Consider the following 72,089-nt stretch of genomic DNA (forward strand, 5'->3'; position numbering starts at 1 on the left):
GACACTCTATGGAGTGAAATGATACAGAAAACGAGGAAGGACTGGAGGCGCCATACTGATACAAATGCAAAGGGGCTTCCTAGTGTTAGGAAGTAGAGACTCACAAAGATGAGAATGTAGAACAGCAAATTTCAGGCCCATCCATCCATCCACACAACCATTCATAAATCCGTTCATGGATTCATCCTCTCTGTCTGTCTGTCTGTCTGTCTGTCTGTCTATCTATCTATCTATCACAGGGTTGTGATGTTCTGGACAGACCCTCCAGCTGACTGCTGCTACTGATAGGATGTCTGACGCTGGATATATTTCCTATCCTGAGAGAGGACAACAGTAACAAATAGTTACACAATTAAATAATTAAAACTCACTCCAGTACTGTTGCTGGGTAGATTTCAATATAAATAAGTCTCCTTGACAATGTTAAGTGTTTGAAGTTGGCTTTCAGCCAAGCAGTCAGTAGTGAGGAAACAAATATTTGATTCACTGCACAGAACCCCCAGATGCTTCCTGTAAATGACATTGGGTGTTCGAGCCTCCCTGATGGCAGTCGGCTGGGCTGCTGCCAAATACTGTGTGGGGCAGATTGGCGTGAATATGAATTGTGAAACAAGATGGGATTTAACTATTTGAACATTAAATTATTCAGCAGCACACTTACAAGAAAGAAGCATTTTACATGGCATAACATCTAAAAAATGATTTTCGGTAAATTCCACGCTCACGATATTATAAAATATGATCAGAAAAAAGTAAATGAATCCATATGCTAATAATTAAAAAAAATTCCAGTAAAGATAATTCTGGTTAATTCAGTCGGTTTATTCAGCACTGCACGAAGTGCTGGAGAGAGATGTTAATGGCTCCACACCTACAGTGTAATGAGATCAGTGGGAATCGCAAAGTAAATAAAATAACAGGTGGAATTGCTTCGAATCCTTGAATATTCTCACAGTTGTGAGCCTGATTGAAACTCAGGGCTCCCCTGTTACTGTTACAATATTACAACAATGTGCTATATCAATATTAATTAATTAAATATGATCTGTTTACTCACAATTCTGCTGTAATTATTTTATATTTATGTTTATTTCAATAATTAATTCGTTCAGTGATAGATGGGTTCGCTGGATTCTGTATTGAGATTTTTTGCAATGTTAAGTTTGATTCTGCTGAAATTAAGCTGCTTCTCCACAAAACGTTCTGTTGCGGGATTGAACCCCTCAGTGATGTGATTTGCTGTTTATCTGCTGAGGAGAGTGTGTGCCTGGGTTATTTTGAATAACTAAAGTTTGTGAAATTGTTTGGAGTTTCTGCAATGTTTAATCTCGGTGACATGGACCTGCTGCAGGTTTTCTGATCTGTTTAAAACTGTTTGAAAGATGATTGTCGGCAGACTAGTTGATTTTAGAAATCAAAAATCATTTTAAAATAATTTAATGCATCTTTCTATTTCAGTGAGAATTCCAGATTCAACTATTAATCTATAGTTTACGGTGCTCACATTTAATAGTTGAAATGTTACTGTAATTACGAATGATATAATTAACAATTTTCACACTGAAGGAGTGTTAAATTAATATAACTCAAACGACTATAATGCGGTAATATTGCCCAATATCACTCAATATGCTGTAGTAATAATATTAATGTATTAAATATTATTCGGCTTCCAAAATTCTGCTCTAAACTGGTCACAATTAACGTAAGCGGAAAATGTTAGAGGCGGGAGACAATTTCTGATGAGGTCTGAAATTATTTCAATAACAGCAGACTGATTTCCACCTCAGTGTTCACTTTAATGAGGGTTTGAAATTAATTGTTATCTCCCTGTTTCACACAGATAAATGACAGACTGTATTTAGTTATTCATTAAATGCGAGTTGTAAATAGCAGGTCATAAATGTAATAAATCTGCTGGGTTATTAAATTCTTACTGTGCAGCGCAAACCATGTAATTCCTTCAATATTATTTGTTGTTTGATAGCGAGACAATTATCACTAAATTAATCTTAAACAGTTTGTAAGATCATAGGCTGAGAAGTCTCTGGCAGTCAAAGAATTGTTCACATAATTCCATTTAAAATCAAGGAAGGTGTAGGCTGCGTAAGGCCGGAGATACACAATGACATTCAAGCAGATTAATTTAATTACAAAAGAATAATATTAGTTTTGAATTTAACAACACCATCCTGTCTCCTGTAGCTGTGCTGTATACGGGTTAGAATCATAGAATTACATCTGAGAGTTATGTTTAATTCTCATTAATGTTAAATTGATCAACAAAACCTCGCCTCCATTTGCTCATTAAATTTCAGTGTCGCAGATGGTCTGAATGTTTTATTCTCCGTCAGATTTACATTGATCATTCTGGAACTGATTTTCAATAAATAGCAGAATATATTTAATAATTAATTTACGGGCATTGTGTGAATTACGGGAGTAAAATATAAAAAGGTTGTCCGCGTTATTAAACAACGGAGGCTATGTTACGGACTGCAAACTGGCCGGTTGTCTTTTAATTCATGAAAATAGTTTTTTATAGTTTAGATGTAGGACAATGTTTAAACTCGAGAGCCCTGCTTTAGTAAACACACGGTGTTACATTCCATCGGTAGTTAGTGAGATGTGACCACGGCCAGACTTTGAACTATTTAAAATAGTCCACTCCTGAATCCATCATGTGAAATCCACTCGAGAAAAGATAGAGTTTGTTTTCAGAATCATGCAAAGTTTACAAGTGTGTAGATAGAGAGCGGGAATGTATTAGAAGTTCGTAACCATTTTAAATTATTCAAATGTGATTTGAATTAAGTAAAAATGATATATTAGTCTGAATGTCTTTATCTATTAATATGATTCTTAATATTTTAAAATTCATAAATGCCATGTTAATTTAATTGAAGCCCTAATAGTTCACAGGTTACCAGGCAGAAACAGGATTAAAATTAATTTGACCTAATTTTATAATAATCCGTATAACATCAGCTAACTTCAACATTAACTTAGAGTTTAATATCAGTGCGAATTTATTAAACATAAATGACCTCCCACAATTGCGTTGTATACTGGACATGATTACAGTTACTGCAAAATCTCAAGGAGTGGAGAGAATTGTTAATTGTGTCTAAAATTAATTTTGGAACAATACCTGTCTTACTCAGCTGTGCTCAGCTCGAGAAGGTGTCGCCGCAGATTTTAATGAATCTTCGTGTTTTGCCTCAATGATTTTCCAGGTTATATTTAATAACGAAATTACATTAGCCCAGTGGGTAATCGGTCTTCAATGTAAATGTCTCCTGGTTTGTTAAATTCTTACTTTGGCACGGTGTCCCTGTTATATGCAGCAAATTACCCTGGAATGTGAATTATTTCAGTAAACTGGTTTTCAGGGAAAGTAAATCTTACTCGGTTTGTAAGATTGTAAACAGAGAGGGAGAATGGTTGGAAGTCGACGAGAGGTTTTCAAGTTAATATCAGTTTAATTTCAAAAAACGTGCAGACTTGAGGTGATAGTTTGAACAGATCTATCTGTTGTGAGCACGTTTGTTGCACCGTTTGTGTATGTTCTGTATCTGTGCGCCTGCTCACTGTGTGAGAATCAGGAGTCGTGCTGATTGGTTGTAAACCTGCTGGGTTGTTCTCCTGTGTTTCATGGAGTGCAATTCGACTCATTTATTTCAGAAACTTGTATCTGTGACAAATGCGATAGTTTGACGTTACTTTTGAGGAGGCGTTTCAGGAATGGACTCAGTAACCCAGTTTGTGACATTCAGAAGGAGCATTTCAGAAACACTTCTGGCAGTCTGTAGAAGGAGCTTTAGTCAGTTTCTAACACGTGCCGTACCTTCCCTGGAAGTGTTTGATGGGACAGTGTAGAGGAAGCTTTACTCTGTATCTAACCCGTGCTGTACCTGCCCTGGGAGTGTTTTAGGGGCAGTGCAGAGGGAGCTTTACTCTGTATCTAACCCGTGCTGTACCTGCCCTGGTAGTGTTTTAGGGGGTAGTGGGCAGGGAGAATTTACACTCTATTTAAACAGTGCAGTACTTTAGTGGGAACGTTTGCCAGTGCCGTGTAGATTCGTCTTTGCTCGCAATCAATCCCTTGCTATACCTGACCTTACAGCATGGCAGGGCAGTGCAGAGGGAGCTTTACTCTATATTATCTGTACTGTAACAGACCTGTGAGTGCTTTGTCCTGTGTTGTTCAAGGTTTCTTAATCTGCATCCAACTAATAAGGTGTGAGTTCTCAAGCCGGATATATAAAAAATAAAACTTTCCATTGCTCCGATGAAACAACCACACTTCATTGATTTTAACTGTATTACAAAAAACACTGCCCAATTTTTAATGCATTGAAACATTTTAAACATTTTGAGTATCAGATAATGATTGAATGAGATTGGCCTGATCCTGAGCTCACTTTCAGAACAAACAGTTTCAGGAAGTGGCGGTAATGCTCCAGAAAGCAGCGCCTCTTTTGATCTGATGGGAGGCTGGAAGATATTTTGACAATTTAAATGGAGAATGTCAAGAGAGCCGCTCCAAGTAACCATCATGTGAACCTTATATTTGAAAACATTATTTCGTTCAATTGTTTTTAAAAAGGTAACAGACAGGGACAAACTCGGGTGAGGTGCAGCTATTGGACTGGGTCACAGCGCAAGGCTCACAGTCACTGAGCCGCACCTCTGTGAAACATTTAAAGAGAAGCAGTCAGCCTGCGATGGGTCGTCACTCACAATAAGCTTTAAGACTCTGTGACGCTATCCGATTGAATCATTTGTGTCAAATTCCTCAGTTCCTTTATTTGAAATATCCTCTTGCATTGTAACCCACTATAAAATAGATCTGATAGAGGTGTTCAACATTATGAAGCGTTTCCTTCCATTAAATCAGGAAGAACTGATTCCGCTGAGCCGTGTAGAATCACAGAATCTCAGTGCATTGAAAGGGCCATTCGGCCCGTCTTGCCTGTGCTGGCTCTGAAAGAGCTGGAAAATCACGTCCCAGCTTTTTCCTCGTAACCCTCCACCGTGTCCTCTTCAACTACATGTCCAGCTGCCTTGTGCATTCCAGAACTTAACAGCCCTCCGTTTGAAAAACAATTATCCTCATTTCCCCTCTCGTTCTTTTGGCAATTATTTTAAATCTGTGACCTTTGGTTACCGACATACTCGCCACATGCTCTGACAAAACCTCTCACAATTTTGAACATCTCTATTAGGTCTCCCCTTAACTTTCTCTGTTCTCAGGAACAATCCTAGGTTTTCCAATCTGTCCGCATAACGGAAGACTCGCATCCCTGATCTCATCCTGGTCAACCTCCTCTGTACCCTCTTCAAGGCCTTGTCATTTTCCCTAAATTGTGGTGGTCAGAATTGTTTACACTACTCCATCTGATGCCTAACCAGTGATTTGTAAAGTTTTACCATGATTTCCTTGTTTTTTGTATTCAAAGCCCCCTTTACAATGGCAAGTATCCCAACACACTTCCGTAACCGCCTGATCATCTTGCCCTTCCACCTTCAAAGATTTGTGACTATGCACCCCAAGTTCCCTCTGCTCTTGCACCACCCTCTCGATTATACTGTCTCTCCCTGTTATTCCTCCAAAAGTGAATCACTTAACACTTATCTGCATTAAATTGCATCAGCCACATGTCTGCCCATTTCACCAGTCTGTCTATGTTCTCCTGAAGTTCGCTGCTATCCTCCTTACGAGTTATCACGTTGCCAAGTTTTGCATCATCTGCGAATTGGAAACTATACTCCCTATACACAGGTCCAGGTAATTTATATGTAAAAAAGGAAAAGCAATTGTTCTAATACCGACCCAAGGACAGCACACTGTATACTTTTCTCCAGGCAGAAAAACATCCGTTCCCTGCCTCCTCTCCCTCAGCCAGTTAGATATCCTAGTTACCTCCATCCCTTTAATCCCATGTGCTTCTATATTCCGAATAAGTCTTTTATGAGATACTTTATCAAATGCCATTTGAAAGTCTCTATGTACAACGTCTATTGCAGCACCATCATCAACCCTCTCTGTTATCGCAGGTGTTTGAGTTATCCGCACAAACCAGAAGCCAGAGTTTCCCAAATCAGCAGTCAGCACATTACTTACATTTGTCCTTCCTTGCATAGAACCCGCTGATAACCAATCGATTTATAATGTTTAAGGATTGCCAATATTAGATATTTAGTGAAGAAACCTGTCCCGATGTTTAGATTATGTTCGGTACAAACAGCAACAAGAAGTGACTGTAACGACCCAGAAAGCAGCGCCTGTTCTCACTGGTGGGAGGTTGGAAAGTAATTTGGAAAATGAAATGGAGCATTTAAAGAGCATCGTTCCATATAACCGGCTTTGGGAAGTGTATTTAATTCAGATTATTTAATTGAGTGAGTGGGAGGTGGAAAGTCAGGAGACGTCAATTCAGTAGAATGGGATAGAGCACAAGTCACACTGCATCGCTCTTCCTCCAATTCTGAGAAGGAAAGAGAGAGACTCGAATCAATCCCGATTCATCCAAAGCTTGAATCTCAGAAACCAGGCTGTGCAAAAGCTCCCTATTCAAATCTGTGTGCTGAATTATTCCGTTCACATTTTCAAGGAGGCTTCACCCATTTATTGTAAACGTCCTTTATTGTCATGGGAACAAGGAAAATTTAGATGAGGTCTGATAAAGGGTTTTGGAATTATGAAAGGTTTTATGAAGGGATTTGGGAAACATATTTCCCCGGATCGGTGAGTTGGTGAGTAAATTGCACTGATTGAAAATCAGCATCAACAGAATGAAGGGAGATGGTATTATTCTACTTATCTACACAGGGGGCAGTTGGACAGGGGATGCCCTATCAGAAAGAGGGCTGCATGCAGACTCCATAATAGCTCGATAAAATTGAACATTTGAGAGGAAGATTGGGAATTGGAAGGTGCACGGGATTGGTGGAGAGATCTTTCAGAGGCGTGATGGGCCGAATGGCCTCCTTCTGTGGTGTAAAGTTGTATTATTTTATAATTCTGGGTCATGCTCTATAAACATGCGGGGATTTGTTTTAAAGATAATACAACTAGTAGATCTAGCTGTAGGGGTTGTGTGATTAGGAGAACTAACCCCATCGCTATTCAAACAAGTGAATCCTCTGAAAAGAACAACTTGCATTTATATAGCGCCTTTAATGTAGTAAAACGTCCCAAGACGATTCACAGGAGCGTCAGCAGATACAATCTGACACCGAGCCACATAAGGAGATATCAGGTTTATTCTTCAGTTTGGCGGGCAGTTACTCTGACTGTTGACCAAAAGCTTGGTCAAAGAGATAGGTTTTAAGGCAGCATCTTACAATGGAGAGATGACAACAATTTGATATCACGGAGTAGTCTGATTCTGTGCTGATAATAAGAGGCTGACAGCAAAAGGATGTAGGGAGGAGCTCAGTGGACAGAATGTGAAAGAATCTAATGTGAAAGTGTTTGGGGAATGAGGGGTGTGTTCCATAACAGGGGATCAAGAGCTGGAAGAAGTCCCGATACAATATTCCGGCATTCACTCTGTATAAAGGGGCCTCATGGACTGAATGCCCTTTCAGACTCCTGATTTTTCTTATGTACAAGACTGGAGTTACATGAAGTTTCACGTCGGGTCTCACAACTCACAGAAACTCAAATACTGATCGAGGTTTTGATTCGCAAATGGTGGAATTCATTCATCCTGTAGTCAGATTTCCAGTTATCTGGTTATGTTATAAGCACGGATTACAGAGTCTAACTTGTTCAATGGGCCATTCTTTCCCAGCGACACAGTCTCCTCCCACCCTCTACGCCCTGCTCTCCTCCTGTGAACAACCCAACACCGGCGGCCCCGTCACGTATGGTTGTTTGGCGATGGACGACTTCCCGGAAATCACCAGCCTTTCCTGGAGCAAAGATAAAGAGCCGATCACCACTGGATTGAAGACCTACCCGTCAGTGTTCAACAAGAAGGGAACCTACACCCTGAGCAGCCAGTTAACCATCACCGAGTCAGAGGTGGGGAGCAGCACAATCTACTGCCAGGTTCGACAATGTGGATCGGACTGGAGCGTCAAAATGCCAGGTTAGTGTTGTGGGATACAGGGGGAAACTGTGAACAGCAGAGAAGTTATGTTCAACTTCTATACAACCTTTGGTTAGACCAGACTTAGAGTACTGAGTACAGGTCTGGTCTCCATATCACACTTAGTGTACTGAGTACAGGTCTGGTCTCCATATCACACTTAGAGTACTGAGTACAGGTCTGGTCTCCATATCACACTTAGAATGCTGAGTACAGGTCTGGTCTCCATATCACACCTAGTGTGCTGTGTACAGGTCTGATCTCCATATCACACTTGGAGTACTGTGTACAGGTCTGGTCTCCACATCACACTGAGAGTACTGTGTACAGGTCTGGTCTCCATATCACACTTAGTGTACTGTGTACAGGTCTGGTCTCCATAATCACACTTAGTGTACTGTGTACTGTTCTGGTTTCCATGTTACAAGAATGATACAGAGGCACTGCAGAAGTGCAAATAAAGATTTACAAGGACGATACCAGAACTGAAAAATTGTAACTGTCAAGAATGATTGACCGGGCTTGGGATCTTTTCTCAAGGGGTGACCGAATAGAGGTCTTTAGATTTATGAAAAGGTTTGAAAGGTTAGATGTAGAGAAAGTATTTCTGCTCGAGGAGGAGCCCGATACTAGGGGCCATAAGTATAAGATAATCACTAATAAATCCAATAGGGAATTCAGGAGAAGCTTCTTTACCCAGAGAGTGGGAAGAATGTGGCACTCGCTACCACATGGAATAGTTGAGGCGAATAGCAGAGATGCGTTTCAGGGGAATCTAGATAAGTACAGGAGGGAGAAAGAAATGGAAGGTTATGTTGATGGGGAGATGAAGTAGGGAGAGAGGAGGCTCATGTGGAGCGTAAACACCGACCTGTTGGGCCGAGTGGCCTGTTTCTGTGTTGTAGATTCTATGTAAAAAACCGCTTTACAGTTCTTAATTGTCTGGATTGTAACAAATAATCCCAATAAAATGTATATTCTTGCAGATCGTGTGGTACATCATCCAACTGTGATCCTCACCCTGAGTTCCAGTGAAGAAATCATCATCAGCAGGTCTGCAACCGCCGTGTGTTCAATCATCAATTTCCGTCCAAAGTCAGTGACCGTGAGTTGGCTGAAGAATGGACAACCCATGGATTCGGGCTTCGTCACCTCTCCCGTCTTTGACGTGAACGGGAACTTCTCGGCGAGAGTCGGCTGACATTCCCCGCCGGGGAGTGGTTCGCAGGCTCGGTCTATACCTGCCGGGTCTCTCATCAAGGTGTCACCCAAAGCCGAAACATCTCCAGATCTCAGGGTAAGAAACATAACCTCGTGAAGTCCCAAATCATTCTGAGTGCTGATCTCAGTCAGGACTTTTAATGGAATTAGTAAAAATCACAGAACTATTTCTAATTTCCAATCACACAGTTTGTGTTTCCTTCCGATGTCAGTGCTGCCTCAGGGTTCCTCACGGTACAGGATTCCAACACTTCGACAAAGGTTTCCCTCAGCTGTGATGTCAGACAGAGTGAGGAGTCCTTAGTCTCATGTTTACCCCGAGAATGCTCTGTTTCTAAATTACAATCATGCTGTTTGTGTTTTCTTCCAATTTAAAATAGAAGAAAGAAATGCCTTTACATAGCGCCTTTCCCGAAGCGCTTTCCCGCCAAGGAAGTACTTCCTGAAATGTGGTCACTGTTGTAATGTAGAAATCGCGGTGGCCAATTTGCAGACAGTAAGGTCCCACAAACAGCAACGTGACAATGATCAGATAATCTTATTATTTGGTGATATTTGTTGAGGGATAAATATTGGCCAGGACACCTGGGAGAACGCCCCCGCTCTTCCTCGACATAGCGCCATGGGATCGTTTCCGTCCCACTGAGAGAGCAGGCGTGGCCTCGGTTTAACGTCTCCTTCGAAAGACGGCACCTCCGACAGTGCAGCGCTCCCTCAGTACTGCAGTGGGAGTGTCAGCTCACATTTTGTGTTTAAGTATCTGGAGTGAGACTTGAACCCACGATCTTCTGAATCAGGATTCCTCACGGTTCAGAATTCCATAACCTCGCCAAAGAAGGTTTCCCTCTGCTCTGATGTCAGAGAGTACATGATGTGTCCTCGGTCTCAGGTTTATCCTGATTGGCTGATCATGTTCGGAGCGGCAGTAGGTGTCTGGAACCCTTTACTGGTAACTGTCCAGGGACCTACTGCTGGAAAGGACATCTACCCTATTTAGAGAACTGCGTCCAATTCTGGGCACCAAATATCAGGATGGATATATTGGCTTTAGAGGGGATGCAACGCAAATTCATCTGAATCATACCGGGGCTGAAATGGTCAAATTATGAGGCGAGTTTGCACAGAATAGGCTTGTATTCCTTTGAGTACAGAAGATTAGGAGGTGATCTAGTTGAGGTGTTTAAGTTGATAAATGGAATTGATAGGGGAGATAGCGAGAAACTATTTCCTCTGGTGGGGGAGCCCAGAACAAGGGGCATAACCTTAAAATTAGAACTCAGCCGTTCAGGTGTGATGTCAGGAAGCACTTCTTCACACAAAGGACAGTGGAAATCTGGGACTCTCACCCCCCAAATGCTGTTGAGGCTGGGGGTCAATTGAATATTTCAAAACTGAGATTGACAGATGTTTGTTAGGCAACAGTATCAAGTGCTACAGAAACAAGGCGGGTAGATGGTGTTGAGGTGAAGATCAGCCATGATCGCAGTGAATGGCGGAACAGGCAGGATGGGCTGAATGGCCTACTCCTGTTCCTATGTTGCTATTACTGCCCTGCGGTCATATTTCCTTCTGACTCTCTCACCAGGCATGCGGCCCAGAAATTAGGCTCGGGGGCTTGCCGCGCGTGCAAGCCCCCGATGAGCACTTACCCGGCGCGCCTGCCGTTCGGCTCCCGGGAGGCTTGCAATTCCTGTTTTCAGTTGATTACTCCCGGGCAGCGTCTGACGTCACGCCGCCCAGGAGTGCAGCCAGCGCGAAGCCTCGAGCGCGGAGTCTAAGTTAGACACGCCCCTTGAGGTCTCCTTAACATAGGCCACGCCCCCAACTTTTAACACAAGCTGCAAAGCAATTCTACATGCAGAGCAGCATTTTAAAGAAATGTTTTGTATTTTTATTAATCTTTAGGTAACCTTTATAAAGTTTTAAATACTTTTAAATTATTTTGAAGAATGTAAAGTAGTTTTAAACAGAATTAAAGCGTAGTTATTTTGATGAGCCGGCTGGGATCACGTGGGCACTGGGCAACCAATGGGAGGTTGCAATAGTTCATTCATGAGTTTGATCGTAAGAACTGTCAAACTCATGAAAACTCAGGGCGCCCAAAACAGCACTTAAACTACAAATAAAAGTTAAAAAAAAATCCCACTAAATAAATGAACTATGAATAACTGTAAAAAAAAACTATTTTAAACAATTAATCAAATTTTAAAAAAATAATTTATTTTAACAAATAGGGCCTAAAAATACACTTACCTTACTGTAAATTCTTTAAAAATAATAAACCTGTGGAAAAACATTTCTAAATTGTATTAATTAGACCACTTACCTGTAAAACTAAGTACTTACGTCTGGTATTTTCAAGCGTAAAAACCGGAGGCCTTTACTCACGGGCAACTCTTTACAAAAAAAGGAAATTCAGCACGCATGCGCTGCCTGATACGTCGCACGCGTTCCGCCTCTTAACCCCTTGGTTCAGAGGAGAGGAAATGCCGGTTTTCAGCGCATGCGCTGTGCATGGTGAAAACCGGCACTTCCATCGGGCCCACGCGTGAGTACACCGTCCGTACTCACGCGTTGGGACCGGAATTACTGGCCTAATGACAGAAATGAACAAATTACTTCACATCCGCATTACAACATATTCTCCACCACAACTCTATTCTCCCGACCTTTCATTTCTCCTTTGAAGGGGCTGCAACTGGTTACTGCACATTTTCATCACCCCAGAAATCGCAACAAGACACCAGAAAGTTAACTTTGTTTCCTGTTGCATCTATAATCCTGGGTTTCATTTGACACTCGCTTTGAACCAGTGTACTTTTCGTACAGAGTTCCTGACCCTGGGGGCGGAGCCATTATAATGAGCGGGAATGCTTTCGGGCACAAGGATCTACAGACGGGCGTAAAGGAGCAAAGGATTTCAGGAAGAGCGCTTCAGTGAGTAACACAATTACGCCCGAATTCATTCACTTTTTACGCCGGGTATTTGCTTCACAGCCCATTCCAGGTGGCTCTGGGAGCAAATACACAGGAAATGTTAAAGAGTCTCCCCGAATCGCTGTCCTTCCAATAACGATGTTGTTTAAGCAACAGCGAGAGGTTGATATCTCAAAGGTGATTTATTCTCCCTGAGAGAGTGAAGACTGAATACTGGTGTCCTGATTCTGAAGATGAAGCTCTGCTTGACTTTCATTTCTGTTCACAGATGAGATCCAATGCAACGATCCAGAAATCAGTCTTCCCCAACCGTCACTGGAACAGGTCTTACTGGAGGCGACGGTTCGGGACCCGAGAAAAGGAGACTTTGAAATCAGAGATTGCCGTCCAACCTGGAGAGGGACCCAACAGCGTGATCAGCAACTTAAACATCTCGACACAAGACTGGCTGAGAGGGGATGAGTTCACCTGCGTGGTGAGCCATCAGGATATGCCGACTCCTATAAGAGATTCCATCCACAAGGAAAAAGGTGAGCGGTGGGATTGTAGCAATAAGTGAGACTCTGTGACTATTTCCGGTGATGGTGCACGGGCCAGTTCGTTCTATTCTGCGTTTTAATGGAGTGCTCTGATAATTCAATGGGGAATTCCACTGACTAAACCCTCTGGGACCAGAGATGATGCATTTAAAGGGAAGCCTGATAAGTACATGAGGGAAAAAGGAATAGAAGGGTATATTATTAGGGTTAGATGAAGCATGGTGGGAGGAGGCACGTGTGGAGCATAAACAGCGGCATTGACCATAAACCTAACTGGAGCATCCACATAACTACTGTGGTAACAAGAGCAGGTCAGAGGCTGGGCATTCTGCGGCGAGTGTCTTACCTCCTGACTCCCCAAAGCGTTTCCACCATCTGCAAGGCACAAGTAAGGAGTGTGATGGAATACTCTCCACTTGCATGGATGAGTGCAGCTCCAACATCACTCAAGAAGCTCGACACCATCCAAGACAATGCAGCCCGCTCGATTGGCAACCCATCCACCACATTAAACATTCACCCCCTCCAGCACCGGCGTACCGTGGCTGCAGTGTGCACCATGTACAAGATGCATTGCAGCAACTCGCCAAGGCTCCTTTGGCAGCACCTCCCAAACATGCGACCTCTACCACCTGGAGGGACGAGGGCAGCAGGCACATGGGAACACCACCACCTCCAAGTTCCTCTCCAAGTCACACACCATCCTGACATGAAATTATATTACCGATCCTTCATCGTTGCTCGGTCAATCCTGGAACTTCCTCCCAAACAGCTCTGCGGCAGTACCTTAACCATACGCAGCGGTTTAAGGCGGCGGCTCACCACCACCTTCTCACGGGCAATTAGGGATGCCCACATCCCATGAACGAATAAAAAAATACGGATGACAGACAGGTAGACGGACGGACGGACGGACAGGACGTACTGATAACACGTTTTTATTTCTTTACGATATTATTTTTCTTTTCCTCGGTTTATACACAGGGAGATAAAGAGAAAGGAAGAGAAAACAACAGAGTAATGACAAGACATTAATATATAAACAGGTGGATATAGAGATACAGAAAGACAGAGAGACATACAGTCTGATAAAAAAATTGCGCAGGCAGAGGCATCAATGAGTGGAAGACAGTTGTGTAAATAGTGGAATGGACAGACAGACACAGATGTATAAATGAATAAACCAGCCAAATAACAACGTTGGAATGGCCCAAATAACGCAAACCCCAAACTCCATAATGGCCGCAGTCTCCCCACACTGGGAGCCCGCACTTCACCCGGTGCCTCCTCTCAGTGGCAGCTTTCGGGCTGAAGGGGAGAATTGGAAATGTTTCTGTCAGCACACGGAGTCCCCGTCATTTCCTGAGTCAAACCAAGCGCCTGGTTTCAATGAGCTGCCGGTGATCATTGAGGCTGTCTGTGTTTATCATCACTGCCTGCGGCCCCGGCACACAGGCTCCGGGACATCTGATCATCCGATCCCGGGAATGGGGGCAGATTCTGCCGGGCTTTTACCGGCCTCACCCACAATGTCCTGGAAAGAAATAAACCCATCGATTGAAGGTTATTCTTCAAAAGGATTCCCAATTTAGCCGTGTTTTGAAACCGCTGCTCACGGTTAATGAGGAATCGATTTCAGGGTGTTCTTGCTGATAAAAACAGAATCCATTTTATAGACATGGAAATCTTACAGGATATTGTTGCAATGTCACTACCTCAGAGTAATCCATTAACGTCAGGTTACTCTCGAACTATTTTGCCTCTGTCTATCACTGTGTTTATCTGTCTGCGTGTCTGTGTGTTTATGTGTCAGTGTGTCTATGGGTGTGTTTATCTGTCTGCGTGTCTGTGTGTTTATGTGTGTGTGTGTGTATGACTGTGTCTATCTGTCTGTGTGTCTATGACTGTGTCTATCTGTCTGTGTGTCTATGTGTGTGTTTATGTGTCTGTGTGTCTATTACTGTGTTTATCTGTCTGTGTGTGTTTATGTGTCTGTGTATCTGTGTGTGCGTTTATCTCTCTGGGTGTCTATGTGTGTGCTTATCTCTCTATGTGTCTTTGTGTGTGTTTATCTGCCTGTGTGTCTATGTGTGTGCTTGTCTGTCTGTGTATCTGTGTGTGCGTTTATCTCTCTGGGTGTCTATGTGTGTGTTTACTGGCCTGTGTGTCTTTGTGTGTGTTTATCTGTCTGTGTGTCTATATGTGTGTTTATCTGTCTGTGTGTCTGTGTGTGTGTTTATGTGTCTGTGTGTCTATGTGTGTGTTTATCTGTCTCTGTGTCTATGTGTGTGTTTATCTGTCTATGTGTCTGTGCGTGTGTTTGTCTGTCTGTGTGTCTGTGCGTGTGTTTAATTGTGTGTCTATGTGTGTTTTTATCGGTCTGTGTGGCTGTGTGCGAGTTTTTCTGTCAATGTGTCTCTCTGTGTGTTTATCTGTCTGTGTGTCTATGCGTGTGTTTATCTGTCTGTGTGTCTGTGTGCGTTTTTATCCGTCTGTGTGTCATTGTGTGTGTTTATCTGTCTGTGTGTCTATTTGTGTGTTTATCTCTCTGTGTGTCTATGTGTGTGTGCTTCTGTCTGTGTGTCTATGTGTGTGTTTATCTGTCTGTGTGTCTATGAGTGTCTATGTGTGTTCATCTGTCTGTGTGTCTATGTGTATGTTTATCTGTCTGTGTGTCTATGTGTGTGCTTATCGGTCTGTGTGTCGGTAAACTCTACAATATAGAAACCATTGTGTGTTCCTGGGTTTATGCTGGCGTACTTATGGCTATGTTTCTGCAGGTGTGTATATGTCTGTGAGTATATTTGTCTATGTGCGTGTGTGTGCATATATATGTGCCTGCTCTCTGGTCACTTTACAAAGATCCTGATCCACATCTACAGGAAGTGATTGTTTCGAGAGGTGTAAATCAGCGGGGAGAGGAAAGCCCAGTCGATCTGATGAGATCCCTGCGCTCTGCCAGTTTCTTCAATTCCAGGCCCGGTACGGGCAGTGATCATTAGATCTTGTTTCTGGAGATCATAAGAACATAAGAACATAAGAAATAGGAGCAGGAGTAGGCCAATCGGCCCCTCGAGCCTGCTCCGCCATTCAATAAGATCATGGCTGATCTGATCCTAACCGCCAATCCACTATCACAGAACCATCTCCTGAATCTAACAGAATTAGACACACGAAATAGGAGCAGGATCAGGCTACACGGCCCCTGGGCCCGCTCCGCTACCCACAGGGCCATGACCGATCCGAACCTAGACTCATGTCCAAATTCCTGCCCGCTCCCCGTAACCCTTAATTCCATTTACTTCTAGGAAACTGTCTATTTCTGTTTTAAATTTATGTAATGATGTAGCTTCTACAGCTTTTTGGGGCAGCATATTCCATGGACCTACCACCCTCTGAGTGAAGTAGTTCCTCCTCATCTCAGTTTTGAAAGAGCAGCCCCTTATTCTAAGACTATGCCCCCTAGTCCTAGTTTCACCCATCACCGGGAACATCTTCCCTGCATCCACCCGATCCAACCCCTTCACAATCTTATATGTTTCATTAAGATCGCCTCTCATTCTTCTGAACTCCAATGAGCAGAGTCCCAATCTACTCAACCTCTCCTCATATGTCCATCCCCTCATCCCCGGGATTAACCGAGTGAACCTTCTTTGTACTGACTCGAGAGCAAGTATGTCCTTTCTTAAGTATGGACACCAAAACTGTACGCAGTATTCCAGGTGTGGTCTCACCAATACCTTGTACAACTGAAGCAATACCTCCCTATTTTTATATTCTATCCCCCTAGCAATGAAAGCCAACATTCCATTGGCCTTCTTAATCACTTGCTGCACCTGCATACTAACCTTTTGAGTTTCGTGCTCCAGGACCCCCAGATCCCTTTGTACTTCAGTACTTTCCAGTTTCTTGCCATTAAGATAATAACTTGCTCTCCGATTTTTCCTGCCAAAGTGCATAACCTCACACTTTCCAGTATTGTATTCCATCTGCCAAATCTCTGCCCACTTACTTAGCCTGTCTATGTCCCCTTGAAGGTTTTTTATGTCCTCCTCACTCACTACTTTCCCCCCCATCTTAGTATCATCTGCAAACTTTGATATGTTACACTCGGTCCCCTCCTCCAAATCGTTAATATAGATTGTAAAGAGTTGGGGACCCAGCACTGACCCCTGCGGAACACCACTAGTTACTGATTGCCATTCTGAGAATGAACCATTTATCCCAACTCTCTGCCTTCTGTTAGTAAGCCAATCCTCTATCCATGCCAGAACATTACCCCCAATCCCGTGATCAGGCTGGAAACATGGAGGTGAAACTCTGCCTGACTCTGGTTGTTGTCCTGATCGCAGGTCGGTGAGATTGGAACCATCCTATAACCTTCTCCAATCCCCATCTCCACCTCCGCGAGATTATCCTCTTTCTGTTACTCTGTATACCCCGCTGTGTGCCCGCTGTTTATTTTCAGAGATGAGTAACGGAAACTCGGTGCCCCAGTCAGAACAAGGAGTCAGATCAGAAGAGGGTGCAGATTCAGCAATAACCTGAAGTTACTCTGTATCGGGATCAGCTACAAACTATGGCCTCTTCTGGTCTCGCCAGTATCCCCACCAAACCCCTCAGTATCTGCTCAGAGCCGATAGTTATGGGAACAACGAGACAGTTCCGGGCTTTGAACAATTTAGCGGGAATCTCAACCGGACACACGGCAGTTGTCACTTATCCATGAAAGACCTGAAAGTCACAGACAGCGCCGTGTATTACTGTGCCCTGAGACCCACATTGAATAAGGATCCATCGGCCCTCATACAAAACAGGTCGGCATAGGGGAAGGAGGGTGAGATGGGATGGGTTGTCGTGCTGCACCTCGGGAAAATACCAGGGATTGACTCCCCGAGGGGTTATACAGAAAATGAATAGGAAAATACAGCCTGATCCGATCGGGTTTCTCCAGTTATGTCAGTGCTGTCAGTGTTGGGATAAGAGAAATTTCTCAACCTTTTTAACCCAATGTGAAATTAAGACATTTCCACCACACTGTTGGCACAGACCTTCAGATCTCTGGGGTGAATAATGGGCTAAGTCTCTACAAGTAGGTGTCCTGGGGGTGGTGAAGATCTGTCAGGTCATATTATAAAAAGCTATCTCACTGGTGCCGAGGGCTGTCCACTTGTCATGTCCCTCGTAGTCTTGGGGCTCCGACAAGTAATGGAGCACATTGGTTGTGGTGGGAACGAAGTGATACCGGGGACTGAATTGCTTTAGATTATTTTTCGCTTTTCACCTTACTGAGAGAGAGAAAAAATGAGAGAGGGAGTGAGAAAGATACCGAGTTAATCAGTAAATGTCACCGAAACAATGACAGAGAGAGAGAGAGATAGAGAGAGGGAGAGAAAAGGAGAGAAAGACACCGAGCTAAATAGCGTGAGAGGCAGCGAGACACAGATAGAGAGATGCAGAGAGCGACAGAGAGAGAGAGAGAGAGAGAGGGAGCGAGAGACTCAATCACATAGCTAGGGAAGGAAAGGCTTTGTAGGGCGACATCAGTAATTGTTCCACAACTAACACTGATTGGTGCACAGCTGGTGTCAGTTCCGAGAGATCAGCCAATCCTGTCCCGAGGAAACTCCCCCCATTCTCCCAATAAGTGACGTCTCTCCCATATCTGAGTTAACTCTTTCATGTCAGACTAGAAGGGCCAACATATTTAACGCGAACTGCTATTTTATGTCTAAATCTAAACCAGACACCATGTGCTCCCCATGTTCCTTACTGATAATAATGGTCGTGCTGCCCGGTGAGTACATGTGTAAATGGCCATTGTGCGTTTCACGGATTATATTTACACCCAGACTTTTGACACATTCTGTGTTTTGTTTCAGGAGCGAGTGGCAAAGAATCAGTGTCCCAGGGTCCGTCTGAATTAACGGTTAAGGGAGGACAGACCATAATACTGAACTGCAGTTACTCGGTAGCTGCTGCAACTCTGTTCTGCTACATCCAGAATCGCGGGGAAGGTCCGAGATATTTACTGAGGATATATAGGTCGGGGACGGTAGACCAGTCTCCAGATTTCACAGGCCGGTTCTCTGCTGTTTTACACAGAGACAGCAAAACGGTTCCTTTAAATATCACCGGAGTTCTTGTCTCCGACACCGCCGTGTATTTATGTGCCATGAACCCCACACTGCTGTAGAGATATAGCGGATCCGGTACAAAAACCCACACTGAGAGTTCCAGTTAATGATCACCAGAGGGCGCTCTCACCCCGATAAACAGCAGCGATCATTCGGCCTCCACAGTGAGAGTCACAGGGAGAGTCTTAAAAGAGCGACAAGTCACAACACTCAACAAGAATAGGTCATGGCCACTGGGGGATTTTTATGTTATTTCAACTCGTATTTATAATAAAAATGAACTTCACAAATCATGTCTGTGGCACCGTACCTCCTCTTTTCTCCTTTCTCTATTGTGTACAATTCTGGGCACCACACTTTAGGAAGGATGTCAAGGCCTTGGAGAGGGTACAGAGGAGGTTTACCAGGAAGATACCAGGGATGAGGGACTTCAGTTATGTGGAGAGATTGGAGAAGCTGGACTTGTTCTCCTTAGAGCAGAGAAGGTTAAGGGGAGACCTAATAGAGGTGTTCAAAATTCTGAGGGGTTTTGATCGAGCAAATATTTTCTCTGGCAAGTGGGTTGTTAATCAGAGGGAATAGATTTAAAATAATGAGCAAAACAACTAGAGGGGAAATGAGAAGATTTTTCTTCACAAAGAGGGTTGTTAAAATATGCAAGGCAAAACCTTAAAAGGTGGTGGAATCAGATGTCATGGGAACTTGCAAAAGCAATTGGACATGTACTTGAGGACTAATTAGCAGGGCTGTAAGATTCTCTGAATCTATGATGCTCCTTCCGTGCCTGCCGGTGATATTGTGCAGTCCTTTACAGATCTCCCCTGTCAGTGACCAGGACCCATTCACCGCGGCCTGTACACAGGTTTTATTTGATCAGAGTATGTTGCTGGGTCAGAGACAGTTTATACACCAGGATCAGATTTCACAAGCTAGTGATTGTGCTCTTTAAAACAGGCCCCAAGCACAGAGTTCCCCCAATGACCATTGTCCTTCAGAATGTCTCTTTAATGTTGGAATGTTTTCTGTTACCGCTGAGTTGGAGCCTGAACGGACCAAGTGAGATACAAGGTCGACGTATACCCAACCTCAGCTTAATAGAGTAATAAGACTCAGACGACTGTGGTATAATTGAAATGTGAGAATACACTTTATTTGCAGAGCGCTCTGGGAGAAGTGCTATGCACCCCTGTGCAACCGCCAAGCTTCTCGTTTAACACTCTAAATGCGTTTACCTTTATACACAAATGAAAGGTTAAGCGGACTAATCACAGAAATGCCTCATGACAGTGTAGCAGTAAAATATTTTAAACAAGGTTCAGCAGAAAAACAATGCTCAGCAGAACTAAGACTTCTTCGGACCTTTCACCGTGAGATATGATAAGCAGAAAATAAAACAATAGCAGACTGTCAGTCCTTGCAAGATAACCGAAGTACAAAACAGGGTGCAGCTGGCACTACTCATCCCAGGGTAGCTCAAGGTCCAGTTTTAGCCTGTAACGAATGTCAAGTATCCCGACGAGCTTTGCAAAGTCCTTTAGTACCGAAATTTCCTCCAACAAACCCTCCTTTTGGTCCTCGAGCACGATCCTCTTGCTCCAGGCGACCACCAATCTTCTTTCTTCACAGTGTCGATCTTACAACCACTGACTTAAGGGGAGCCGGCTGGATTAGCTTTGTCCTCCGTTTGCTGTTCTTCAGGCAATAGCTCGTCTATCATACTGACTGGCATTAACTGTGTCATTGCCATTTTGCAACAAGTTTTTTAAGATGGTTATAATGACCAGCACATGCATTATCCAGGGGCCCCATCCCGTTAGTCCTAGCCAGTCCAACCATCCCTGCCCGGGATTGGTATGGAGTTTCTTCACTTCATCCCTCATGTGGGTTACTAAGTTTGTGATATTCTCGGAGCTATCTGGGATATAGGTACAACATTCCTGCCCTATCAAGGCACATGTACCTCCCCCCGCTCCGCTAACAGGTAGTCTAATGCCATCCGGTTCTGTAAGGCAACCGTCCGTATCGCCGTCATCTCATCTGCCAGTGCCTCCTCGGTGTCATTAGCTACCTTTTCTAACAATGACGCGACAAGCTGGATTTCTTTTATGGCTCTGCCTGTCCCATAAGGAGGGAATAAAATGGCGAAATACCGTTCGGTTTCTGTAATGTCGCGTTTGGCTCGATAGTGACGGTGGTCAGTTAGGGAGGACAGATGGTAAACATATGGTAGCAGATATTCCAAATAACAAGATCCAGTCCAAGACCGGGGGAGCCACGGGTAGGCTCTGTGACCACATATAAAATAGGTCCTATTATATGCAGTTAGATTGTCGCCCAGTGACTTACGAATCCTCCACCTCCATCTGATTTCCTCCCCTTCTCATGGTCCCCCAGTTGCCTTATTGGGGGTTCCGATATGATTTAATTGGAAGAAACCTTGGCCGCAGCCTTCAGTGAGGTTGCATTTTGTTATATTAACATCTTGGAAACAATTACTGCGTCCTACTTCTGTGCCTCCGGATACATTCTTCGTTAAACATATTGGCCCCTCCGGCCCACCAACCCTTAAAGTATTAGTAAGGACTAAGGATGGAGGCTGCCTATTCCGATTATAATTAGCCTAGTACCACCCCTGGAAAGTGGTTTGGTCATAACCTGCCGACTTCCATTTGTCTCTGTCACCCTCCTGGTTGTATGAATCTTAATAATCGCCGCTGACGTTCTGGCGCATGACCCATTCCGCCATCTCTGAGGCATCGAACGGGATGGCTCTCAACGGAATTCCTCCTTTACTATGGGTTGGGATGTGACTACAGACCCAACAGCTGGACTGTCCCGTTTCCTTAGCATACTCATATGACATATATACAAAAGTATTTACATGTAATTCCCGCTTACATAGCGGTCTTCCCCCGGCTACCTTAACAATGCATATTATCGCAACTAAACATTACGGTCTCCCTCCTCATCTTTTATTAAATACTGTTGTTCTGGTGTTATTATAATCTTTCTTTGGCCCTCCCAATAACACTCTTGTATTAACACGTTTAAGTAAAAGCACATAAGCACAAATGATGCAATAAGCCACAAAACAAACGCCCACACAGGCACACAGATCAAACAATCATACATTGATCAGCCGTTATTGATCTGTAAGACAAGTACAAAGGATGTGTCATTAGTAATTTGCCACACACACACCCTCCTTTTGTTCATTGTATCCCACTAGACTCATCTTCCCTTTGCTGAGGTTCTCTACTGGTATTACCATCCCCGGGATTTTCTTCCTGTATTGATGGTTTGGGCTCGACTGAACCCGCCCTTTTCTCGTAAACCTTCAGTTGAGTCCAATGTTTCCAAACCCCCTTCCCTCTTATGTCCAGACAGGCACATGTGTCTCCATTAATTATAACTTCATACGGCCCGCTCCATTTTGGAGCGAAACCTGGTTTTGCAGGCAACATCTTTACCATGACCTTTGTTCCCGCTGGGGGTACCTCGGGGAGCATATTGAGCCGTAGCTCCTCATCTCGCTCTCCTTGGTGGTCTCGGACTTCTTTGCGCATCTCTTTTAACTGAGTGCCTAATTCCAAAACGTATCGTCTTAATTTATCTTTTAATGGGCCGACGTCGGTCCCACCTGTTATGATGCCTTCGGGTAATTGCATCGCTCGTCCTGTCATTAGTTCATAAGGGGTCAAACCGGTTGTCCGGTTTCTGGTGGCTCGGAGTTTCATCAGGATAATGGGTAATACTTCGGCCCAAGTTTTTCCCGATTCCTGCATTGCCTTGGCTAATGCATTCTTAAGGGTCCGGTTCATTCGTTCCACCATTCCCGAACTCTGGGGATGGTACGGAATGTGGAACATCTGTTTAATCCCCATCATTTGGCATATATTTTTTACCACGCTTCCCGTGAAATGGGTCCCTTGATCAGAATCTATCTGCAGAGGCACTCCCTACCGCGGGGTCACTTCCTCCGCCAGAATCCTAGCGACTGTCAGTGCAGTACAATTTTGTGTCGGAAGGCCTCTACCCACCGAGTAAATTGGTCAATAATTACCAGACAGTATGTTTTTACCACGAGATGGGGGTAGAGGCCCCGTGAAATCAATTTGGAGATGTTCCCATGGGCCCCGAGGTCGGGGTTGGTGTCCCATTTTAATTTTAATATGTCTGCCCGTGTTTTGCTGTGCGCACGTAACACATCGTTGACAATATTTCGCAATATCCCTCCCCATACCCTTCCACCACCATTCCTTGCCTATAGTCTGTGCCATCGCTTCTCGTCCTGAATGAGACACGCCATAGTGGATTTCTAGGAGGATATTTTGAATACACTCAGGGTCCATTACTTTATTATTCCGGCGCCATACCTTGTCGGGCCCTTGGGCGGCCCCCTGCCCTTTCCAGGTGCGTTTCTCAGTGTCTGTTGTGTCCTCATGTAATTCGGCGATACTTATCTCGTTTCCTGGATTATCTACGCTTGCTACTGACGCGTCACTAACCTCTTCCTGTTAAGCAGCCCTGTCTGCTGCGTGGTTTCCCTGACCTTACAGTCTCCATTTTACTGTTAACCACTGCCATCCGGTGCGGGGTTGTCCCTCTACATATTTTCGGGACCCGTCTACGTAAAATGTTTCCTCAGCTTCCACCAGAGGGGTGTCTTTTATCCTATCTCCTTCTAGGTCTGTATCTACGTCTCCACATTTATGAGGTGCCCCTGTCCCCAGTATTCCTTCTGCCGGGTTTTCTCCCATATCTCTAATAATGGTTATTGAATCGTTTGGAGGGAGAAGAACTGCCTCCCACTTTGCCCGTCTTAAATTTGAGACAGACCTTACCTTCCCTGTGTTCAGCATTTCTACTAGGGTATGTTTGGTATCGAGAATGATGTTCCCTGTCATTACAATGGGCTCGCTAACCTTTACGGCTCAAGCCGCACAGTCTAAGGCAGCTGTACATCGCGAGAGTCCCGACACTACCGGTCCTTCCGCGGTTGAATAGTATGCTACTGGTCTACGTTTATCCCCGTGATCTTGGGTTACTACCGCGGCATAAAATCCGTCTTCATTATCGCAATGTACATGGAAGGGTTTGTCCATATCCGGTAGTCCTAGACCTGGGGCGGATATTAATTCTTTCTTCAGTTGGGCATAGGCTTGTTCCTGCTCTGGACCCCACTCTATGGGTTTGCCTCACTTCACTAGTCGCTGTATGGGCTCAGCTATTTTAGCGAATTCCGGGATAAAGTTTCGGTTGTAGTTAAAAAGTCCCAAAACTTTTCTGACTCCCCTCACTGTCACTGGTCTTGGCATGCTTTGGACAGCCTTTTTCCTGTCTCCTGGCATTTCCTTAATTCCCTGTGAGATAAGATGTCCCAGGTACAAGACTTGTGATTTCCCTATCTGTGCTTTCTTAGGACTGACCTTCAGCCCAGCTACCTGTAACGCCTTTAGCCGATTTCTCAGCCATTGGGTACATTCTCATTTCGTAATTCATTGCACATTGCACATTAGTTGACACACACACGCACCATGCAACTTCAATCACAACTTCTAGCCGCAGTCATGATCGCGAGAGAGAAAGAGAGAGAGAGAGCGCGCAGCCTGTGACCTCGAAGAGGGAAGCACAGGCTTTTAAAGGGACAGTACACTGAAGATGAATGAGCACACACTCGGCAGGTTTTTTTATTATTCTTAACTACATCTTACACTCTCAATCACTTTCCTTTAATTACCATTCATATCTCATTCATGAGTCCTGGAGAAACTTTACTGTCCAGTACAATATTTAAGATTGAAAACATAGATCAAACGTTCTCACTTGATCCAAGTTATTAACACTTTTTATTTATCATTATTTTAGAGGATATTTTATTTTCCCAAAAGTAACCCAATATATAGTGCCTAAGCCCATTTCGTTATTTCAAAATTATCCCAAAATCCAAACAGCAGTATTATTGTACCAGCAGGTTTTATCAATGTTCAATTTCATTTCTATCAATTTATCCTCCATTTCCAATTTCAGAAACAAGTAATTCTCAGGCTAGGTAGCTTACACAGTGTTTTAACATTAGTGACAGAAGTGCTGCAATTAGTTTACAAGGTAACTTCCATATAACAAAAGAAAGAAGAGACTCCATTGTGACTCTGCTTAGAGCCCAAGGTTAAGTTATCAAATCATAAATTCCTTCTGTCACTGGGGAAATATTAACTTAAAATTAAGAAACTTAAATTATTTAACGTCCAATATCTTTAAACTTCATACTAAAGTTGGGTTAACTCCTTTGCAGGATTCTAAGAAGGTGGAGCAACACATTATCAAATGCACGCAACTGCGTTAATTCACGTAAATCAAAAAGAACTTTCCCTATCGAAAGACAGTTGTGTTTTCACACTTTAACTAAACACGAACACGGAGGTAATATGGACAAAGACGGGATTTGAGCAAATTTCACAAGCTAAGTATTATTCAATTCGGTCTACACAAATTCACACCAACCAGAATTTCACCGTGGCCACAATGAAAGTCTGGTCTTAATAGGTTAATTAACCTCAAAACTCCAATTTATTCCAGATCTTGTAAACATTCAAATTAATTTTCTTCCAAGCACATTGGCAAATGTAACTTTAAGGCAGAAGCCCATCTTTTGTAAAACTATGAACAGACAAACAAAACAAAATAGCACATTCTTGCAGAAAACAGTAAATTACATCATATTATTTTTTTTTATTGTCCTTTCTTCAGATGTCTTTCCAAAATACTGTAAAAACATTGAATATAACTGGAGAAAAATTAGTTTTTCACATTTAAACAAATCAAACTGCTTTGGAAGATTTCACCATAGCAACCACGACTCCTGAAAATTAATCTTTTGTTAAACAAACTTTTTGTTGTTCTTCTCAGTTTTTACACACCAGCTTAATTTAAATTGTAGTTCAAAGATTTTTTCTCTTGGGGCACAATCTTATTCGTACATTCTTAAAACTTCCAAAACCCAAGACAAGACAAACATTTTTAAACGCTTTTAACACAGAGAAGTGGGTGGAGCTAAAACATGCATAACAGAATCTTTCTTTTAAAGACAGACTTTTCAGACAAAAATACTGTAACATCTTAAACATTCATAGTCAGGAAAACAGTCACACTTTCACACAAACTGAAGTTCCAGCATATATTTTTTTTAAAGGATCCTTTCACTCAGCAAATCTTGTGTTTTATTTGTCTCGGCACAGATGTTAATAACTTCCATGTCGGTAAAACTTTAAGTTTATCACTTTCTCAACCTGTTCTATTAATCCAGTCAGTTGATGGACCAAGAGTACCCCTACCTTCTTGGTCCTTTCTTTCTTTTGCTTATCTAGCCACTTTCTTTGTGCTTCCAATGTCTGTGATACATCCCATCCGTCCCTCTGCATTTTCTAAATTAACGAACATCTATCTGTCATGTAACTGTATAGGGAGCCCGGAGGCCCCCTCTTAAGGTTCTTACCCGACATCAGTTGCTCATCCTAAATCACGGTCTTCGAAACCCCCGTTTTACCTTCAGCGGCGGGTGTCGTCACGTGCTCGTGGCAAAGTCTGTCCGGACTCCTTTGCCAAAATTCCCAAGCTCAACCTAAGCCTTCACCTAAGTATTCCTGAGACCCAAAATTCCCAAGCTCAACCTAAGCCTTCACCTAAGTATTCCTGAGACAAAAACTTAATAAATGCAGACGATCAAATGTTTAGAACCACATAGTGTTTTCTCACATTCCGATGGTCCACTTACTTTGTTCTTTGGATCACTCAAGCACGTTAGCACTTGATCAGGGTGTTTGAGCACTCGGTGATCCTGTTCGTGACGCCAATTTGTTACCGCTGAGTTGGAGCCTGAACGGACCAAGTGAGATACAAGGTCGACGTATACCCAACCTCAGCTTAATAGAGTAATAAGACTCAGGCGACTGTGGTATAATTGAAATGTGAGAATACACTTTATTTGCAGAGCGCTCTGGGAGAAGTGCTATGCACCCCATGTGCAACCACCAAGCTTCTCGTTTAACACTCTAAATGCGTTTACCTTTATACACAAATGAAAGGTTAAGAGGATTAATCACAGAAATGCCTCATGACAGTGCAGCAGTAAAATATTTTAAACAAGGTTCAGCAGAAAAACAATGCTCAGCAGAACTAAGACTTCTTCGGACCTTTCACCGTGAGATATGATAAGCAGAAAATAAAACAATAACAGACTGTCTGTCCTTGCAAGATAACCGAAGTACAAAACAGGATGCAGCTGGCACTACTCAGCCCAGGGTAGCTCAAGGTCCAGTTTTAGCCTGTAACGAATGTCAAGTATCCCGACGAGCTTTGCAAAGCCCTTTAGTACCGAAATTTCCTCCAACACTGAGTTTCCGGGTTCCATTAACCAGACAAGGGTTTCGTTCGCACCCCCGGTCTCTAAAAGCGGAACCATTCCCCTATAAGGACACTGACTGTGACCCAACTCGGGGTGTTTCCATTCACTGGCAGCCACCGACCGGTCTCACAGCACCACTGGGGACACCAGGAAGTGAGGTGAGAGCATCCTGAGACACGACAGCAGATTATTGAGGGCGGGGATTAGAACGCGAGTCTTCAAATATCCAACCACCCGTTTAAAGAGCGGACAGCGACAATGCGGCTACTCGGCATCTGGGCTGTGTGGGGGAATTTCTGACAGGTAATTGTGGACCAAACACATAAAAAACATAAAATTCGGCCCTCGATCCTGCTCCGCCATTCAATGAGATCATGGTTGATCATTCAAGTTCAGTACCCTGTCCCTGCCTTCACCCCATATCCCTTGATCCCCTTAGCTCTAAGAAATATATCTAACTCCTTCTTGAATATATTTAATGAAATGGCTGATCTGCCTTCTGTGGTAGAGAGTTCCACAGGTTCACCACTCTCTGGGTGAAGAAATTCCTCCTCACCTCAGTCCTAAATGGCTTACCCCTTATCTTTAGACTGTGACCCCTGGTTCTGGACTTCTTCTTTTCCCTCATTTCCAAACATGGTTTGAATCTGAATTTTAAACACCAGCCGGTCTGATCTTTTCCTGTTTTAACATGTTTTTCAGATCTGTGTCTTGAAGATTCTGTCACTCAGCCTCTGTCCTCAGGAGTTAAGACAGAAGGAGAAACGGTGACTTTAAACTGTACCTATGACACTAAATGGAGCAACTTTAATTGCCGGAACCACCCAGACACACAGCCCGAGTTTGTACTGTGGAAGGATCGTGATGGTGTTGAGCATAAAGCAGAATTTTTTAAAAACCCGTTTTTCTGCAGAAATCCAGACCTCGATTAAATTCACCCGTTTAACCATCTCGGGGCTGCAGCTGACCGACACTGCAGTTTATTACTGCGCCCTGAGACTCACAATGATAGAAACCAGTTAAACACTGGTACAGAATCACCCGCCACTTTGTAGATCAGAGACTCCGCCTGCAGAAGCCGGATGTAAGGCTCACTTTGATCCGGCCATCCTGAGAACTGTTCCCAACGTCCTTCTTTTTACGGTTGGGTTCAGTCTGTGTAGTTTCCGCCTTGTATTTCCTGTTACTCATTGGAAACAGTCTTTCCTGAATCACTGCCACCTTCATCTTCAGACTATTGGCTGTTGCTATTTTCCCTGTTTTCTGGACAGTTTTCTCTGAGTTTGCGCACCAGCTGGGGAATGGGAGTCTCGCCGGGTCACAGTTCAGCCGAGACTTCTTTATTCTGAAGGTGTTTGACTCCTCAATGGTTTATTAAATCGTTACTGAATGTGTTCCCGCCGTTCAGTTCATTTCCTGCCGACTGCAGCGCCAGGCCTGAGTGCGGTTCTGACACCGAATGAGAACTGGTTTTATATTTGTTTCACTAAGTTTGAAAGTTGAGGTGCCCATTACATGAAAAGGGTTTGGAAGCACCGTCCCATCGAATACCTATTATGAAATTAGCAGCACTATAATTTTTATTAATAATGAACATGATGTTTCCTGTTCCGTGCTGTCAATTGGATTGTTGCTGATTTCTCTCTTTTTATATCGACACTCTCCTGTGAGAAGCACTGACAGTCCCCGTTTCTCACCACACTGCCCGCTATCCCGTTGAACTTGTCACATTCCGGCAGTGTGTTTGTACGGGGCTCCCTCTGGTTCACTCTCTGTATAGAGTTAAAGGCCGATCACATTTACTGTGCATCAATAAGGTCTGTTCCGTGTACTCCACTACGGAGTCTCGTGCTTACTCGATACTTGTCCTTGTGAACCAGAGGTGAAAGGAGGTTGACTGCTGACAACCACCTCCCCGTGTGATTTATTTCCGCGCCTCATGTTAGTCTCAGGCAGACTTTAATCTAACGGGTTCAGCAGATATTTAGGGAAGGGGCTCCTATTCCCCTCCGAGCTATTGCCAACACAGTCGGATGATGGCGGTTAGATATTATCTCGAAATGACAATATATCAGTTTGAATGTAGATGAAGATGTTCAGTTTATTTCACTCACTGTCACTAATCAGACTGAGGAGGTTGATGGGGGTCGGGTTTGATTAACCTTCTGATGGGGTCACACAAGCGGAAGATTTCCCCTGGTCTCTCTGTGGAATTCTCCTCTGAAAGTTGTTTAACTAAATCGCAATCTCATTCCTTTAGAATGCGTTCACTATATCGTTAGAAATGACGGCCAGGGGAAATCTCAACCACAGTGTGGACACCTCGGTGTGAACACGAATGTTACAGGAGAATGAGGTTAATGCTCCCGATGAATGGTCACACACCAGCATAAATTAAACACTCAGTGTGACAGATTCGGCCCCGGTGAATATAATCCCACAATTAAGCAATGCTGAAGTTTCCCGCACACCAAGGAATGCCCTCACTGAGTGACTGGCTCCACAGGTCGATACTTTATGCTGTGACTGTCAGTATCTCTGATCAAACCCGCTATCAACTGGAAATTATAGAGACAAACCTTGCGGGAACACTGCCTGCGGCAGCCCCGCCCACAGCTTCCGTTCGCTGCTCTCGCTCTGACCCGCCTTGCCAGCCCTGTGGTTTTGGAGAGATTGCTGCAGCTGTTACGGGACTGTAAACAGGAGGGAGGTTTTTGTACAGTGACTGCCGCGTTTCCTCTCAGTGTGCGGCTGTGTCGCACAGTAATACACCGCCGTATCCGCGCTCTCCGTCCTCTCAATGACCAATTGGCCGCGTTTGTCCGCAGTGGAAAGATCCAATTCAAATCGGTCCCTTCTCTCTTTGCCAGCCGATATTCGCTTTATTACCCACTCCAGTCCCTGACTGGATTTCTGTTTGTACCAGTGCATGGCGTAAATGCTGGACATGTCATAGCTGCATTTTAACTCCACCGAATCCCCGCTCCAGGCTGTTATCGCAGCGGAAGACTGTAGCACTTGGTCCGAGAAACATCGACCTGTAAAAACATTCAGATAATAAAACACAGGAGCAACGTGAAAATGAACACTGTGGGTTATTGAGCTCAGCTCCTGTACCTACATGTTAGCAGCACCAGAATAACCAGTGATAGATTCACTTGTGCCGAGTAATACATCCTTGAAATTAAAATGTCAAGAGGAAAGCGGCAGACAGCTCGCATCAGGAGATCCCGCACCGAGTGACGACATTGAACAGGCGGCTGATTAAAGTCAGCGCCGCCCAGTTAAAGTCTCAGTCACGTGGGTTTGCTGCTCTTGGATTGGCTGGAAATAATCATTGTTCACCCACGGTTCACATCCGGACATGTCAGTGGTCTAATGACCAGCAAGTTCCCCTCCTTGTGGAGGGAAGTGAGGTGAACCCCATCCATTTGTGATAGTTATTCTCTAAATGGACATTCCTGGCGCTGTGTGTTTGTAACCAAGTCAAGATCTATACAGCCCTTTCCTAACATAATGTATGGAGCCTCTGGATCTGTGCCCCACAAATCAGTCAACACATCCAGGACAGTCTGATAAACCCTTTCTTTACAGAAAGTATGGAGGCTCTGGATCTGTGCCCCACAAAGGAGTCAACACATCCAGGACAGTCTGATAAACTCTATCGTTACAGAAAGTATGGAGGCTCTGGATCTGTGCCCCACAAAGGAGTCAATACATCCACGACAGTCTGATTAACCCTTTCCTTACAGAATGTATGGAGGCTCTGGATCTGTGCCCACCACAGTAACAGCTGATATCCAGCCTTTGCCTTACAGAGCGGACAGCAGCAATGCGGCTACTCAGCATCTGGATTGTGTGTGAGGCATTTCTGACAGCCGAGCTGGGCTGCTGTCTGTGTCCTTATAGGAGAATGGTCCCACATTTAGAGTCCAGGGTGGGAATGAAACCCATGTCTCGGCCTTGTAACCGGGAAGCGCAGGATTATTAATGGGTTTGGTTTACATAAGAACATAAGCAATAAGAGCAGGAGTGGGCCATACGGCCCCTCGAGCCTGCTCCGCCATTCAATAAGATCAGGGCTGATCATCGACCTCAACTCCACTTTCCCGCCCATACCCCATATCCCGTGATTCCACTAGAGTCCAAAAATCTATCTATCTCAACCTTGAATATACTCAAAGACTCAGCATTCACATCCCTCTGGGGCAGAGAATTGCAAAGATTCGCAACCCTTTGAGTGAATAAATTCCTCCTCACCTCAGTCTTAAATGGCCGACCCCTTATCCTGAGACTATATACCCCTAGTTCTAGGCTCTCCAGCCGAGGGGATCAACCTCTCAGCATCGACCCTGTCAATCGCCTTCACAATCTTATATGTTTCAATCAGATCACCTTTCGTTCTTCTAAACTTCAGGGAGTATAGATTTATTCCAGGGTCAATTCATTCTCTAAAATTCCGTTAGTTTTACCGTCAGGACACTGTTAACCGTGACTCCAGTGAGCTTTCCCCTCACGAGTCAGTTCACTGGTGAAATAACAATGTTGTCGGAATGATTTATAGATCCCTGATATTAGAATGATGCCGTCTGCTGTTCCTGAACAAACAACTGAACAGATTAAAGAATAAACGCTCCCAATAATTTAAACAGCGTTTCAAGCATTGTCCCCTTTCGTGGTTTGTATTAAAATGCTGTTTAAGTTCTATATTTAAGTTGTGAGCTTCTTTCTGCCTGCAATGATTTATTTAAAGATCCATAATCCTCAGATTTTTGATTAACAATGAGAGAGAATGGAGGGAACAGCCTTTCGGGGATTTACCGCTCATCTGTATAAAGTGCCCGGGAGCAGAGCACGGGGACCGGGTTCTAAGCCCCCAGGGTGAGGTGCATGTTCTCGTTACCAAGAGCTCAACATCAGCAGGGCTTGAAAAACTGTCCTTACAACTATCTCGCATATTAGTAAATGATGAGGAACAGAAAAAGAAACGCAATACAGGCAGTTTCGATGTATTTTTTGACTCTTTAACATCGATTTCCAGCATCAGTACAGTTAATGGCTTCAGAAATCAGATCTCAGGGTATATCTTTCATTCACATTTTAATATTAATTTCCCCATCTTCCACATCCTTCCACTCTCTTGTCCTACCCAATGGTTAACATCAAAATTCAATCCTTCGATATGGTGGATGTCTTTTTGTGATGATTATTGCCCGATGTACCGACCCAGCTCATTGTGGATTTCAAACAATAATCTTCAATTCATTCTAAACTGTACAAAACTATTGGCGAGACAGCATTTAACTCACTGCCTGGGGCCTGAGCCAAACAAAGGATAATGTGAGTTGACGCCCTCTGGTGGATATTCTGAGAACTGTTCCGATGTCGGCGGACAGGGTGTGAGGAATCCTGTGTGTATTCATTGACCTGTCTGCAGTTCCTGGTTATGGGAAGCTGGGTTGGAGCGGTTCTAAATGAACATGCCGAGCAGCAGCAAACGATTTACATCGTTCAACAACAGATTGGAAGAAGAAAGTTCATACGATTATAGGTAAAGAGTAGAGACAGGGGATGAAAAAGACAGACAGGTATCGAAAGGAAAAAGATGTGTTCAGGCACTACAGATGGATTTGTGAATTTCATTTTTATCATTTTGAAATCACCAACTAATCTAATTCCGCCAGTGCACTTCAACTTTTCATGTGGAGTGTTGTATTTTGTCGACATTTAGAAGGTTCCAGTGACTCTCACTGTGGAGGCTGAATTGTCGCTGGTTTATCGGTGTGAGAGCGCCCTCTGGTGAACACTAACTGGAACTCTCAGTGTGGGTTTTTGTACGGGCTCCGCTATATCTCTGCAGCAGTGTGGGGCTCATGGCACAGAAATACACGGCGGTGTCGGAGATCAGGGCATTGCTGATCGTTAGCTCGGTAATCTTGCTGCTTTTATAAAATGTAGAAGAGAATCGGTCAGTGAATTCAGGGTTCCTGTTTACTGTTCCTGCATAGAGATAAAACACGTGTTGTGGAGGCTGTCCGGTGTGCTGACTGTACCAGTACACATGAGGGTCAGTAGCGGTTGTTTTCAAGGTGCAGTTTAGTGTGACGTTACTTTCCTCTTCAACCGTTATTTCAGGATCCGGCTGTTCCACTGTGTCTTGGTGGCTCCATTCTAATATAAAATAATAGTAATAGTCATCTCCATCACAATCATCATCAGGATCATTTAACCAATTATCATAGCTGGGTTGCAGCCTTTAGGGGGAGAATGGATTTTAACTGGGGAGGAAATACTTACTGAGAAGTGATATAATGACGAGGAGCGGTGCGAGTCGGTTGCACATGACGTTCCCGGAGTCTTTAACTACAGTCCTGGCAATCCTCTGTCGGAGCAGAAATAGAGATCCCCGCCTCACTGCACCGCTGATCCAACCAATGTCAAAGAAGTAACACAGGCAGTAATCTCTCCGATAACAGAAGCCGGGTTAAAGAGAGAGCAGCAAACGGAAGCTGTGGGCGGGGCCGTCGCGGGCGGTGTTACTGCAGCTTTGTCTCCATCATTTCCAGCTGGTGACGGCCAGAAACATGTGACCACGGCGCCCTCTGGCGGTCATTCTGAGAACTTTGCACTGTCAGGATAACAGTTTGAGCAAAGTGTGAGTTTATCTATGGCGAACTTTCCAGCGTCCGGGTTTTGGGAGAGGCGGTTCAGACATTTTAACAATTTTTTAATCTCTTTCTTTATGGCTTTCTCTTACCTTTAAGATTCATGTTTCTCGCTCGTTGTTTCTCACTTTCTTTATTTTCTCTTTCCCTCCTTTCCCAATCTGTTGTCCACTACACCTATTATTACATTGATTTTTCTCTTTCTCTCATTCTTTCTTTAGTGCCTTCGATTTGTTTTCCTCTGTCTGTGTTTCAAATTCTTTTCATTTCAGAATTTCCTTAAATCTCTCTCTATATTTATTTTTCTGTGCTCAGCCCCTCTGCCCTCCGATTATTATAACCGGGCCCCTCCCAATGCCGTTACTCCAAACACAGCAGAGCGGCGCTCCCCCTCGGGGCAGGTTTCTGTGCGGACTCTCCGCCTGTTTGTTACACTGTGGGCTCACGGAGCAGCGATAGGTGGCGCTGTCTGTCACTCGCGCGTCTCTCACAGTCAGGGCACTGAGATTATTGCCTCCCCTGATTGAAGCACTGATCCTCCCGTGTTGATCGGTCCCCCTTGTGGCCATCACCAGATGCTGGCGGGTCTGATCCGGGTGCTGTTTGTACCAGTGCAGGACGCTAAACCCAGCGGTAGCGGAGCAGTTGATGGATACAATTCCCTCTTCACTAACTATCACCCGCCGAGGGAACTGCTCCACCTCATCTTCACCACTCACATCCGTGCAGATCAGAGTGTAAATAAGCAGGGAAACTGTAAATCAGGAGCATTATCGGATCAGATGAAGAGGAGGCTGAAAGTATTCTACACAGAGGTCGGGTTAGAACCAGGACACGGACATTATATTCAGCGTAATTAAAAAAGAGACACACTCTCGCTTTTTGTCCAATGCAGAGGCTTCCTCCTGTCGAACTAAGGAAACAAGCTATATCTCTGGGTTTACCCAACCCGGGCCGCCCACACTGAGTGTTTCTCACTGACACCAGCTCACACTGTCTCTGAATTCTAACCGGGCCGCCCACTCTCAGTGTCTCACTGTCTCTGAGAAAGGGGTAATCAATAATCTTGTGGTAAAGGGGACTTTGGGGACAGGTGACCATAATATGATTGAATTTTATATTAAATTTGAAAGTGATGCAGTCCAATCTGAAACTAAGGTCTTCAATCTAAACAGAGGAAACTACAAGGGTATTAGGGACAAGTTGGCCATGGTAGATTGGGAGACTACACTAACAGTATGAAGGTGGACATACAATGGCTAACATTCAAGGAAATAATGCATAAATTGCAACAAACATATATTCCACTAGGGCATAGAAAAACAAAAGGAAAAGTGATCCAACCATGGCTAACAAAATAAAGTAAAGCTAGTATTAAGTCAAAGGAGGAAGCTTATAAAGTTGCCAGAAATAGCGATCAGCTTGAGGATGGGGATCTTTTTAGAAATCAGCAAAGGGGGACCAAGAAATTTATAAAGAAAGGGAAAATGGAATATGAGCACAAACTAGCGAAAAATATAAAAAGGGATTGTAAAAGTTTCTATAGGTATGTGAAAAGGAAAAGACTGACGAAGGTAAATGTAGGTCCTTTACAGACAGAGACGGGAGAATTTATAATGGGGAATGAGGAAATGGCAGAGAAATTAAATAAATACTTTGTTTCTGTCTTCACGGAGGACGACACAAAAAACCTCCCAGAAATACGAGAAAACCAAGGGTGTGGCGAGAATGAGGAACTTAAAGAAATTATTATTGGTAAAAAAACAGTACTAGCAAAATTACTGGGACTAAAAGTCGATAAATCTCAAGGACCGGGTGACCTACATCCTAGGGTTTTGAAAGAGGTGGCCATTTGCATAGCGGACACATTGGTTGTCATCTTCCAAAATTTTATAAATTCTGGAACGGTTCCTATAGATTGGAGGATAGCAAATGCAACCCCGCTATTTAAGAAAGGAGGGAGAGAGAAAACTGAGAATTACAGACCTGTTAGCCTCACATCAGTAGTTGGGAACATGCTGGGATCTATTACAAAGGATGAAATAACTGGGCACTTAGAAACTAATAGTAAGATTGGGCAGAGTCAACATGGATTTATGAAAGGGAAATCCTGTTTGACAACACTATTGGAGTTCTTTGAGGATGTAACTAGTGGAGTCGACATAGGGGAACCGGTAGATGTCGTGTATTTGGATTTTCAGAAGGCCTTCGATAAGGTCCCATCAGGTCCCAAGAGGTTGGTGAATAAAAATGGGCAGATGGAATTGAAGGTAATATACTAGCATGGATTGAGAATTGGTTAACAGAGAGAAAACAAAGAGTAGGGATAAATGGGTCTTTTTCAGGATGGCAACCTGTGAGTAGTGGGGCACCGCAAAGATCGGTGCTTGGGCCCCAGCTATTCACAATCCATATCAATGATTTGGATGAGGGGACTAAATGTAACATTTCCAAATTTGCTGATGACATAAAGCTAGGTGGCAGTGTCAGTTGCAAAGAGGATGTGAAGAGGCTTTAAGGAGATCTCGACAGGCTCAGTGAGTGGGTGAGAACATGCCAGATGGAATATAATGTGGATAAATGTGAAGTTATCCAGTTTAGTAGAAAAAACAGAAAGGCAGAGTATTTCCTAAATGGTGAAAGATTGGGGAATGCAGAAGCTCAAAGGGACCTGGGTGTCCTTGTACATGAGTCACTGAAAGTGAATGTGCAGGTGCAGCAAACCATTAGTAAGGCAAATGGTATGCTGGCCTTCATTACAAGAGGATTTGAGAACAGGAGTAAATAAGTCTTACTCCAATTATATAGGGCCTTGGTGAGACCACACCTGGAGTACTGTGTACAATGTTGGTCTCCTTACCTAAGGAAGGATATACTTGCCATAGAGGGAGTGTAACGAGATTGATTCCTGGGATGGCGGGACTGTCGTATGAGAAGAGATTGAGTAAACTAGGCCTGTATTCTCTTGAATTCAGAAGCATGAGAGGGGATCTCATTGAAGCAAACAAAATTATTACAGGGCTTGATAGGGTGGATGCTGGGAGAATGTTTCCCTTAGCTGGGGGAGTCTAGAACCAGGGGCCACAGCCTCAGGATAAAGGTAGGACATTCAAGAATTCAAGACTGAGATGAGAAGACATGTCTTCACACACAGTGTGGTGAATCTTTGGAATTCTCTACCCCTGAGGGCTGTGGAGGCTCAGACATTGGGTACATTCAAAACAGAAGTCGATAGATATCTGATTGTAAGGGCATCAAGGGATATGGCGATAGGGCCGGTGAATGGAGTTGAGGTCGATGATCAGACATGATCTCATTGAATGGCGGAGCAGGCTCGAAGGGCCGAATGGCCTACTCCAGCTCCTATTTCTTATGTTCATATATTCTTATGTTCTCTGAGCACACACCGGGCCGTTCACACTCAGTGTTTCCCACTGACACCAGTTCACACTGTCTCTGAGTTCACACCGGGCCGCCCACACTCAGTGTTTCTCACTGACACCAGCTCACACTGTATCTGAGCTCACACCAGGCCGCCCACACTCAGTGTTTCTCACTGACACCAGCTCACACTGTCTATAAGCTCACATCAGGCCGCAGTACAACGGCCCCTTCTCACGTTAATGGTAAGCCCTATTTTAGGCACATTATTCGGTACTTTTTAAACACAATCTGGCAAACTGTTAAGCAGCAGTGTTGGTTCACACTGCCCTCTTGTGGCTGTTGTCTGATTCACATTCAACTTTCGGTGCAATTAATGTAATGTGGCTTTGTCTGTCTGCCAGGACAGCGCGAGATTTATTCTGGGTCGTTTCTACATGTCTAATAAAATACAGAATGGAGACGCTCTTCAGGAATTCATTCTCAATGAATCTTAATATATTAATACACAAAAAAGATTATTAAGCCCATCAAGTCTTCAATTCCGTTCTCGCATCCCACTCTTTAATAATTCTCTAAGTACACAATATGCTTCTTTGTAAAAGAATAATTGATGCAGTCTGCTTCACTAACAATGTCTGGCAGAGAATTCCACCTTCTCACCACTCTTAAAGGAGTGGGCCTTTGGCGTAGCGGTAGCATCCCCGCCGCTGGGTTAGCAGGCGTAGGGTTTCGAACCCCGCTCCATGATAGTTCCAGTAAATTGAGTCGGAGTTCCGGTTCTAAATTCTGGGTTGATATCCAGCGGGATACTTGCGTCCGTGAGTGCCCCACCCCCCCCCCCCCCACTCGTATGGGCTGTGAAAGCCCGTAAAACCCGCCCGCCATAGGACTAACCACCTTAATGGCTGGTACGACGATGGTTACGGTCACAGAAGGCACGTTAATCGCGGCCAAAAATCCTTCCAGCACTTCATACAGTTCCCCAAAGGGAACAATGTTACGACGACCGCCCTTAAATAATAATCTTTTTGAAAAATGACCTTCAGTCGGAAGGTTTTTTCCCTCTTTCCGTGCATTTCCGGGATGTGCCCAGGACATTGTGGTTGAGGCCGGTAATGGTCAGATAAGAATCCTCACCCATTCCCGGGACAGAATGATCAGATGTCCGGGAGCCTGTGTGCCGGGGCCGCGGGCACTGATGATGAACACAGACAGCGACAATGATCGGCGGCAGCTCATTGAAACCAGGCTCTTGGTTTGATTCAGGAAATGACGGGGACGCCGTGTGCTGACAGAAGCACTTCAATTTCTCCCCTTCAGTCCGAGAACTGAAACTGAGAGGAGGCACCGGGTGAAGTGCGGGGTCCCCGTGCCGGGAGACTGCGGACATTATGGCGTTTGGGCTTTTAGTTGTTTCGGCCCTAACAACGCTGTTATTCGGTTGGTTTATTTATTTATAGATCTGTGTCTGTCTGTCAATTCAATTATTGACACAACTCTCTTATGTTCATCGATCTCCAGGCCTGCCCACCTATCTGTCTAATTGTCTATCCACCTGTCATTATCCACCTGTCATTAATGTTATCCAATCCCTTACAATTGAACACTTTCACCTGTCTCTCAACTTGTCTGTCTGTTTATGCGGGTATATCTTACTATCTGTCTCTCTATCTTTGTCTGTCTGTCTGTCTGTCTGTCTGTCTGTCTGTCGGCTTTTCTCTTTGGCTCCTGCTGTCTGTCTGTCTCGCTGCCTCTCTGTCTGTCTTCCTCTCTGTAAATCTGTTTGGTAATCCACCTGCCTCTCTCTCTCTATCTAGCCATTTATCTGATGCTTTCTCTTTCTTTCTCTTTGTCACCCTGTGTACACACAGAGTGATAGTCAGGTGTATTGTTAAAGAAAGAGAAACGTGTGATCTGTGCTTCTCTCTGTATCCATGGGTAACCGGGAATGTGTTCTGCAGGACTGAGTTCTGGAGACTCCGTCGATCAAAGTTCAACAGAAGCCCAATATCCGGAAGGAACCTCGATGAGTATTAATTGCAACTATTCAACCTCCGAACCCAACTACTACCTCGAGCTTTATCTTCAGAGCCAGAACAAGGCTCCAACTGTCGTAATTCGAGTACATCCCATTGTAAAGGACGAAGTTAACGGCCGTTTCTCTGTCATTCTGGAAAAGTCGAAAACTGTCGCTGTTTTCACCCTGACTGAGCTGCAGCTCGCTGACAGCGCCGTGTATTACTGTGCACTGAGGCCCGCAGTGAGAAGGGCCTCGGGACACCTCGTACAGTAACCGTGTTCTGTGAGATCAGCTCAAAGGAGATACTTTAAACCCGGCCACCAGGTGGCGCTGACAGAGCGCGGATTCACACCGCCGGTCACTTTACGTCAACCAATACTGACCGACACTTCCTCAAATAAATTAACGTGAACATTCTTTTTATTTCATATTTCTGCTCATTAATGTTATCCAATCCCTTACAATTGAATAATTTCATAAGCTAGTTAAGTGTAAATGAGATGTGCACCTGGTTTTAACCCACTTCACTGATGAAGATTTCCGTGTCTATTGAGTAACATAATTCTGCAATTCCTGTAGCGAGCCTGCTTGTCCCGAATTTGTAATAAATGTGAAAGTAACGCTGCCCTTATAGAGACAGAGTTATATAATTTTCGAACGGGACATTGTTATTGAATTCAGTTCCTCACAGGTGGATCCGACGTGTGACAACACCGCCCGCGGCAGTCCCGCCCACAGCTTCCGTTTGCTGCTCTCGCTCTGACCCGCCTTGCCTGCTCAGTGTTATTGGAGGATTACTGCCTCTGTTCCCTGTTTGGCATTGGTTTGGTCAACAGTGCAGTGGGGCGGGGATCTGTATTCCTGCTCCGACAGAGGATTTCCCAGACTACAGATTTAGAGACTCAGGGACCATCATGCGGAACCATCTCGTCCCGCTCCTCGTCATTATATCACTTCTCATAAATATGTCCTTCCCTGTAAAAAGCCATTCTCCCCATGACTGCTGTAAACCAGATGTTAATGTGACAAAATGCTGTTGATGGTGATTACTATTACTATTATTTTATGTTAGAATAGAGCCTCCAAGACAGTGGAACAGCCGGCCCTGAAATGACGGTTGAAGAGGAAAGTAATATCACACTAACCTGCACATTGACAACAGGCTATGCTGACCCTTCTATGTTCTGGTACAGTCACCACCCCGGTCTACCTCCGCTTTACGTGGTTTATCACTATGTAGGGAAAATAAATCGGGGTCCCGGATTTACTGGCACATTCAATCAAACAAAATACGAAATAATCCGATGAGACGGTGAATAACGTCTGAGAGACGAGGAGGTTAAGAGAGTTATGGCCTGGTGTAATAAAAGTAGAGAGATTAAGTAATGCAGTAATAATTGAGACAGGGCCTAGTGTAATATAAACAGAGACAGGGTCTAGTGTAATATAAACAGAGATAGGGTCTAGTGTAATATAAACAGTGACAGGGTCTTGTGTAATATAAACAGAGACAGGGTCTAGTGTAGTATAAACAGAGACAGGGTCTAGTATAATATAAACAGAGACAGGGTCTAGTGCAATATAAACAGAGACAGGGTCTAGTGTAATATAAACAGAGACAGGGTTTAGTGTAATATAAACAGAGACAGGGTCTCGTGTAATATAAACAGAGACATGGTCGAGTGTAATATAAACAGAGATGGGCTAGTGTAATATAAACAGCGACAGGGTCTAGTGTAATACAAACACAGAAAAGGTCTAGTGCAATATAAACAGAGACAGGGTCTAGTGTAATATAAACAGAGACAGTGTCTAGTGTAACATAAACAGAGACAGGGTCCAGTGTTATATGAAAAGTGACAGGGTTTAGTGTAATAAAAACAGAGACAGGGTCTAGTGTTACACAAACAGAGACAGTGTCAAGTGTAATATAAACAGAGATAGGGTCTAGTGTTATATAAACAGAGTCAGGGTCTATTGTAATATTAGCAGAGACAGGGCCTAGAGTAATATAAACAGAGACAGGGTCTAATGTATTATAAACAGAGACAGGGTCTAGTGTAATATAAACCGAGACAGGGTCCAGTGTAATCTAAACAGAGACAGGGTCTAGTATAATATAAACAGAGACAGGGTCTCGTGTAACATAAACAGAGACAGGGTCCAGTGTTATATAAACAGAGAAAAGGTTTAGTGTAATAAAAACAGAGACAGGGTCTCGTGTAACATAAACAGAGACAGGGTCCAGTGTTATATAAACAGAGAAAAGGTTTAGTGTAATATAAACAGAGACAGGTTCTAGTGCAATATAATGAAGGCAAGTGTCCCATATGCATTTTCAACCACCTTATCTACCTGTTCCGCTGCCTTCAGGGATCTATGTACATGCACACCAAGGTCCCTCTGACCCTCTGTACTTCCTAGGGTCCTACCACTCATTGTGTACTCCCTTGCCTTATTTGTCCGTCCAAAATGCATCACCTCGCACTTTTCAGGGTTAAATTCCATTTGCCACTTTTCCGCCCATCTGACCAACTCATTTATATCTTCCTGTAGCCTGAGGCTTTCCTCCTCACAATTTCCCACCCCACCAATTTTCGTGTCATCTGCGAACTTACTGATCATACCTTTTACATTCTCATCCAAATCATTTATGTAGATCACAAACAGCAAGGGACCCAGCATCGATCCCGGAGGTACCCCACTAGACACAGGCTTCCAGTCTCAAAAGCAACCTTCGACCATCACCCTCTGCCTCCTGCCACTCAGCCAGTTTAGGATCCAATGCGCCAAGGCACCCTGGATCCCATGGGCTCTTACCTTCTTGACCAGTCTCCTATGCGGGACTTTGTCAAAAGCTTTACTGAAGTCCATGTAAGCCACATCCACAGCATTTCCCTCATCCACACACCTAGTCACCCCCTCGAAAAATTCAATCAGATTTGTCAGACATGATTTACCCTTGACAAAGCCATGCTGACTATCCCCGATTATTCCTTGCCTCTCCAAGTGGAGACTAATTTTGTCCCTCAGAATTTTTTCCAATAATTTCCCTACCACAGATGTTAGGCTCACTGGCCTGCAATTCCCTGGTTTATCCCTGCTACCCTTCTTGAATAATGGTACTACGTTAGCTGTTCTCCAGTCCTCTGGTGCATTCCCTGTGGCCAGAGAGGTTCTGAAAATTTGTGTCAGAGCCCCTGCAATCTCCTCCCTTGCCTCACATAACAGCCTGGGATACATCTCGTCCGGGCCTGGGGATTTATCCACTTTTTGGCCTGCTAAAACCGATAGTACCTCCTCCCTCTCGATGCTAATATGTTCAAGTATGTCACAGTCTCCTTGCCCGATTTCTATGTTCTACATCATCTTTCTCCATAGTGAACACAGATGCAAAAAATTCATTTAAAACCCCGCCTACATCATCTGGCTCTACACACAGATTGCCACTTTGGTCCCTAATGGGCCCTACCCTTTCCCTGGTTATCCTCTTGCCCTTAATATACTTATAAAACATCTTAGGATTTTCCTTTATTTTGCTCACCAGTGTTATTTCATGGCCCCTCCTCGCCCTCCTAATATCTTTTTTAAGTATGCCCCTGCACTTTTTATACTCCTCTAGGGCTTCCTCTGTCTTTAGTCTTTTGTAACTGCCAAAAGCCCTCCTTTTTTTCCTAATGCATTTTTGTATATCCCTTGTCATCCAAAGTTCCCTTTGCTTGTTGGTCACCCCCTTGACCTTTCCAGGAACATGTTGGCGTTGTACTCTCTCTATTTCCCCTCTGAAAGCCTCCCACTGCTTTGATGTGGATTTTCCTATAAGTAGCTGCTCCCAGTCCACTTTGGCCAGATCCTGCCTTATCATATTAAAATCGGCCATCCCCCAATTTAGAACCCTTATTTCCGGGCCGTCATTGTCTTTTTCCATGACCACCTTAAATTTCACCGAATTATGGTCACTGTCGCCAAAATGCTCCCCTACTGACACTTCCATCACTTGCCCGGCTACATTCCCTAGAATTAGGTCCAGTACCGCCCCCTCTCTCCCCGCTGCTGAGTTGGTAAGGCTCACCTCCTCTCTGCTGCCGCCCCCGAACTGGTCTCGGGCCTCGGTCTTCGCGCCGGTTTTTATACCGGGCTCACCTCCTCTCTGCTGCCGCCCCCGAACTGGTCTCGGGCCTCGGTCTTCACGCCGGTTTTTATACCGGGCTCACCTCCTCTCTGCTGCCGCCCCTGAACTGGTCCTGGGCCTCGGTCTTCGCGCCGGTTTTTATACCGGGCTCACCTCCTCTCTGCTGCCGCCCCCGAACTGGTCTCGGGCCTCGGTCTTCGCACCGGTTTTTATACCGGGCTCACCTCCTCTCTGCTGCCGCCCCCGAACAGAGATAGAAAGCCTTAACATGGCTTTAAAAGCAAGGGGGATGATTTGCATGATCAGCCCGAAGGCAGGTCAGCCGGATTTTACTGGCAGCGCAAGTGAAACCATCCCACAGGCAGCACCCAGAACGGGGCTGGATAGGGAATTAGAGATCCCAAGACTGCAGCCCACAGCTCCGAGTCTTGAGGAGCTCTGGCAGCAAAGAGCGGTGGACAATGGGGTGGTCGGAGAACGCCAGCAGGTCCCGCTTGGCAGGCGGGGAGCAGGACCAGTGTACCCCCTCCAACAATGGAGGTACGGTCCGCCCGTGAGGGGTGAACCTGAGAATAGGAATCCTCAGCCCACAGTAGGTTCAAGTTCACAGGCAAGTGCTGTGGCTTGTGTGGGGGGAGGAGCAATTCATGAACAGAGTAAGCTGCTTAAGCAGGGGAACAGAGAAGGAGAGTTCTGGGACCCTTGTGGAGCAGGTCCAGTAGCAGAAACCTGGGACAAGGGAGGCACAAAGGGGATAGTTTTGGCCCCAGGCCAAAGGCAAGTCCAAAATTCCCCATTTAAAGCCACCCAGGTACGGGAACATGAGTTTGCTGTCCATGCAAGTTCAAATTCAGCACCTGTAAAAACAGGCACTGTCGCTTGGTCTAAGGGAGAAGTTGTCCAGACCACAAATTGGGACACTTCACCGCCCCAGTGGGACCCTAGTTTTAACCAAAGTTTCAATTTGAGCGAGTTAGGTAGCTTAGAGATGGAGAAACAGCAGCCTGGGATTAGAAATCAGCAGGCTGCTGCCACTCCATTCACTGAAACTGCTCGCGCAGGCGCAGTTCCCCAGCCCGTACCCCCAGCGGATCCTCCTCAGTTTTCCCACGCAGGCGCGGTCGTGCGTCTGAGGGGAAAGCTCTGCCAACAGGAGGGCTGCGCAGGCGCAGCTGCGCGGCTGAGGGAAAGGGTTTCTGAATACCGGGTTTGCGCAGGCGCAGTCACGAACCCAGAACCCACAGCGGCTCTTGCTTACAGTGAGGCCAAGCGCGCAGGCGCAGTCGGCCACTTATAGATCCCTGCTGCTCAGTTTTTACGCGCAGGCGCACAGGCCTGCTTGGAAGACTCAGCGGTTCATCCAACCCTTTTCAAACAAATCGGATGTGCAGGCTGTAGTGTATGTATGTTTAAGAGGAACTATGTTTTTTTGAAGCCCCTTTGTACTGTAGTACCGGTAGTGACCACTCGGGTATATAAGCCTGTATAGCGTCTTGTATAGTTATAGATCACCTCCAGACTTTGTTCAGTAAATAATTGTTAAATCAACTCCTGCATTCTGTGCCTCCATTATCACACGCATACAACAGTGGCGACGAGTTAGAAACGAACTTACCTGCAATTCGGCAGCACCTCAAGGAGATCGATTCCTCAGACGAAGGTTGAAGAAAAAAAAAGAAAAAAAACTGTGGTTTCACCAGCTAAACGGGCTGCTGGCAGGTAGTGCACTGATCCTTCCTGGGCGGCGGGCTGGGGCTCGATCGGGTGGCTCTGCAGCAGGGCTGGGCAGCGAGTCGGAAGGCAGAAGCAAACAGTGACAGAGGGTCGAGCACTCAGGAGACGGCCGGTGCTGCAAAGCAGGTCGGCATTCGGACCAAGCAGAGGGAGGGGAAAGTCCCAGAGAGTCCGACGGGAATGATTCTCCAAGTGACGGAGAAACTGTTTAAAATATATGAGTACATAAAAACCGCGGAGAACAGCGTTGGCAGCAGCGGCAGCGGCGGGAAAGCGCGGGAGGCACCATCTTCACTCGGCAGGGAAGAAGGGAAAGCGCAGGAGGTGCCATTTTTGATTTTCAGGATGCCTAAGACTGGCAATATTACTGCTTTCGATAGTGATATAGAGGATTGGACCACATATGTGGAAAGAGTGGAGGTATATTGCAAGGCGAATGAAGTAGCGGATGATAAAAAGGCATCGGTACTTCTAAATCTGATGGGCGCAAGGACATACAGGCTGTTACGTAAGGCTGTCAGAGAAGTGCGAAAATAATAGGGTAATAATAGTGGGGGATTTCAACTTCCCCAATATAAATTGGGATACTCAGAGTGTGAAAGGGTGTGCAGAATTCTTAAAGTGCATCCAGGAGAGCTTTTTGAGCCAACATGTAGAAAGTCCTACAAAAGAGGGGGCGGTACTGGACCTAATTCTGGGGAATGTAGCCGGGCAAGTGGTGGAAGTATCAGTAGGAGAGCATTTTGGCGACAGTGACCATAATTCGGTGAGATTTATGGTGGTCATGGAAAAAGACAAAGACGGCCCGGAAATAAGGGTTCTAAATTGGGGGAAGGCCGATTTTAATATGATAAGGCAGGATCTGGCCAAAGTGGACTGGGAGCAGCTACTTATAGGAAAATCCACATCAAAACAGTGGGAGACTTTCAGAAGGGAAATAGAGAGAGTACAGCGCCAACATGTTCCTGTAAAGGTCAAGGGGGGGACCAACAAGCAAAGGGAACCTTGGATGACAAGGGATATACAAAAATGCATTAGAAATAAAAGGGGGGCTTTTGGCAGTTACAAAAGACTAAAGACGGAAGAAGCCCTGGAGGAGTATAAAAAGTGCAGGGGCATACTTAAAAAAGAAATTAGGAGGGCGAGGAGGGGCCATGAAATAACACTGGCGAGCCAAATAAAGGAAAATCCTAAGATGTTTTATAAGTATATTAAGGGCAAGAGGATAACCAGGGAAAGGGTAGGGCCCATTAGGGACCAAAGTGGCAATCTGTGTGTAGAGCCAGATGATGTAGGCGGGGTTTTAAATGAATTTTTTGCAACTGTGTTGACTATGGAGAAAGACGATGCAGACATAGAAATCGGGCAAGGGGACTGTGACATACTTGAACATATTAGCATCGAGAGGGAGGAGGTGCTAGCGGTTTAGCAGGCCAAAAAGTGGATAAATCCCCAGGCCCAGACGACATGTATCCCAGGCTGCTGTGGGAGGCAAAGGAAGAGATTGCAGGGGCTCTGACACAAATTTTTAGAACCTCTCTGGCCACAGGGGATGTACCAGAGGACTGGAGAACAGCTAATGTAGTACCATTATACAAGAAGGGTAGCAGGGATAAACCAGGGAATTACAGGCCAGTGAGCCTAACATCTGTGGTAGGGAAATTATTGGAAAAAATTCTGCGGGACAAAATTAGTCTCCACTTGGAGAGGCAAGGATTAATCGGGAATAGTCCGCATGGCTTTGTCAAGGGTAAATCATGTCTGACAAATCTGATTGAATTTTTCGAGGGGGTGACTCGGGAGGTGGATGAGGGAAATGCTGTGGATGTGGTTTACATGGACTTCAGTAAAGCTTTTGACAAAGTCCCGCATAGGAGACTGGTCAAGAAGGTAAGAGCCCATGGGATCCAGGGTGCCTTGGCGCGTTGGATCCTAAACTGGCTGAGTGGCAGGAGGCAGAGGGTGATGGTCGAAGGTTGCTTTTGTGACTGGAAGCCTGTGTCCAGTGGTGTACCTCAGGGATCGGTGCTGGGTCCCTTGTTGTTTGTGATTTGCATAAATGATTTGGATGAGAATGTAAAAGGTATGATCAGTAAGTTTGCAGATGACACGAAAATTGGTGGGGTGGTAAATTGCAAGGAGGAAAGCCTCAGGCTACAGGACGATATAAACGGGTTGGTCAGATGGGCGGAAAAGTGGCAAATGGAATTTAACCCTGAAAAGTGCGAGGTGATGCATTTTGGACGGACAAATAAGGCAAGGGAATACACAATGAGTGGTAGGACCCTAGGAAGTACAGAGGGTCAGAGGGACCTTGGTGTACATGTACATAGATCCCTGAAGGCAGCGGAACAGGTAGATAAGGTGGTTAAAAAGGCATATGGGATACTTGCCTTCATTAGCCGAGGCATAGAATATAAGAGCAGGGAGGTTATGATGGAGCTGTACAAAACGCTGGTGAGGCCACAGCTGGAGTACTGTGTGCAGTTCTGGTCGCCTCACTATAGGAAGGATGTGATTGCTTTGGAGAGGGTGCAGAGAAGATTCACCAGGATGTTACCTGGGATGAAGCGCCTCAGCTATGAAGAAAGACTAACCAGGCTGGGGTTGTTTTCATTGGAGCAAAGAAGGCTGAGGGGGGACCTGATTGAGGTGTACAAAATGATGAGGGGCATAGATAGGGTAGACAAAGAGGAACTTTTCCCCTTAGTAGGGGGGTCAATAACAAGGGGGCATAGATTCAGGGTAAGGGGCAGGAGATTTAGAGGGGATTTGAGGAGGAACTTTTTCACCCAGAGGGTGGTTGGAATGTGGAACTCAATGCCTAAAAGGGTTGTAGAGGCAGGAACCCTCACAACATTCAAGAAGCATTTGGATGAGCACTTGAAATGCCATTGCATACAAGACTATGGACCAAATGCTGGAAAATGGGATTAGACTGGACAGGGATGGATGGGCGGCGCAGACATGATGGGCCGAAGGGCCTCTTTCTGTGCTGTAAAACTCTATGACTCTGTGACTTGATCACTCCAGCCAAACCGATGGACAAGAATTTTAAGGAGATTGTTGATACCCTACAGGAGCACTTAAACCCAACACCGCTGCTGATAGCGGAACGATTCAAATTCCTCAGGAGGAATCAGCACAAGAATGAAAGTAATGCTGATTACCTCACCGAATTACAAAAGCTATCAAAGCACTGCCAATTCGGGGCAGGACTGGCAGATTCTCTACGAGACAAATTCGTCTGCGGTCTCCTAAGCGAAGGAACACAGAAAAGACTACTTTCTGAGAAAGATTTGACACTGGACAAGGCTTTCAGTGTGGCTGTATCATACGAAGCAGCAGCAAGAGGAGCTGCAGAGACACAGCAAAAGCCACAGGACTTCGGCACCCATGAAATGACACGGGGTTTCGAGAGATGTTATCGCTGCGGCAGATCCACCCATGAGCAGAGGGACTGCTGGTTCAAGGGCAAAGCATGCAGGCAATGCAAAAAGATGGGACACATTGCACATGTATGCCGATCTGGAAAAAAATCCACTGACAGTAAAAAGGTCAAAAAGGAAAAGTACAGAAAGATACAAATGATGACGGACAGTAGCTCCGAAGACCACAAGAGCGATAGCAACTCCGGAAGCAAGAGACTAAGCTGTCTCAAATTACATAATGTAATTGCCAAAGACGATCACCGGACTATTTGGGTTACCCTTATGATAGCAGGGTCCCCAGTTAAAATGGAGATAGATACAGGATCAGCTCTGACCGTCATAAGTCGACGGGATTACGAGCGGCTATTTCCGCATATGCCTTTGAAAGACACATCCATAACTTGAAGACATATACGGGGCAGAAAGTATACCCCAGAGGGAAAATAAGGGTGCCGGTTGTATACAACGGCAAGGAAATACAGAAGTTGTATTTATACGTTCTGCAAGATGGTGGTCCACTGTTGTTGGGACGTGAATGGATCAGAAAGATACGTTTAGACCGGCACTCCATTCAGGCACTGATGGTGACCAGTAAGAAAAAAAATGATGATGACGTCATACCTGGACGATTAAAAGAAATCTTGGCTAATGCCAAAAAAGTGTTTCAACAGGAACTAGGAACCCTGAAAGGCGCCACCGCCTCAATAAAAGTGGAAGATGCGGCAATTCCCAAGTTTTTTAAGGCAAGGCCGGTGCCATACGCAATTCGTCCAGCAGTCGAGGCAGAGCTGGAGAATTTGGAAAAAGCAGGCGTGTTATCCAAGGTAGATTGGAGTGAGTGGGCAACACCCATCGTCCCGGTCATGTAGAAAACATTGAATAATGATAAATCGGAAGAACAGGGACAAATTTGCATCTGTGGGGACCTCAAGGTGACTGTAAACCCGGTTCTTCATATGGTACAGTATCCTCTTCCGAGGATAGAAGATATTTTCGCCTCACTATCCGGAGGGAAACGTTTCACCAACATTGACTTGGCGCAGGCATATCTACAGATGGATGTTGAGGAGGCCTCTGAAAAGTATCTCACGATAAACACACACAAATGCCTGTACCAGTACAATCGACTGGTTTTCGGAATAGCATCAGCTGCAGATATCTGGCAAGGAGCTATGGAGCAAGTCCTGCAAGGGATTCTGGGGACTCAATGCTACCTAGACGACGTCCTTGTAACAGGAGAAAATGACAACGAGCACCTTGCCAATTTGGAGCAGGTGCTCACGAGGCTGAGAGAACGGGGCCTACGAGCAAATCGCCCCAAGTGCGAATTTTTCCAGAAACAAATATCATATTGTGGCCATGTCATTAACGAAGAAGGGTTGCATAAGTCACCTGAAAAAATTGAAGCGGTCGTAAAAGCCCCAGCACCTGAAAATGTCTCACAATTAAGGTCGTTCCTGGGATTAATAAATTACTATCATAAATTTTTACCGAACTTGTCAATGGTTCTGCACCCTCTTAACGCACTGCTACAAACGGGAGTAATTTGGAAATGGAGCGAAGACTGTAAACGTGCCTTCCATAAATGCAAAGGCTTGATCACATCCAAGGATGTGTTGGCTCATTACAACCCATCACTGCCAATCAGACTGCTGTGCGGTGCATCCCCTTACAGCGTGGGAGCAGTATTATCGCATAGATTCCCTGATGGCTCGGAGCGGCCGATAGCTTTTGCATCACACTCATTGAACTCAGCTGAGTGTAACAATGCCCAGATCGACAGGGAGGCACTCAGCCTGGTGTGGGGGGTGAAGAAATTCAACCATTACCTACACGGACAAAAATTTACCTTGTTGACTGACCATCAACCCCTCATCTCCATATTCAACCCTAAAAAGGGCGTTCCCATTATGACAGCGCAAAGGCTACAGAGGTGGTCCCTTTTCCTAGGGGCACACCGATATGACATAGAATACAAAGGAACAAAACAGCATGGGAATTCTGATGGTTTATCGCGCCTACCATTGCCAACGGTAGAAGAGGCACCTACAGTGGACCCACTGTAGATGTTCCACTCGACCATAGTGGAATGTCTACCAGTTACAAATTCTGCCATTGAAAAGGAAACGAGAAATGACCCTACTCTCTCACGAGTCTACGATTTAACGGTGAAGGGATGGCCAGCACATGGCGAACCACTGTTGCCAGCATCCTCGCAAAGAAGAGAACAGCTGTCAGTGTGCCGAGGAACCTTGATGTGTGGATCCAGAGTGGTGATTCCACCGAAACTCCAGGATAAAGTGCTAAAGGAGCTTCACGAGAGGCATCTGGGTGGAGTGAAAATGAAGAACTTAGCCAAAGCGTTTGTGTGGTGGCCAGGTATCGATGGAGACATCGAAGAAATGACCAAGAGCTGTCTAGGATGCCAGAAGGTCCAAAACGCCCCACCACAAGCCCCTCTACATCCATGTGAGTGGCCCTCATCTCCATGGCAAAGGGTACATATCCACTTTGCTGATCCATTTAGGGACTCAATGTTCTTAATCGCGGTTGATGCACACTCCAAGTGGCCGGAGGTAATAAAGATGTCCTCCACCACCACGGAAAAAACCATCACAGTATTAAGGACCATATTCGCCGGGAATGGGCTGCCTGAACAGATCTGTTCTGATAATGGACCGCAATTTGTATCCGAAGAATTCAGGAAGTTTTTAAAAAACAATGGGGTTAAGCACTTCACGGCCGCCCCATACCATCCCGCCACCAATGGATTAGCTGAAAGGTTTGTCCAGACCTTTAAGAAGGCCATAAAGGCCATGGGTAATGAAGACATAAATCTACAACATAAGGTAGATAACTTCTTGTTTGCATACAGGAATGCAACACATGTGGTTACAAACCAAACCCCCGCCATGATGTTTTTCAATAGAAGACTAAGATGCCGGCTGGATTTGATCAAGCCAAACATCAGAAGGGACGTGGAGAACCGGCAATTTCAAGGCATGAATGAAAGGCCAACTAGAACCTTCCAGATAGGTCAACAAGTTTTGGCCCGGGGCTACCGTACTGAGAAATGGCAGCCTGGAACTATTTGCACATGACTCGGACCGCTGATGTGTACCGTGGACATTGGAGAAAGCATAATAAGGCGCCATGCTGGCCAGTTCATAGAGTCATCCGAAAAGGGACAACCTACACCACAACTCTATACGCCTACTGATGAAGCAGAGATACCCATAGTATCTACCTCCGATCCGGTGATACTGGAACCAGATGAACCCGACACTGGCATTCAAGCCGAATCGACCTTGCCAAAAGAACCTACTACACCACCAAAACCTACTACACCACCGAGGCATTATCCAGACTGAGTGTGGAAGCCTCTAGAGAGACTGAATTTGTAATTGATTAACTTCAGCAAATGTGTAGATTATTGTTCTTGTAAAAATGATAATTTATGATTACTTAAAATATTATGTACTATTTATCTAAAAGGGGAGGAATTGTAGTGAATGTATCTTTACGAGGAACTATGTTTTTTTGAAGCCCCTGTGTACTGTAGTACCGGTAGTGACCACTCGGGTAGATAAGCCTGTATAGCGTCTTGTATAGTTTTAGTTCACCTCCAGACTTTGTTCAGTAAACACTTGTTAAATCAACTCCTGTATTCCGTTTCTCCATTAACACATGGATACAACACAGGCGCGGTTGACTGTGGGACCCTAGCGGCCCCTCTTCTGTTTTCCTGCGCAGGCGCGATCGCCTGTTTGAAGCCAGAGGCTTCACAGCCTCTGCCGTGGGACAAAGGGGATGAGGTTTGCGCAGGCGCGGCCGCCTGTTTGAATACAGAGGCTTCACAGCCTCTGCCGAGGGACTCCAAAAAGATTGTTCGTGCAGGCGCGGTTTCCTGCGGGACCACAGCAGCTCTTCCTCAATTTTTTCAAGCAGGCGCACTTGCTTGTTTGAAGACACAGGCTTCACAGACTCTGGCACGGGACTCAGGGGAGGAGATTCACGCAGGCGCAGTCGCCTGTTTAAAGGGACCAGCTTCCCAGCCCGCTTCCAGAGTGCCCCCCCCCCCATGATGTGGGACCCTGGGGAGGCAGGGATAACAATTCCTCTTGCAGCGGAGCTGGTAACAGGTTTTGGACATGGGGAGAAGGTTCGCAGCCAGCTAGGGCGGTGACCCAGGCTCAGGGTCCGCCAGCCAAAGTTTCCCCCACAGAGACGCCCCTCAGAAGGTCTCAGTGGGTCAGCAAGCCCGAGAAAAGATGGTCACCCAATTTACAGTGGAGTAAAGTGGTCTCCCGAGCCAGGGAGAAGCCAAAGAACAGAGGTCCCATACCAGGAGCCATAAGGTGCGAGGGACCAGAGACAGGAGGCAGTCCAGCTTCGCTGCAGCCAGCAGCAATCTGCGACAGTGCCAAAGATTAGCCTGGCCGTCCAGAGACGGGCAGCATTTGTATTATAGCTTTGGTGTGAATATAGTGTGCTTTTAAGGTGTATTTTAATTTTGTTGATATAACTAGTTTTAAGTTTAACTTTAAAGAGTTTAAGTTTACTTGTGTGCCAAATGTTTGTATTTTGGTCCGAGGTCAATGGACCCGACCATGTCTCCACCTAAGGCAGCAGGTCAGTGAGACCTGGCTGCATGTCCTTTTAAGTTTTGCAGGAGATTGGAAAATGAAGCAGCCCTGTTTGCCCAGCCCGAGCTGGGCACCGAATGAAGATATGGATACAGAATGTTGGGGATCACCTCGTCACTGGACGAATCCAGAGGGTAACCCCGCAGCGGCCTTTGGGAGAAACCGGACAGGGTCAGGAGGAAATTGCCTACTCCTCCTACACGGAAGAGATGGCCCCAGCTGGGTAGGGCACGGCCCCCAGCCCAGCACTATCCTGACCGAAGTTCACTTGCGGGAGACCTCGCTGTTGCGGAATCAGGATTGGGAAGCGCGGGCGCCTTCTCAGATAGGGATGCGTTCCCCGGGAGTGGGTGGTGATGGCCCTGGAAAGATTGTGTAGGGGAGGGGATACCCAAGAGTTCAGTGGGTGCATTCGGGGGAGGGAGGAACTCACCCGGTGGCCCATGGGCAAAGAGGGTAAGTGTGGCTGGGAAGGATGAGTGGGTGGCCGGATCTGGGATCCAAGTTTCAGTGTGGGGCCAGGGAGAGTCGCCACACAGGCACCCATCTTTTTCTGCAGCCAGTCGAGGGAAGACGGGAGGGGGAGGGACTGGGAGTCATGATCCCATACTCCCCAGTCTCGGACTGTGCCAAGGTAACTTTTAACATGAGGGGTACCCCGCATCCACAAAGGGACAAGGGAACGGTTTGGGGCTGGCGGAGCAGGCTGGTCTGAAAATCCATTCTGTCTGTTTTAAAGTTTAAGACAATCAAAGGAGGGTGGAAGGTATATTTACCGCCCGGGTGGGAGGAGCAATACACACTCGAATTTCCTGACCCATCATCGGCACGTGATGGTCGGGGTTTATTTAAGCATGTTGTTTCAAATGTTTAATGATTTTTTGTATTTTGTTTTATAGTTCCAAGTCGAGCAGAGGCGTTGGACCCTCTCTGAGCTTGGGAGGGGTTTAAACTAACTTGGCAGGGGGATGGGATACAGAGGGGAGCTGAAATAGGGGGTGATGTGCTGCCAATTATAGAGAAAAAAACAAGTCAGCTTGGTAGACAGGGCAAATATATAAGGGCAAGGCTGGATGGCATCTATTTTAATGCAAGGAGTCTTGCAAATAAGGTGGATGAACTGAAGGTGTTGATAAACACATGGGAGTATGATATTGTTGCTATCACGGAGACATGGTTGAGGGAAGGGCAAGACTGGCAGCTCAATATCCCGGGGTACAGAATCTTCAGGCGAGACAGAGGGGGAGGTATAAGAGGAGGGGGTGTCGCAATATTAATTAAGGAGTCAATTACTGCAGTAAGGAGGGATGATATATTAGCAGGGTCCTCTAATGAGGCCATATGGGTGGAGCTTAAAAACAAAAAGGGGGCAAGCACTTTGCTGGGAGTGTACTATAGGCCTCCAAACAGTCAGGGGGAGATAGAGGAACAGATATGTAGGCAAATCTCAGAGAAATGTGCAAATAATAGGGTAATAATAATGGGGGATTTCAACTTCCCCAATATTAACTGGGATAGTCAGAGTGTGAAAGGCTCAGAGGGTGTAGAATTCTTAAAGTGCATCCAGGAGAGCTTTTTGAGCCAGCATGTAGAAAGTCCTACAAGAGAGGGGGCGGTACTGGACCTAATTCTAGGGAATGTGGCCGGCCAAGTGGATAAAGTTCTAGTCGGTGAGCACTTTGGTGATAGTGACCATAATATGGTAAGATTTAAGGTGGTCATGGAAAAGGACAGGGATGGGCCGGAAATAAAGGTTCTAAATTGGGGGAAGGCCGATTTTAATAGGATAAGGCAGGATCTGGCCAAAATGGACTGGGATCAGCTACTTGTAGGAAAATCTGCATCGGAGCAATGGGAGGCTTTCAGAAGGGAGATTGAGATCATACAATGGCAACATGTTCCCGTAAAGGTCAAGGGTGGTTCCAAAAACCACAGGGAACCTTGGATGTCAGGGGATATACGAGAATGGATTAGGAAAAAAAGGAGGGCTTTTGGTCGATACAAAAGGCTAAAGACGGAGGAAGCCCTAGAGGAGTACAAAAAGTGCAGAGGGATACTTAAAAAAGAAATTAGGAGATCAAGGAGGGGCCATGAAATGACACTGGCGAGCAAAGTAAAGGAAAATCCAAAGATGTTTTATAAGTATATTAAGGGTAAGAGGATAACTAGGGAAAAAATAGGGCCCATTAGGGACAAAAGTGGCAATCTGTGTGTGGAGCCGGAAGATGTAGGAGGGGTTCTAAATGAATTTTTTGCATCTGTTTTCACTATGGAGAAGGACGATGTAGACATAGAAATAGGGCGGGGGGACTGTGATATGCTCGAACATATTAACATCGAGAGGGAGGAGGTATTGGCGGTTTTAGCTGGCCTAAAAATGGATACATCCCCAGGCCCGGATGAAATGTATCCCAGGCTGCTGTGTGAGGCAAAGGAGGAGATTGCGGGGGCTCTAACACATATATTCAGGACCTCTCTGGCCACAGGGGATGTGCCAGAGGACTGGAGAACCGCTAATGTAGTACCATTATTCAAGAAGGGTAGTAGGGAAAAACCGGGGAACTACAGGCCAGTGAGCCTAACATCAGTGGTAGGAAAATTATTGGAAAAAATCCTGAGGGACAAAATTTGTCTCCACTTGGAGAGGCAAGGATTAATCAGGGATAGTCAACATGGCTTTGTCAAGGGAAGATCATGTCTGACTAATTTGATTGAAGTTTTTGAGGGGGTGACTAGGGGTGTGGATGAGGGTAACGCAGTGGATGTGGTATACATGGATTTCAGTAAGGCCTTCGATAAAGTCCCGCACAGGAGACTGGTCAAGAAGGTAAGAGCCCATGGAATCCAGGGTGCCTTGGCACATTGGATACAAAACTGGCTTAGTGGCAGAAGGCAGAGGGTGATGGTCGAAGGTTGTTTTTGTGACTGGAAGCCTGTGGCCAGTGGGGTACCACAGGGATCGGTGCTGGGTCCCTTGCTGTTTGTGGTCTACATTAATGACTTGGATATGAATGTAAAGGGTATGATCAGTAAGTTCGCGGATGATACAAAAATTGGTAGGGTGGTAAATAGCGAGGAGGGTAGCCTCAGTCTGCAGGACGATATAGATGGGTTGGTCAGATGGGTGGAACAGTGGCAAATGGAATTTTACCCGGAAAAGTGCGAGGTGATGCACTTTGGGGGGACTAACAAGGCAAAGGAATACACAATGAATGGAAAGACCCTAGGCAAGACGGAGGGTCAGAGGGATCTGGGTGTGCAAGCACACAGATCCCTGAAGGCGGCGGAACAGGTGGATAATGAGGTAAAAAAGGCATATGGGATACTTGCCTTCATTAGCCGAGGCATTGAATATAAGAGGAAGGAGGTTATGATGGAGCTGTATAAAACACTGGTTCGGTCACAGCTGGAATACTGTGTGCAGTTCTGGTCGCCACACTACAGGAAGGATGTGATCACGTTAGAGAGGGTGCAGAGGAGGTTCACCAGGATGTTACCAGGGCTGGAGCGCTTCAGCTATGAAGAGAGACTGGGCAGATTGGGTTTGTTTTCCTTGGAGCAGAGGAGGCTGAGGGGGGACATGATTGAAGTGTGCAAAATTATGAGGGGCATAGATAGGATGGATGCTGAGGAGCTTTTTCCCTTAGTAGAGGGGTCAATAACTAGGGGGCATAGATTCAAGGTAAAGGGCGGGAGGTTTAGAGGGGATTTGAGATAGAACTTCTTCACCCAGAGGGTGGTTGGAGTCTGGAGCTCACTGCCTGAAAGGGTTGTGGAGGCAGAAACCCTCACAACATTTAAGAAGCATTGAGATGTGCACTTGAAATGCCATAGCATACAAGGCTACGGGCCAAATGCTGGAATATGGGATTAGATTAGACAGGGCTTGATGGCCGGCACAGACACGATGGGCCGAAGGGCCTCTATCCGTGCTGTATTACTCTATGACTCTATGACTCTATGATTACATTGTGTAACTAAGATTGCAACATTTTGTAATAAGTTATAATGTAAAAAGTGTTTGTAAATTTGGATTACATTGTATAATTTTACAAGCGTGTAGGGGTATGAGACCCCTTATTGTAAACTGATGTATCTGCAGGATGCCTACCGTACCACGGTTTTTCTCAAATTTTAGGGGAAAAGACGGTTTGGGGGATCAGTGGCAGATAGCTATTAGGTAAATACATGGGATGGTTGTTGGTGAGGGGGTCCGGAAATTTTGCTCAGTCCTTCGAGTTGACACTTCAATCAAGTTGGGAGTATCAAAAGATGGAATGTAGGGGTCGCAAAATTCCCCTATTTTCCCTGAAGATTGAAAATATTGGTCCACATCGTGGACGACGAATTGGGTGATGTGACTTGTCTACAATGCTTTAAAATGTGCCTAGAACCGCAAGAGACTGTGCTGAGATGGAAAGAACGTGGAGAACACGGGAGTCGAGGAATTCTGTGGAAAATATTCAATCACCTTTAGACAGTACATCTTAATAAAGTCGTTCCCTGGAGTTTGGGCAATCACAAAAGGTTTTAAAATGGCTTGAAAGCATTGGCCAAAATACTGGGGCTTAAAAAAAAGCAGCTCGAGAGGTCTGTGTGTATAAAGCGGGAGGAGCTACAGTGGCAGTCAATGACCTGCCAATCAAAGGGAGATTCCCTTCAAAGCACTTGAAGTTGCTTATTTTCTTAAGAGATTAGCCCACTTGAGAAAACCGCAGGACAATCGATTTGAAACTGCTTCTGTTTACACAGCCATTCAAAGCATTCACAGACAATGGTAGATTGAAACGCTGGAACGGATTTTGATCTGCAACAGTTTAAGAATTGAATGGGTTTAAATCACCCATCATTCTGGACAATAGAGCAGTTGTATTCCCTTTTGTTTTATCCCAGGTGAGCTCTGGATGTGGGCGCGAACATTGCGGCCCCACAGTGCAGACACACTAACCCAGTCCAACCACTTTGAGTTAGCCAATCACAGCTTTTCCCTTGTGAATTGCAACTTTTTGGGCGCGAACTTTCCAGACAGGCAAACAGCAGGCGGTGGGGGGGGGGGCTCACCAGGTATATATGATAGCTCCTGAGAAGCTATCGCTCTTTTACTTCCTGGGACCACAGGTGAGCCTCTCTCTCTCTCTCACTTCGCTGGACCACATGTGAGCAGAGTTTTCTGACTCCTCAGCAAAGCAACCTAGTAAGGAGTTAGGGGATGGTAATTAAGGGGATATTGCTAAGATTGTTTAATTAACATTGTAGCCATTTAAACCCTCGTTTTTACCGTCTGCATTCCCCCATTTAAGCAATTTTACTGTAATTACTGTGTTCGTGTGGTATAGTTTGATATTTTGATTATAGTTTCTTTTAGTTAATAAAACTTGATTTTTTCTCTCATCCAAACCACGTGTCTGTTTTAATATCATTAATTATAAGTCCTTCAGTCAGAACTGGAAGGTGGGGTAGCCATTCGAAACCTTTGTTTGAAAATTGGTTTATTGGAATTTGGTTTAGAGTGTAGCAGCAGGCTGCCTGACCAGGTGAATTACCGTAAACCAGGTAAAAGATTGGAATTGATCAGAGTGCAGGCAAAGGCTGCAAGACCAGGCAAATTACCTTAAACCAGTTAAAAGAAGCCCCCCTACATCCTTCGCACACGAATTGAGCAGCTACTCACTTCCAGCATTTTCTGTCTTTATCTCGGATCTCTAACAAACAATTTTTCTGTTTCATCCTGCTGCACGAGTGCCCAATTTACAGTCCATGGTCCCTGGAATCTTGGTTCTATTCTTTTTATATTTCATACTTTGTTACTTGTCCTTGAATTTCAAGGCCTGGAGAGTTGGAAAGGTGTCCTTGGAGGATAAATCCTCCACCAGCGTCCCAAAATCTGTGAAAATCAGCAGCTTGAAATAACTGCAAATTAATGGACATAAATTTCATATGTTGCCCATGAGGCTCCATAATATGGATCTAGCTGTTTCATGAAGACAAAGCCCCTTGGTCACTGCTGCATTACTGAAGTGATAATTACAGTCATAGCACATTTGGGCTGTCCCAGATCAAACGTATTCCCCAGACGTTCACCCTCAACTAAAGTTCGAGATAGCCGAATTCCATAAGATGCTGAAATGGGTCTAAAGGTTCAGGCTGTCTCTCCCTAAAGGAAAGGAACGACTAAAGATGTTCCCGTCCTCTGGATAGTACTTTTAATAATTTGAACTACACTGTAACCTTCCGGATATTATGAGGGTCTGGAATACCCCCCATAATTCTGCAGCTCCTTACAAAAGAGTGCACAGAATTTATGGGTTCGCGAGTTTATACAGATTTACTCTTTGAGACTGTTGAATCCGTGATTCTTAAAGTATGATGTTTTCCAATAACTAGACGGAGGCTGTAACAGGTGTTTACTGGAGGAGGGTAGTCTAAAGACTAACAGTACAGAGGCATGCTCAAGGCTTATATACAGGTGTGGTCACTGCCGGTACTACAGTATACAGGAGCTGTAAAAGTTGTTCTCTCTTAAAGGTACATACACTACAATTCCTCCCCTTTTAGATTAGCAATACCCATAACATTCAAATAACAGTTAACACTTTAACATGCACATTAAACTGAAATAGTCCATTTATAGGTTCAGTCTTTGGGGCGGCTTCCTGATCCTCTCTGGATAGCGCCTTTCCTGAGGTTCTTGTTCTTGGTGCGGAGGCGATTCTGGCCCCCTTTCGTCGGTTAGTTCATCAGTTTCCGCTGCTACTGTTTCTGAGGTAGATGCTACAGGTATGTCGGGTTCATCCCCAGGTACGCGAGACATGGGGTTGACTTGTTCCTGTGATGCTAGGATCTAGTCGATGTGGCGTCTCACCATGTTCTCCCCGACATCCACTGTGTACATTAATGGCCCCTGCCGTGTGCACATCATTCCGGGTTGCCATTTCTCTGTTCGGTAGTCACGGGCCAAGACTGGTTGTCCTACATTGAAGCTCCTTGTCGGCTTCTCATTGATGTGCTGGTATTGCTTATCCTCAACATTTCTTCACACATTTGGTCTGAGCAAATCCAGACGAGATCTCAACCTTCGGTTAAAGAACAGCATGGCCCGGGTCTGGTTGGTAACTGCATGTGTCGCATTTCTGTAGGCTAACAGGAAATTGTCCACCATATGCTGTAGTGGAATTTTATCATCGCACATGGCCTTTATCGCCTTTTTAAAGGTTTGTACGAACCTCTCAGCCAATCCATTTGTGGCTGGATGATATGGGGCGGATGTGTAATGCCTTACCCCATCTCATAAATTTCCGAAACTCTTCGGACACAAACTGTGGTCCATCATCAGAGCAAATCTGCTCTGGCAAGCTGTTCCCGGCAAATATGGTCCGTAGGACTGCAATCGTTTTCTCTGTAGTGGTTGAGGACATTTTTATCACCGTAGGCCATTTCGAGTGCGCATCCACTGCTATTAAGAACATTGAGTCCATGAATGGACCAGCAAAATCAATATACACCCGTTGCCATGGAGAGGAGGGCCACTCCCATGGGTGTAGAGGGGCATGTGGTGGTGCATTTTGGACCTTCTGGCATCCTGAGCAGCTCTTGGTTAGGTCCTCGATTTGTTGATCAATCCCCGGCCACCACACATAAACCCTAGCAAGGCTTTCATTTTTACCCCTCCCAGATGACCTTCGTGAAGCTCATTGAGCACTCTCTCCCTTAACTTGAGTGGAATTACTACTCGGGATCCACACATCACTCTCCCCTGGCATACTGACAGCTGTTCTCTTCTGGATGAGAATGCTGGCAACAGTGAGTCGCCATGTGTTGGCCATCACCTCACCGTCAAATCATATACCAGAGACAGTGTCGGATCATTGCGGGTCTCCTTCTCTATGTCCGCGTTAGTTACTGGCAATCGTTCAATTATCGACAAATAAAATATTTCGATAGGATCCACTGCTGGTGCTTCCTCCACAGTAGGCAGTGGCAGGCATGATAGCCCATCAGCGTTTCCATGCTTTTTCGTGCCTTTATACTCTATTTCATATTGGTTCGCACCTAGAAAAAGGGACCATCTTTGTAGCTGTTGTGCAGTCATCACCGGAACGCCCTTCTTTGGATTAAAGATGGAGAAAAGTGGTTGGTGGTCAGTCAGCAAGGTGAACTTCTGCCCATGCAGATAGTGGTTGAATTTTTTTACTGCCCATGCTAGGCTGAGGGCCACCCTGTCGATCTGGGTGTAGTTGCGCTCGGCTGAGGTTAGTGACCGAGACGCAAAGGCTACTGGCCTCTCCAAGCCGTCTGGGAATTTGTGCGACAGCACTGCTCCAATACCATAGGGTGATGCATCACATGACAACCGAATTGGCAGTGCTGGGTTGAAATGGGCCAACACCTCTTTAGATTTGATCAATTTTTTGCACTTCTGGAAAGCTCGTTTACATTCGTCATTCCACTTCCATGGCATCCGCGTTTGCAGTAGGGTGTTCAGTGGGTGTAATACTGTAGACAAATTTGGCAAGAACTTATGGTAGTAGTTTACCAGCCCGAGGAACGACCTCAGTTGTGACACATTTTCTGGTGCTGGAGCCTTGACTACTGCCTCAATCTTTTCAGGGGACTTATGTAACCCCTCTTCATCAATAACGTGGCCACAATACGAGATCTGCTTCTGGAAAAACTCGCACTTGTGGCGATTACCTCGTAGCCCATATTCCTTTAATCTAGTGAGCACCTTCTCCAGGTTGGCGAGGTGATCACTGTCAATTTCGCCCGTGACCAGGATGTCGTCCAAAAAACACTTGGTCCCTGGAATCCCTTGCAGGACTTGATCCGTTGCCCTTTGCCAAATAGCCAGAGCCGATGCTACCCTGAACACCAGCTGGTTGTATTGGTAGAGACCTTTATGAGTGTTGATCGTGAGGTATTGTTTCAAGGCTTCTTCTACCTACATTTGCAAGTATGCCTGGGCCAGATCAATTTTGGTGAAGCGTTTACCTCCAGATAGTGAGGTGAAAATATCCTCAATCCGTGGAAGCGGATATTGTACCGTGTGAAGGACTGGGTTCACTGTCACCTTAAAATCCCCACAGATGCGGACCTTTTTGGTTCCCCAGGCGTATTACTCAACGACCTCTTCATTACAGGAACGATGGGTGTAGCCCACTCGCTCCAGTCTACTTTGGTCAGTACTCCTGAACGTTCCAACCCTTCTAGCTCTGCTTCGACGGCTGGTCGGATCGCATTAAAAAACTTTGGGCTTGCATTTTCCTCTATTTTAATCATTGCTGTTATGCCTTTTAGTGTTCGGAGTCCCTCCCGGAACACTTCTTGTGCGTCAGTTAGCATTTTTGACAGTCGTCCAGGTGTGACATCGTCATACTTTTTGGCCTCAACCTTCAGTTCCTGTATGGAATGCCAATCTAATTGTATCTTCCGGATCCATTCGCGTCCTAGTAGTGGTGGTCCTCCATCTGGCAATACATATAGGTCCATTATATGTATTTCCTGGCCTTTGTATATCACTTTCACCCTTATTTTTCCTTTGGGGCAGACTTTTTGCCCCGTGTATGTCTTCAAGACAATCTCTGTAGCTTTCAAGGGTATATGTGAAAATAGCCGGTTGTAGTCCCTTTGGTTTATGACTGTTAGGGCTGATCCTGTGTCCAATTCCATTTTCACTTGGACTCCATCTATCTTGAGTGTGACCCAGATAGTCTGGTGACCCTCCATTCTGATTACCTTATGTAGTTTCAGACAACCCAGCTCCTTGATTCCGGAGTCTGTATCACTTTCTGAACTACTGTCCATCACCTTATGTACCTTTTTGTACTTCTCCTGTGGAGATTTCTTGCTGCTGGTTTTCTTCCCTGACCTGCAGACTCTTGCTATGTGTCCTGCTTTTCCACACTGTCTGCACACTTGGTCCTTGAACCAACAATCCTTCTGGTCGTGTGTTGTTCTGCTGCAGTGACAACACTTCCCTGCTCCATATGACATTTCATTGGTGCCATATTCTTGTGGTCTCCGTTGTATCTCTGCAGCGCCCCTTGCGGCTGCTTTGTGTGATACTGCCATGCTGAAAGCCTTGTCCAGCATAAGGTCCTTTTCTGATAGATGCTGTTTCTGGGTTCCTTCACTTTGAAGCCCACACACAAACTTGTCCCTTAACGTATCTGCTAGTCCCATTCCAAACTGGCAGTGTTTCGATAGCTTGTGCAGTTCCGTTAAGTACTCAGCATTACTTTCATCTTTATGCTGGTTCCTTTTGTGGAACTTAAATCTTTCTGCTATCAGCAGCGGTGTGGGGTTGAATTGTTCCTGTAGGATTTCCACTATGCTTTCGAAATTCTTATCCACTGGCTTCTCTGGGGTTATTAGGTTTCGCAGTAAGCCACAAGTTTTTGCACCCATGGAATTTAACAAAACCAGTGCTTTCCTAGCATCTGGCACTTCATTCGCCCTGCAGTATACCTCAATGCGTTCCACATATGTCGCCCAATCTTTGACTTCATTGTCAAACGCAGTGGTACTGCCACTCTTCGGCATCCCTGGGTGTGATTTAACTGTCTAAAATGGCGTCTCCCACGCTCTCCCTTCTTCTCCGCTGGCACAAAATGGCATCTCCCGTGCTTTACTTTCTTCCCGCGCTCGCCCTTCTTCTCCGCTGTGGCTTCTAAAATGATGTCTCCCGTGCTTCCTTTCTTTCCCCCGTGGACACTGTTCAGCCCTTGAGCCCTGGCTGTGCTCTGCGCATTCTCCTCTGCACCTCTCCTGTTGCCACCACTCGGTCCTGAACCCGGCTGCTGCTTTACCCTCTCTCTCTCTTTTTTTTGTTTTTCCTCGACGGCACTCGGTTTTCAACCCCCGGCTGTGCCCTGTGCGCTTCACCCTCTCTCTTACCCCGTCGACGCTGCTCGGCTTTTTCTGTGCCGTCGGTCGGCTCCAGCCGCCGCTGTCCGGGAAGGGTCTGCGCTGTACCTGTTGCCAGTCTGTTGCTGGATCGTCATGGCTGGGGAACCAAGCCCGGCTCTTAACAGCCTCCCCTGCGATGTTCACTCTCTGCCGGATGACTGGGCGGTTGCTCATGGTCGACGCCCGTGCTTCTGGCCTCGACTTTCTTCCACCACCCTCCCGGAGTTAATCCTTGAAGGGAAATGCAGAGTTGCAGGTAGATTCGAATCGACCTCGTCGCCACTGTTGAATCCGTGATTCTTAAAGTATGATGTTTTCCAATAACTAGATGGAGGCTGTAACTTAACAATCAACAGGTGTTTACTGGAGGAGGGTAGTCTAAAGACTAACAGTAGAGAGGCATGCTCAAGCCTTATATACAGGTGTGGTCACTGCCGGTACTACAGTATACAGGAGCTGTAAAAGTAGTTCTCTCTTAAAGGTACATACATTACAGAGACAATTCTAGAAATATATAGTTTTATTTAAGAGCCGACATTCAGTTGACATCTGTTGAATCAGTCGCAACATTAACAATTCAAAGTACAATTAGCTTACATTTCTTGTTTCTCAGAGATCCTTATTCTCAAAGCTTTACTTCGTTACATTTCTACATTTCTCAGAGATCCTTATTTTCACCTCTTTAACTTGTTACATTTCTTATTGATTTCAAAATCCAGAACATCCACCAAAATCAATCACTTTGACTTCCCGAGACTCATAGTTAAAGACTTACAGAGATGCCTCTGAAGAGTTCAGAAATGCTTTGCCCATTCAGTGGGTTCTGCCTTTCTGTTAAAAATGTCTTATTTTTATAGCCTTCTTCTTTGGTTTCTTCTTTGATGTTATCTGCTGATGTTAGCTAATTGTCTTTATTGATACCTCCTTTTGAATGCATTCTATCTTATTATCAATTCAACTATTGCATGCATAATTATTTCTCTACCTTTAGGTGTTCCAAAAACCATCATAAAAACAATGACAGCTATTGTTTCTGTTTGATGTCATTCCTACAAAATGCTTTCATTCAATTCTTAATATTGACTTTACTGGCTTTTAGCAGACATTTTGACTCCATGGTGATCCAAGTTTAATACAAACACAATGCAATTGCTTGGTGTCTCTATTGAAGTCATATTTACAAAGCCTTCTTGTTGGTATTATGTTTACAATATGTAAATCAAAACCACTTTAACTCTGTGTTTACTTGTTTTCTAGCTATCTCAATTGGTTGCATATTTAATCTTATGGTTCCTGTTTTCCAAGTTTAACATAAAACTATTTGACCAGCAGGTTTCTTTTCCTGATGTCATGTTCAAAGGCACATGCCTCTTTTAATGTTTGTGTTTCTGTTTTACATGTTAACTCTTCACACTTTAAACTGGGCATTTTCATTGTGTTACTTCCAAACTCTAGACCTTTCGGAAGTGCCAATGGTTTGCTTCAATCTTTCATTGTTTTAGAATATTTAACTAATTCCCATTTCAAATCTTGTTTACAACTTTGTTATCAACTGATCTTTTCTCAGAAGCCTGTATTTCTGTTTGCAGCCTGTCTGCTGAGACTTGTGTCTTCGAGGCTTTAGATTTTAAAACCCAGTATATTATGTATAAATAATATCAGAACTCTATTCATAGTATCGTGTATTTCCCTGAATTATGGCTACTCTTTAACAGTACTAACATCACAAGGTTCCTCTTCCTGTCGTCGTAGTCAAGAATTGCAATTCCCATGTTGGGAACTAGAGTTAGGGGCAAAATTTCCAGTGATGCAGGGCTGCAGAAAGATTCGACTTAATTTTGGTGACAAGCAGGGCAGATACTTTAAAAAAATCGTATCTGCTTCTCGTCATTTTCTTTATGTGTGGTATGATAAGCCAAGACAAATTCAAGTTTGATTCTTGCTCTGTGCTGAGATTTGGCAGTGGGGCAACTCCACTGGGCTTCAGGGTTCCCAGAAAAAATAGCCCTGCCCTTGCTTGCTGTGTTTTGAGCTCTGCTGAAAATGTTTTTGTGTGTGTGTAGTGTTAAAGGAGACCAAGGACAAGCTGTGCTGTGGTTCCTCCTGAATCTTGAGTTGCCTGCCAATACTTGCTATCCAGACACTTGGACAAGGCACATGAGGACAATGAGCACCTATAGAACTGTAATACAATTCCTTCAGGAGAGCAAGGACAACACAGAGAAAGCAAGTACCATTGCTGATAGGTACTGCTTCATACAATCAATACCTTATCTCTTGTTCTATTTTTGTATACTAAATTCCTGTGTACAGCCTTCACAAACACAGCTGGTGGAATGGATGTGCCAAAGTTAGGAAAGATAATTACATGTTCCACAGAATGAAGATCATTGTTTCCAGTCGCTTGTGTACATTAGCTGAAATTCAATGTTAGTTTATAGGCACTGTCAAATATTAGCTCTCTTTTAGGTATTGTGTGTGGTGTGGGAACACCAGAGGTGAAGCAGTAAAACTATGTATCAAGTCTCCTCCTCTCCCATTTTCCTGAAGGCACTGATTCATGAGGAGATATGTTTCCTTAGTCTGTGCTGACTTAATGGGAAGCCCTGTTGGTATTTGCTAAATGGCTGTTCTTCATATGTTTGGTTCTTAATTGTTGGAGAAGGTTAATCCTGTTTTCATATACACACACAAACAAACCTTTCCAGAAATGGTGATTAGTTAGCAATCAGTGGGAATCCTGGCTAATTTTATTCCCTCCCTTGCAAAAGTGTGCTGAGGTTAATTGTACATTTGTTGAGATCAGCGACCTCAACACAGGAGTACAGTATCAAACATGGGAACTCTCTGATATGTTTGGCTCGATACTACAGTTGCGAGGGACTGCTTTTATCCAACGTGTAGGTGGGTAGCTTTATTTAGTTAAATATTCTAATATAACTATTGGTGAAGAAAAATAGACAAACACTTCGACTTGTACATAATCTCTTTAGTAATACAGACAGTCTTGAGGCAGCTATTCTTTAATTCAGGAGCGGTGAGGCACAGTTTTACCGTCACATTCTTCATTTCACAACCAAAAAGCCCCATCGCAGATGGCGTCCCATTCAGAAGAGGATAAAGATGAAGGCCTAGAAATTCACTTTGGGGCGGCCAGCTCGTTCGCGCCCAAAAGTTAGCGCTGGGCGGGGAGCCATTAGCGATCGTCAGATATTCAGTGTTTGCACCCCAATTCGGAACCAGGCGCTATACCAGGGTGTGCCCGCCTCCGCTTGGGGTGCTGACACTGAATTTCAGCGCTCTTGGCACCGCTGCGCCAGCCGCTGCGGAGTGGCAGGCTGCGGTACTGCAGGCCTCCTCCTTCTCTTAAGGGGGAGCTGCCTTCAACGGGGAGATCGCCGCTGGATAGTGCCGGCAAATGAGCCCGGCACCATGGAGAAGTGCCGGGTTCACGGAAAGTGCGGGCAGGCGGCCGCCGAAAAAGCGGCCGGCCGCACCTTCCCCTTTAAAGCGCCCCACTAAGGCTACAGCACGGCCCCGTTTTCTGGTCGCTGTTTGCGGCCGCTTTGGAGGAAGCGGCCGCTACTAAATATGGGGATCAGGCCGGTTTTGGGGTGGAACCGGGGCACTGCGCACACCGATGACATCATCGGTGCCGGCGCAGCGCTAATGGCTACCGCCGCCAATACCGCTGCGCTGAATATCAGCGCAAACTCATTTTTTGCGCAGAAGCCCTCTTTAGGCGGTAACTGGCCGCAAAGCTGGCAGCGCCTTAATGAATTTCTAGGCCGAAGTTTTCAGGGGCTTCACTGAGACACTGCCTCAGCTATGGAAGAGACAGTTTCCGTTCAAATGATCAACAGAGAAACGAGTACCTTGGTTTGTGAAGGTGAAGCTCATAGTGAATCCAATAAAGGTATTTGTCCTGGAATAAATGGTTTCAGTAAAGTAATTCTATTTCGAATAATTGAGGGTGTTTTAACGTGCAAGAGATGCTCCATGTTGATAACATGCCCACTACCGTAGTCATTCAAATCAGATTAACACAATGTCTTGCATTATTATGTAAATGTCTTCAGCATCTCCTGTTCAACCAAAAACAAACCTTACATGCAAGAATATTACAATTAATTGGTTCAATTATTGTTCATGATCTTCTTGATTTACTCCACAGTTTTCTGTACTGGAAAGATCTTGGGGTCAGCAAATGAATGAACAACCAAAGAGACTGAAAGCAGAAAGTACAGTTTGAGATACAGAGAGAGAAAAGTTTACACTGAAGAAAGGGAACTTTGTGATGATGATTACCTGTGTATGTGCAAAGTAACCTATCCATTTCCTCAGGGCAGGAATAATTTATTGGGCATTTTGGTCTGATAACACAGGGGCCTCGGTACGCCAGGGGATTGGTGGAGTATTACAACATCCAGGCTTGGGCTGACAAGCAGCAGCTAACATTCAAACTTATGAAATGCAAGCAATGACCATCTCCGAAGAATTGGCGGTGCAGCCAGAATTAAGTTGGGAATCAGCATGGTTTGGGACGAGGTGTGGGGAGAAGATGATGGCATAATTGACAGGGCAAATTTGAGAAGTGGCACTGCTCCCAAGAGTAATTTGCCTGATGATTTAGAGGGACTTTTCTAACTGAATATGCCTGTTGAACTTCATTCAAAGAATGAGGAAGCTTTCACCTATAGGAAGCAATGTCCAATTGTTTACTATATGTATGATCTTCGCAATTGTTTTAAATTCAGTCTCCATGTACAAAATTCCCTTCCTGCTCACTCCTAATCTTATCAGGTGTGGCACGGCTTTGAGTAACTGTTGCCAGTTTTTACATTGTTGTTATTAATTGTGGTCAGTACTGCCTTCTTGGATTAAAGAACTGAACATGTCGCCCAGAACAAACCCTTGTATACAACGGAGTGGGGAAAGATTAGACTGGCACTGGGTGTAAGTTTCATAGAGGGAAGATGTCCCAAGTGTTTTCACCCGCTGATAGTTTCCAGAAATATCATACTTGTGTGTGCAGACTGAATTGCAATCAAACAATGAGGAAGATCAAATCTATGATAGGTAATCTATCCTTTCTCAGTATGAGCCCCCATCGTCTTCATGAACACTGAATAATGAACTGAGATCCTGATCCATCTTTAATTTGTATTTTATGTGTTCGTTTGTGAAGACTGCGAGAAATTTTTTATTGAAGAATGCCCTGTGCATTGTCCTCCAGTGTTCATAAAGGACTCGGTGGTCGAATTCGGTCAGCCAGACAGAGCACGTTTAGCCCTCCCGGAGGGTCCCAGCGTAGCGACTTCAAAAATTCGAAAAGCTGGTCTTGGTGTATGGAATGAATGGCAGGTTATTCCCAAAGGCCTTCACTTTGGACCCTCTGAAGGCGTAGTATCAAATGAAGAAACAAAGGCTGTCAGTGGGTATTCATGGGCGGTAGTGACTACTGTTGTTATCAAGTTCCTTATTTTATAAAATAAATGTTCAGGACTTATTGGAATTTATTTTCTATAAATTATCCAAGCTTCCCATTCCTAGTTGATACTCAGTGAGTTCTACTGGTAAGTAGACAGTGGGTGAAGACATAATTATTATTTGCTGTGAAGCCTCTTGTGTTCAACTAGCCTGTTAACACATGGAAATGTTCACAAATTAAGAATGCATTACTGGGTTTGTTTATTGTAGGGCTGGCAGCAGCTACAGAACTACCCAAACGTGACTCACCGCCATCAGGAAGCGAGAAAGCAAACATGCCTCAATCTGACTGCAAACCACCAGAGGAAACAGTTGCAATTCACCCCACTGAGACCGAAGGTGTATCAAAGTTCACAGCACCTTCCCCACAGCTGATAGTGTCAGTGCTGAGAGAAAAATAGCACAGACAAAAATCCTTTCACACTGATGAGGCCAAATCAGTTTCCCCACCCCCCAACTATATATTAAATCTTTGCCACCCCCTGTCCCCAGCTGAGGCAACATTCTCAAACCAGAACCTGTCTGAGGCAAATCCCTCACTAGAATTCCTCCGCCCACCAACTGTGGAAAATATTGAACTCTGTGGCAGCCAAATCCGGAGGTCTAGCGCAGGCCGTTAACGCCAGTTTATGCTGAAATAATGGCGGCCACCACCATTATGGGAAGGTCGGTAGTGCTGCTGCCATGATGGGAAGGTCGGTAGCGCTGCCGCTATTTTGGGAAGGTCGGTAGTGCTGCCGCTGCCTCTGCTCACTCCAGATATTTAGATGAGGTAGATCGTGACATCAATGATTGTAAACGCTGATTTGACGCAACATCTGGCAATTTCAACATTGCCGCTCCATATTGACCCCTCTCCTAATCACAGCAAACTGACCATGCATTCCGCAATGGTAGCATAGTGGTTATGTAACTGGACTAGTAATCCAGAGTAATGACAGAAAACGCTGGAAAAACTCAGCAGGCCAGGGCAGCACCCGTGGAGAGTAAAACCGAGTTAACATTTCAGGTCGATGACCCTCCGTCAGAACTGGAAAAAAGCAGGAAATGGAAAGCAGGTTTAGGGGCTGGGAAAAGGGGGAGAGGATGAAAGAACAAAAGGGAAGGTCACTGATAGGATAGAAAGCAGGAGAGATTAAGAGACATTGAGAGACAGTAAGACATATTCAAGGTGAGAGGAGGTGGCAATGGGACAGGGTAAGGAACAAAGGATGGCTCTAGATGGGGTGTGAATTGCGTTGGCAGAATGAAGGACAGCTGCCATGTGGGAGGGAAAAAGAAAAAAAGGGGGCCAAACAACAATTGTGGATAAAAGAACAGATGAAAATATATATATGTGATGGGGCCGAGGTTATGATCTGAAATTGTTGAAATCTATGTTGAGTACAGAGGGCTGTAGAGTGCCTAATCGACCATAGTTCCATTTCATCCTTCAACTCATCCAACGCTTCAACAAAAAACTTTTTTTCTTCCTTTCTGATGTCAAGTATCACAAGCTTCATCAAATCTTGAACACCAACGCCACTACGGAACCTTCTTCCCCTTCACGTTCCTCTGACCCCACTTCTCGCAATCTCACCCCCTGCCGTGTTTTCACTATCCCTTCTGACCTTCCCCTCTCTGACCCCGAACGACCAGTCCTCGGCAAAGGCCTGAGCTTCATCCCCTTACACCCCCACCTCAATGAATTTCGAGCTCGGCACGATGCTGAGCTCTTCTTCCATTGCCTTCGTCTCCGTGCTCACTTCTTTGGCCAGGAGTCTTCCCCCCCCACACGGCTGACACTTTCTCCGGCTTTCTGAACTCTCGTTCTACCTGGACCCCTCCCTCTAGCCTCTTACCCTCTCCAGATCTTTTCATTGCTAACTGCCGGTGTAACATCGGCCGTCTCCATTTCTCTGCTCCCCGCTCTCACTCCAACCTACCTCCCTCTGAACTTGTAGCATGCCATTCTCTCAGATCCAATCCAGACATTGTCATTAAACCTGCTGAAAAGGTTGGTGCTGTTCTTGTTTGGCGAACTGACCTCTACCTAGCGGAAGCTGAACGCCAACTCTCCGACACCTCCTCCTACCTCCACCTGGACCATGACCCCGCTACCGAACATCAAACCAGCGTTTCCAAGACTGTCACTGACCTCATCTCCTCCGGAGATCTTCCCCCCATGGCCACCAACTTCATAGTTCCCCAACCCCGCACAGCCCGCTTCTACCTCCTTCCCATTCTCCCAGTTTCTCTGTCTCCACCACATCTGCTGTGACGATGCCACCTTCCATACCAGTGCTTCCGACATGTCTTCCTTTTTCCTCAACCGAGGATTCCCCTCTACTGTGGTTGACACG

The 72,089-nt window shown here is 45.2% G+C and overlaps 1 pseudogene and 1 gene segment (V, D, J or C); both read left to right on the forward strand.

Moving 5' to 3' along the window:
• The first annotated feature begins 7,699 nt into the window (after window positions 1–7,699).
• LOC147118724 (Ig heavy chain C region, secreted form-like) lies at window positions 7,700–18,995 on the forward strand (annotated as a pseudogene).
• Window positions 18,996–39,337: 20,342 nt separating this feature from the next.
• Window positions 39,338–39,682, forward strand: LOC147118725 (T cell receptor delta variable 1-like). The segment is given in 1 exon segment: window positions 39,338–39,682. A coding segment is annotated over 1 exon segment (345 nt).
• The last annotated feature ends 32,407 nt before the right edge of the window (window positions 39,683–72,089 follow it).

The sequence above is a fragment of the Somniosus microcephalus genome, chromosome 4 (assembly GCF_052327205.1).
Source record: "Somniosus microcephalus isolate GS21.2 chromosome 4, FLI_Smic_1.0, whole genome shotgun sequence".
NCBI classification, from domain to species: Eukaryota; Metazoa; Chordata; class Chondrichthyes; order Squaliformes; family Somniosidae; genus Somniosus; species Somniosus microcephalus.